The sequence below is a fragment of the Panthera onca genome, chromosome A3 (genome assembly GCF_046562875.1).
Source record: "Panthera onca isolate mPanOnc1 chromosome A3, mPanOnc1 haplotype 2, whole genome shotgun sequence".
Taxonomy (NCBI): Eukaryota; Metazoa; Chordata; class Mammalia; order Carnivora; family Felidae; genus Panthera; species Panthera onca.
The window spans coordinates 18,041,898-18,113,986 of NC_138341.1; the positions used below are offsets into that span (position 1 = coordinate 18,041,898).

The 72,089-nt window shown below is 41.5% G+C and overlaps 1 long non-coding RNA gene and 1 other non-coding gene across 3 annotated transcripts; one reads left to right on the plus strand and one right to left on the minus strand.

The window, feature by feature from the left end:
* The first annotated feature begins 22,473 nt into the window (after positions 1-22,473).
* LOC132689755 (uncharacterized) lies at positions 22,474-46,983 on the plus strand. Of its 2 annotated transcripts, none has more exons than XR_009615135.3 (3): positions 22,474-23,290; positions 25,882-26,061; positions 46,733-46,983. It is a non-coding gene; the product is annotated as an uncharacterized LOC132689755 (long non-coding RNA). The 2 variants fall into 2 exon arrangements; XR_009615136.3 differs by lacking the exon at positions 46,733-46,983 and adding an exon at positions 45,881-46,199.
* Positions 36,997-37,101, minus strand: LOC132672685 (U6 spliceosomal RNA). Its single transcript, XR_009607643.1, has one exon. It is a non-coding gene; the product is annotated as a U6 spliceosomal RNA (small nuclear RNA).
* Positions 46,984-72,089: the final 25,106 nt, after the last annotated feature.

A 72,089-nucleotide genomic window follows, 5' to 3' on the forward strand; every position in this document is an offset into this window, starting at 1 on the left:
GCCTCCACACTGGGTTTCCTTAGCCACAAACTGTTCCTATCAATTGTGTAGCCCTAGGCAATTACTTGCCCTTTTCTCTCTCAGTTTCCACATCTGTAAAATTAGGATAATAATAGTACAAACCTCAAAGATTGGTTTTCAGAATAAAAAAAAGTGTATGACACATAGTAGCTCCCAATAAACAATCACAATTTTTAATATTATTAATAGCAGTACTAACGGTTGTGGTATTTCAGTAAATATCGCCCCTTTCTCCTTTGAGTGACATTTGCTTTTCTTTATTGGGAGGGAGAGAACACCTTCCAGAGGCCTCCTTCTCCCAACAGTAGGAGCTACCTCGGCATGGTCAGAGGAGGAAGGAATTAAGGCTGGAGTCAGTGCATCAGGCCCAGAGAAAGGCTAGGGTCTGTAAAAAGCTGGCACCAGTAGCCCTGCTCCTGAGACCCTATACCACGTACTCCTGCCAAAGAGCAGGCCGTCTTAGAAAAGGAAGAAAATCCTGCCATCTGTAACAACATGGATGAATCTGGAAGGCATTATGCTAAGTGACATAAGCCAGAGACAGAAAGACAAACACTGTATTATCTCTATTATATGTGGAATCAGAAATAATCAAACTCATAGAAGCAGAGAGAGTAGAATGGAGGTTGCCAGAGGCTAGGAGAAGGTGGAAATGAGGGGGTGATGGTTACAAGGTGCAAAGTTTCAGTTATGCCATAGCTAATACTGTACCAGATACTTAAAATTTGCTAAGGAGATAGATCTTATATTAAATGTTCTTACCACAAAGTGATAATAACAATAACTGATAATAAGGGCAGACGAAAACTTTGGGAGGCAATGGATACAATTATGGCCCTGATGATGGTGATGGTTTCACATCTTCCTTTTAAATTTTTTTAAAATATTTTTTATTTTTGAGAGACAGAGTGCAAGAGGGGGAGGGGCAGAGAGAGAGGGAGACACGGAATCCAAAGCAGTCTCCAGGATCTGAGCTATCAGCACAGAGCCTGACTCGGGGCTTGAACCCACAAACTGTGAGATCATGACCTGAGCCGAAGTTGGGTGTTCAGCCGACTGAGCCACCCAGGTGCCCTTCACAGGTGTGCTTTCACATGTGTCCCCAAACAGTATAACTCATGGAGTCGTATATATAAAATATGCACAGCTTTGTACATGTCAATAAAATCTCCATAAACCAGTTTAAAAAATAAAAATGAAGTTGCCAGTAGATTTTAAAAAATCATAAGATTGGGCTGAGCTGTGTGCAGGCAGGGCTTCTCAAACTTGTGTCAACTATAGTAGAGTGTCCTTGCCAAAAATTCAGATTTCTAGACTCCAACCTAGACCCAATAAACCAGAATCGCCCAGAATGGGATCCAGGCATCTATCCTAACAAGCACCCCTGGAACACTTATTTCACACCAAAGGGTGAGAATCACTGACCAGGGCCAGCTGCTGGTGCACAGCCACCAACAAGCTCTCTGGGTTGCATCATCTACATTGAGCGTAGTGTCCCCGTCTATGCCATTGGACTGTTTAGCCCTGTGGTAATCTTGCACGGGCAAGGCACCCAGCAGGCACCAATTAAAGCATCTAGGTTGGTTGTCAGATGGTTCACTGCACACATCTCATATCTAACACACAAGAAAGGCTGACTGCTGGGCCAGCTGGTCAGGCCACTCCATCTGGGCCTTGTCCAGGAGGACTCTGGCTGGGGCCCTGGGAACAGCCCCAAGAGCCCACAGTCAGTGTCTTGCTCTCTTACAACCTCTACTAGGGGACATCCCTGCATTTCTGGTCTTCCCTCAAGCTTCACACCTTCCCGCTAAAGATTGTGAGCTCTATCAAAATGGACAAGGGACATTTTGAGACTCATTTTAAACAAGTTTCAAGTGGATGAAGATAGTCAAATGTGCAAAATTCCAGGTATAAGATAAATAAGTTCTGGGGATGTAATGTATAGCACGGTGACTATAGCTTATAGTGAAATATGGGTTTGTACATTTGAAAGTTGCTGAGAGAGTAGATCTTAAAAGTTCTCATCACAAGAACAATTATCTATAACTATGCATGATGATCACGCCAACTAGATTTACTATGGAGATCATTTTGTGATATATACAAATATCAAATCACTATGTTGTACACCTGAAACTAATACAATGCTATATGTCAATTATATCTTAATAAAGCCGGAAAAAAATTTCTCCCACCAGACAAAAAGGCTTATAAATTGCTTCAATATGGTAAGTAATTCTGCTGGTCCTTAATACCAATTACAGCAGGCAAATGGCAAACATTCCTCACTATTCAAGGTGCCTGCCCAACCCTTTCCATCCCTCCCTTAGGGAAAGGGGGAGAAATCCATTTGAAGCCAGGCTGTGGTCATCATGGGGATGGCTGTGTGTTGCTTTAGCAGCCTGCACTAAGTCCCCTCTCCTGGCAACCAAATAGGCCCTCTTTCAAAGCAGGTAGTTTGTAGTTTTCCTTTACATCTCTTTAGAAATTGTCAGAAATTAAAACTGACTTTGCAACTGGGGTGTGGGGGGGTGGAGCTGGAGTCTCTAATGGACCCAATCTCATCCCATGGGATGCTGTATTTACAAAGGAAAGTGTAGAGAAAGTAGGGAATGTCCTAGCACATTGCAGTCAAGGGACTTGACTGCAAGGGGGACTTGTTCTCCAGGGGACCCTCACGAAGCTCTGGATGCCTAGGTTCCTACCTTAGGACATCCTTCAGAGTTGACATCAATTCAGCAGGCCTCCCTAGAAGTAGATCTAAGCCTGTGCCCACTATCCACCCCCAACAGAGCCCTTCCCATAAGTCCATGCATTGCACTCATCAGCACCAAATCTTCCCCACAGGCCATGGAAGTGACCAACATAGACACTGACAAAAACGAGTACAGTGTGAGAGAAGAAAACCCATAGGCCCACCTCCCCAAAAGCTTTATTTTTCATTATTTTGTTTCATAGCACTTGCTTCTCACCAGGTGTTGTTTTTTGATGTTGTCGCTGTTGTTGTTTTTAATCTACGGTTTTTACTACCACTACCATGTAAGCTTTATGAGGGGAGGGACTATGATTGGCTTTGTTCATATTGTAAACACCACAAGACACAGAGGTGCTTAAAGTGTGGTCATTAAGTGAAAATACGAGTTCATTTAAACTAATCCAATCTTGATGGCCCCCCTACAAAGTGACATCAGGTGAAATTCAGTTGACACAAAGTACTTAATAAAGACTTGTGTGATAAGAAGTTTGTTGAAATTATTATTCTTTAAAAAGTCAAAATACCCATACATCCATTCATTTGTTTGTTCCAATAAATGAGATAAGTGACAGTCTAAAAAGTAAATGTAACAAGAAGCATGTGGTGGGCAAGTGGCCATGCTCAGAGGGAGGAAACACCAGGTTAGTGGAGATGTGTTGAATGTGGAGGGATCTTGAAGGAAGGTTATCTCCTAGGTCATTAATTGAGAAGAAGACATCTTCTCTTCTGAGAAGACCTCCCTGACTTTGTGGGTTGGGCTGAGCGCCCACACAGCCTTAAAGATGATGTCAGTCTTGGCACTTGCCATGAGTTATTTTAATACCTGTGTACTTGCCCATGAACCCATGAAAGACCACATTTTATTCATCTCTGAATCCTTGGGCTCTAACACTCAGGAGGTTCTCATTAAATGTTGGCTGAACAAATGAATTGGCAGGCTAGGCTAGGTGGGAGGAATGGAGGGGGCAAAAGCTCACGAGAAGGAGTGGTATAAGCAGACAAGGAGTGTGTGTCTCCCTGGGCAATTCCAGGTCAGAATGACAAGATGTATCTTAAGTCAGTGGTCTAGGCAAAGAGTTGTGTTAAGAAACCATCCCTCGAGCTTGAAGGTAACTTTGTTGCTGCACCTAGGACATTAAGTCATAAAGGCATTGCTGCTTTCTCACTAGTGTTATGAAAAATGGGTCCCAATTTCTTTTTTTTATTATTTATTTTTAAGTAATCTCTATATCCAACATGGGGCTTAAACTCATGACCCCAAAATCAAGAGTCACATGCTCCATGGAATGAACCAGCCAGGTGCCCCAAGGGTCCCAATTCCTACAAGCTTCTTACTGGGGTTTTCCCTATACACTGAGAAACAAATGGGTTCTAGTGACAGGGAGGGAAAGCAGGACTGTACTTCGGATAATGAGATTCTGGGGTGCACGCATAAACTCTGGCCAAGTAAGAAATGCTACCAAAATGTCAGGTCAGGGATGGGATGGTCATGGCACCAGCCCTTTCTCCTTTCTCTTCCTCACAGGATTTCCAGAAGAAATGGACTCTTGCACTTTCTAACAATAATCTAAACCAGAGGCATCTGCTTTTATCTTTCTCAGCTGAAAGGCCTTTTAAGCTCCCCACTGTTTGTTTTGGTTTATTACTGAAAGGCTAAAACCATAAAAAAAATCATTGTTGTGGGTATTTTCCAGTTGAGATGAAATATTTAACAAGGGTAAGGTGGGGAGGAGGAAGTTTGCAGAAAATACCATTTTTTAAAGGTCAAAAAATGCATAAACCCATTACTTTAATATTTTTTGTTCCCATGAGAGACAGTGTTCAGAACCCTACCCCCCACTTTCCCTCAGATTTCAGTGCACAAATTCACACTCACGTCAGGTCCATCCCCAAAGCATAGCTATGATCCTCTTACAGCTCTGTTTAGAATTTCCATGGCTCCACACAGCCCAGAAATGAGACCCAGTCTCTGAGCCAGCACTAAAATCCCACCACAATCCGGCATGACCTAATTGTGCACACGCACTGAGGACAGGGTCCTTGAACCCCTTCTATGCTTCACCTGTGAAAAAGATGTATCCTTGCACATATTTTCAATGTGATTTTACCTGCCTGCATCACAGAAGCATGCCAGTCTCTGTTTGAAATAATCTCCCTGCCTCTCCCTTCTCATCCATGGTGACACATCAAAATCCTACCCACGCCTTCCATACTTAGTGCAATTTCACCTTCTCCAAAATGTCTCCCCAGTGCCCCCAAGTCAGAGCCCTCCTAGTGACACACAGCCATGCTGGACATCTTTTCAGGTCCCTTTCGGGCTGTGAGTTTCATGAGAGCTGAGGATTCAGTCTATAACATGTGTCTCCCCACCAAACACAATGCTTCCCCATAGCGTGTACTCTGTATGTATTTTTTTAATGACTGAATTCATGAAGACTGAACAAACTCTTTCCTCTCTGCAGCATTTGCTCTGCTATCTAGGTAAAAATTAAATCTTTAGAACATGCCAAAGCACTCTACATAATGGATGCATCTTCTGATTGGATTATAATTAAAATAAGACTTTTTTTTTTTTTTGGTAATAACATAGTTACCTTGATTGGCAGAAGGGAGATGGCAGATGTAATGGATAATTGACGAACAGTTTGAATGTTGCCACACCGTACACCCTATTATGTTTCCTGTTTCAAAAGAGAGCTTTAGAGGAACATCCCAAGAACCTAATGTTGAATTATCATTCCCAGGTGTAGCCAAATTATGCAACATGAGAAAGTCAAAACTTTCAAAGAGCTTTCAAAGACAGAGGAAGAGGGCACAGAGCAAGAATGCTATGGGGAAGAAAGAACAGGGCAGTTCCCTAGGACACCACAGAATGTCATGCAGGTGGGCTCTAAGCAGCCCAGGAGGCAGGGGCTCTGCACACATTCTAGACCTGGCTGGTCCAGTACAGAGGCCACCGGCCACATGTGGTTATGGAGCACCTGAAACGTGTGTTGCATGAGTTAAGATGTGTTATCATTGCAATAGAAATCCACAGCAGATTTTGAAGATTTAGTGTGGAAAAAAGAATGTAAACTATCTCATTAATGATTTTTTACATTGATTGCAGGCTGCAGTGATAAACTATTAGACATGTTGTGTTAAATAAAATATATATTAATTTCAACTGCTTCTTCTTACTTTTTTAATATGGCTGCTAGAAAATTTAAGATTCCATATGGGGATAGCATTTGTGGCTTACATTATACTTCTACTGGACCGCACAGTTCTAGACTAAGTTTCCTAGAGAGAGTAGGATGTCAGTCTTCTCACTCCCCAGAAGGAAAAAGAGCATCATACATACTCAAAAGCAAAAAAAAAAAAAAAAAAACAGATGCCAGAGCCAGGCAGCTTTGTGATGGCATGAGAGTCACTTTCTGGCCAGATGTCCATATTCATTTTTCCAGAGCTCTGAGGCCTGGGACTGCTGTCCGAGTCTAAAGAGTAATAAATAAACAGTGTGACTATTACCACAGCCTCAGGATCGCTGACCATCTTAAGCCCCAAGCAGGAAAAGTGCCAAGAAGTATTTATCATATTTTGATGTGTGAACAGGAAAAAAAAAAAGGAAGTTCTTTAAGCAGGAGCTGTCATGATTTAACTTGTATTTTTCTATCATTGCAGGGCTCATTCATATTAATGGTTTATTTGACCTGGTGTCTCTAAATGGGCTAGTAAGTATGGCTTAACTGATTCATTATCAGCTTTGGGTACCATTTGCAGTGATGATTAGGCCTAATTTCTTACCCAAACAAACAAACAAAGTTTAAGATTAACATATAACCAAAGGAATCCCTGAAGACAAAAACTTTGACCATCACTTTGCTTCCTCATCCTAAGTAAACAGATTCTGCATACCAACCTAAGTGAGCCACGTGCACTCCTGGGTAGAAAAACGGTAGAGTTGGGAGGTGGAGGAGGATAGCCTGAAGGTGAATATGCCTTGTATCAACAGAAATTTGTAATTTTGCTGTAATTAACTTAGCCCTCACTTACGTTACACTTACCCAAAATCTCAGGTGGTGTATTTGTTATCTATGGCTGTGTAACAAATTACCCCATAACTCAGCAGCCTGAAACAACACACATCTATTATCTCACAGTATCTGTGGGTCAGGAGTCCACATGTGGCTTAGCCACATCTTCCGTCTCACAGCTCTGTAGTCAAGGTCAACAGAGCAGTCATATAAAGTTTCAACCAGGGCAGGATCTGTTCCCAAGCTCACTCACATGGTAAATACTTTGCTGTATGTACCTATGTACATATGATAATGAGACAATTCTAACAAATATTGCTAGTACCTTTTCTAGTAACTGGACAAATGACTCACCCTGAATTTACATCTGCTCACCACTCCCCTTCCCTCGCTCCCTGCTCCCTCCTTCTCCCCACACAGGCCTTCAATCAAGGATAAATTTATTTTTATTTTATAAAAGACTGAGTCAGAAGCTTATGTAGAACCGGCCTCCGTGTATCACATGTGAGTTCTACAAAAAAAGAAAAAAAAATGCTTGCAATGCAATTCTTTGTGAGTTTTCACTTGAAATTGTACTAACAGATTAAAGACTAAAGAGGGAGCAGTCCCTTGCACAGAAGAATGTCAATGGCCTCTGGACACTAAGTCATCAATCTCTCCACAAACAGGTGTCCACCCTTTTGCCAACCAATTCATTCCACCCAAGAGATCGCCGGAAGAACAACTGGACTAAATGTGAAGCTGCAGCTTTTGAAATAACAAGGAAAGGCAAAGCCTCTTAGGACAAGATGTGTTTTATTTCTCCCATACTTTTCTGTTTGTTGAAGCTCATCAAATCCCTCCACCAGTCAAAGGACCATAGAGGTGGAGCTGGGGATTTGCGGCAGCATCATTCAGGACAGACATCCTGCAGATGAGTAATGTGGCAAGTACAGCAGAAGGAAGTCTGGGCCCCAGGATGAGCCACGTATGGAAGTTTCTTCCCTAACCCACTGCCCCCACTCTGGCCCTTTTGCCCAATCATGAGGGAACTTCCACCAACATTTTCACTCCCCTGCCAATGGCTGTAACATCACATTTTAGTTTTACTGAAAAACTCATTTCTGTTTTATTTATAAAACCTACTAATTATTTCTTTGACTAATTAGGTAATAGATCTGATGGTCACATATAACCTTTTACTGATGACTCAGTCACCAGTGACCTCAGGACCACTGAGTGTGTGTATCTACTTGTTCCTGGTCAAAACGGCCTCAAATTTTTGTGCCTGTTTGCTCATGTACTACTTCCTATAGATTTGTGCCCTTCTCTCAGAACTGGATTTTGGCAGTCATTTCCACATATGGTTAATCCACCTGACTAGAATTCTCTCCTGTATGCAACACACAGATATATATACTCTCACACACTTCTCATGAATGTAGTGTTTCCCATCAGATGTGGGCTTAGGGTGAAATACACAACAACAACAACAAAAGATAACTATGCAAAATGAGTTTAAAGGTTCTGATTAAAGATCTCACAGTCTCTCTCCTATGATTCTCCCATATTTACCTTTATTATTAATTTGCATGGATTCTTACTTATAGTTAAATAGCTTTGCTCCTAATAGCAAAAATAGGTGAACTCCTATTAGGAGTTTTCCTAATAGGAAAAATGCTGAACTCTGGATACATGATTAAAGTTCAATTTATCCCTTAATTTTATGTGTATCTAATAGAGGTTGGTGTGTGTAGGTGTGCTGCTTTGTGTTTCCTCTGCACATCTCCCACTCCATCATCTGGGATAGGAACACTGAAGACATTACTGACTCATCACCCTCCCTTACTCCTCACATCTGATCAGTCACCAAGACCTTATGATTTCACTTAGACTATTTCTCAGCTCCATCTCTCCTGGCATATTCTCTTGGCTACTGCTACATGTATTAGTTTGCTGGGCTGCTGTGATGTTTAATTTTATGTGTCAACTTGACAGTGTCATGGGGTGCTCAGATATTTGGTCGAGGACTATTCTGGGTGCGTCCCTGAGCACGTTTTTGGAGGAGGCTAACATTTGAATCGGTAAACCAAGTAAAGTGGATTGTCTTCCCCGGTATGAGTGGCCCTAATCCAATCAGTTCAAGGCCTAAATAGAACAGAAAGGGCGACCTTTTCCCAAATACAATGGAAATCCTCCAGCCTAACTGATTGAGGTGAGACATCAGTTTTTCCCTGCCTTTGAACTTGAAATGAAACACCAGCTCTTCTTGGTTCTCAAGCCTACTGGCCTTGGACTAGAACTTCTACCATCTGCTCTCCTGGTTCTTAAGCCCTTGGATTTAAACTGGAATTACACTATTGGCTCTGCTGGGTTAAGAATGTCTTGGCCTCCATAATTATATGAATCAATTCCTTAAATAAGTTTAATGAGTAGATAGATATAAACAAACAGACTGACAGACATATCCTGTCGGTTCTGTTTCAATGGAGAACTCTGACTAATATAGCTGCCATGACAAAATACCACAGAATAGGTGGCTTAAACAACAGAAGTTTATTTTCTCACAATTTTGGAGGCTGGAAGTCCAAGATCAAGGTATCAGCAGGTTTGGTTTCTCTTGATGGCCACCTTCTCATTGTGTCCTCTGGGCATGCCCATGCTTGGTGCATCTCTTGGGTCCTAACCTCTTCTTCTTATAAAGACATCAGGCAGATTGAATTGGAACCTATCCTAACAGCCTCATTTAACTTAAGTACTTATTTAAAGACCATATCTCCAAATACACATTCTGAGGTACTTGGAGTAGGGCCTCAACATAAGAAATTTGAAGAGACACAACTAAGTCCATAACGATATGGTTGTTGTCTTAGCTTACGGAAATAGTCTTCTATCATTTTTCCTTCTTCCACTGTTGCCACCTTCCATTCCATCTATTATTAGTTATACTTCTAAAATCCAAATCTGATCAGGCATTGTCTGTTTCATTTGGTCTCATACATCCTTAATGCTTCATTGCTTTTAGGACACAGTTGAAAGTCTCTAGCCAGAAACTACCACCATAGTCTGGGTCTCGTCCCTAACTACTCTTTTGTAGCTTCATCTCTCAACATTCTTGCTCACTTGCCCAATATCCTATTTGTAGTCACTCAAAACAACTCTCTGAAGAGAACATTTTTTTTTCAACTATATCCTGTGAGATTTGCAGCCTCCCTGAATACATAGCTTCTGGCCATTGCTGCATAATCATCAGTGGATGTGAATCTTTTTTTCCAGACAGATTAAAACTCCAATATTGCTTTTTGTCCAAATAATGAACTGTACTAATTAGTTAACCCGTTAAATATTTGTTGGGGACCTACTTTCAGTCTAGCCCTTTCCTAGGGACTAAACTTCTCTGTCTTGAGAGGTGGGAAGTATACATGATCTAAAAGAAATAATAATACAATTCATACTCTCTTGGCCTTCTCCCAAAGATGGCCAACAGAGATAACTCATTCAAATCTACTGATAAGGATTTGGTACAATCAAAGGTTTAAAATAAATTGAAAAATACTGTCTCATGGAATAGCAACTTTTCTTCCAGCATAACACACACAACCAACCAGTAATAGCCAGCTCTTGTAGTCCAAGTCTTGCCACCTAGAAGTAACATCTAGAAATAACATGACTGTGACAGTGTAAAGACTCAGACTGTTTATCAGGACAGTGATTTCAAAAGCTTAGTGTAGGTGGATTTATTGGACCAATAAGCCACCACTGCCATATTCTATAATAAAGTAATATAGATCCCAAAGAAACCTGGGGAGCTACATTTTGTGCATATGGTTATGTGAGTAGGGGTGATGTACTTGGGGGATACCCACTACCTGAAATCTACACACTGAAATTTCTAGTACAACTTCAACACCTTAAGTTAAATTAAGGCAGCAAAATGCCATAGTTAATTTCTCCTCCCCCATCAAAACAAGCCACAATATCACTATTGTTAATTGTCTGAACAAGCTGCTTACATGGAGAAATAATACCATCAGAAAAGAGATCCACAGTGCTTCCTTGGATTTCCTATTTTAATTTTTTTTTTAAGATGTTAAGGTCAGTTGAGTAACATCTCACCAAAAGGAAGCAGCCTTTTTTTGAGTGTTAACTAATTGACCAACCTAAACAGAGCAATTGCAGGTTAGGGGTTCTATGGGGAGAAGATATATGCAAGGAGATGTGAAGAAGTGCTATTAATTGGTTAAATATTGCCATTATAAGGTGCAAGGGAGAACTGATGAAGTCATGGTAGAAAAAAAAATCTTACTAATAATTTCCAAGCTGTCAGCACAGAGACCGTAACTACCATATACAGAGAAAGTATGCACACATGATATATTAATTTCTGGGTGAACGACCAGACCACATAGCTCTGGGTGTTCTAAAATGTGAAGGCAATTGTCCTAGTATCGTTGAAGTGATAACTCATGTAATGTTGCCCTGTTAGGATGACATTAATAGGGGCTGAAGTGGGAATAACATCTCCAGAGAGTCCCGCATGGTCCAAATGATGGTGGCGCCTGTGAATTTTTCTGGTCCATGGCTCAGCTACAGGGCCATGGTATTGAACCTTCTGTTTTGAATGCATCCAACCTTGAATATGAAATGATGGATCTCCTTAGATTTTAAGCCCCCGACACTTTATTCCATTAATAAATATTCATTTTCCTTTTCTCCCTCCAGTAGCATTTTCTCATCAATCATGGCTGAAGCCACAGCTGTGAAAGCCCTTTATCCGTTACTGTTCATCTCTACATGATTCTGTGCATCTTTCCAAAATTATGAAATTATCGAAAATTGGGTGCGAACCTTTTGTTTGGCGTGGTTTTTTAATCGCCATTGAGTCTGTGTTTATTCCCAGAATGAAACCACTTTGTTATTTTTTTCTTCATTTTCTTCCAGTACATGTATAAATCACTCCATTGGATTCTACTGTCTTGTAAAAATAAAAACGATCCCCAAATGTTCAAGAATTACTCAGGGACTATTCAGTGTTCAATATGTCAAAGCAGCCAAGACAGACAGTCAGGAAGAAGATTAGAATCAATGAAGAAAAATCCATCCCAGGCACAAGTCGTCCTGCTGCCAGCACTGTAGGGGAAAGGCCTGCTCATTCGGCGCTCTCATTACTGGGAGAAAAAGTCTTCAAGCATGAAACCGGGGAGGAGGCCACCAGCCCTGCTGCCTGAGTTCTTCGGACACATCCATGGTTTATTTTGTCAAAATGGATATTCCTATGGAGTGGCTGTCTGCTGCGCAGTTTTAAAGATCTCCTTTACCTCTCTGCTGCCTCCAGATAGGGAACAGTCACGTGGGCCCCAGCAGGGGCTCTGCCATAACCCAAAAAGCTGGGATACTGAGATCTCCACTTATTCCCTGCTGGTCACAGACATCAGAGGCTCTCTGCCTGGGGCAGACTTTCTGCTCACTTCTGCTGCCCTTCTCATCCTTCCATCCAGTGTTGGATATCATCTGGTCTCCTCCCACCCCATTCAAGCTCATTCCACAACTGGGGGCCTTTAAAAGGTTAACATCTGCCTGGATTTTAAGGATGAAAGCTGGCCCAGGTGTTGATAGAGTTGATAATCATAGATTAAAGCTGCAAAAAATGGGATCGATGAGCACATCGCAACCCGGTATTTCATGAGCACCTTCTGTGGGCATGGCCCTGTGCCAGGCTGCACATTGGCAAAAGCAGCTTCTGGAAACCATAGGGTTACTAGAAGGGTGAAGGCAGGAAAGAAGAGAAACAAAGCAATTGGGGCAGATTTGCTAAAGAAAGGAAACACTTGGAGAAATCTAGGAATATGCTAGAAAAGATGTCTGCTCCTAATGCATGTTAGACTCCCACAACTGCAAAAGGAATCTCAGCCTTAAATACTGACATTTCCTCATCTGGAGGGGAAGTAAACTCATTTCTTCTGGATGAAAGACAGGAACTGCTTGAACCCCACTCCCAATCAAAAACCCTAAATTCTGAGGCACCTGGGTGGCTCAGTGGTTAAGCGTTCAACCTCTGCTCAGGTCATGATCTCATGGTCCTGAATTCAAGCCCCACATCGAGCTCCACACCAATAGTGCAGAAACTGCTTGGGATTCTCTCTTTCTCCCCCTTTCTCTCTGTTCCTACCCCCCCCCCCCCTTGGCATGAGCGCGCTCTGTCTCTCTCTCTCAAAATAATACATTAAAAAAAAAAAACTCTTTAGAGCTGAGTGACAAGGGAGATGTATCATGTCAGCTTCCTCATTAACAAATTGGAAATGCAAGATGTAAGAGCAAGGAAGATAAAAAAACAAGCCCAAAGTTATGCATCCAAGTGGTCATGTGACCAAGGCTAGAAGCCACATCTCTGGGTTTTCATTCCTAGACTCTTTCCCCACATATCTTAAGTGGGGATGATATGGACAATGGGTTTCTCCTTCCTACTGAAGCTAAATGTTGAATACAGCTTCCATAAGCCTGAGAAATAGAGCCAGGATGGCTGCAGGACTTAGCCCGGAGAGCCCGTGGCATGTTATGGAAATACAAAGCTTTTAACCGAGACTGCCACAATTTTGTCTCAGGTGACACCAGTACCTATTATGGCTTTGAGTACATGCCTTGCAGCTTTACCCTGGTTTCTGCATTTGTAAAATAAGACAGAGAACCTACTGCTCTTACAAAGATGTTGGATGACCAAATTAATGATTAATTATGAGTACACAGAATTTCATGGAGATTACTCTTCAGTTAACATTATTACTCTCAAAAAACCTGTTGTTATAATTATGTATCCAACAAGTAGGACTAAATATTGAAAGTTTTTTTTAACTTAAAAGATGACAAATATAATCTGAAGAAAACAAATGTAGTAAAAGCTCATAAAGCATTGTGCAGTTATGCTTTACATGCACAAATCTCCAATACCAGATGCCCAGTGAGACAGCTGCTGACAGGCTTTCAGTTCTCCACAGCATGGCCAACAAATACAGACTGCTGGCACCCTCCCCAACCAGCTATGAAGACACCAGAAGAGAAAAAAAGAAGCTTGTGTATTTAAGGGGGGGGGGGGTACTCAAAAATTAAAGTGTGTGAAAAGTTTCTGGGGAGACAGAAGATTGGTAGTGGAGTTTGGGCAGTGGCCTAACAAGGGGCAAGCCAGGACTCACTTAGGAAATATCTGATTTACCACTCTGAGTCCCAGTATGGCCCCAGCATATCATTTTTGGGCTTGTTTTAACACAAGGCTTAATACAAGAGTGCAGTTGTTTCTATCTCCCCAGTTAGCGTACCAGAGCCGGCGCGGGGTGGGGAATCCCCTACAGTAGGGAGCATGGGGAAATTTTCTGGGAAAGAGTACAAGGGATGATTAAACATAAATATCGACACCAGAGCCTCCACATCTTCCTAAACTCACGAAGAGGAAAAATCTAGGACCTAAGGTTTGCTCCTCCATACTAGTCAAGACAGCTGGTGGTCCCGAGGGTATTAAAGACAAGCTCATAGAGAAAAGTGAAGTATCTGAAGACAATATACACCATAAAAAAAAGACAACAACAAATGGACCAACCAATAGCAAAAGATAGAATACACACCAAAAGGAAAACAGTTCTTAAATCTACTTGGACTTTATTTTCTTATAACAATGAGCTGATTTTTTTTTTTTGAAGCTTTACTAAATGATCTATTCATTCTTCCACTGGTTTGTGATGATATGTCTGTCATATACCAAGTTCAGACATATACGTGGATTAAAAAAAAAACATTGTGAATGGCAATAGTATTAAGTTAACAGAGAAAATGTAGTAGAACATATATTTACGTAAGATTGGACAGGTATTTACCTTATAGTGAGAAAGGCTTTGTTAAACAAAACTCAAAATACATAAACCATGAGGGGAAAGCTAAACAGAAAAAGATTCCTGTACCTCAAATGTCACTCTGTGCAGAGCCAATAATAAGAAAAGCCTGGAAGAAGATATTAATAAGGAATTACTGTTTAGATGTATGAAGAATTTCTATAAATCATCTAGAAAAGATAATAAACCCAATACAATATAGACAAAGGATAAGAATAGGCAACTCAGAGGGGATCCAAAGACTAATAACAGATGCTCATACCCAGTAGTTATCACTGAGTATCACTTTGCAAAACAAAACCTGATAAGTAGGAAAAACCAAATGTTGCAAATAGAAATATCCATGCACTGCTGGTGGCTTTCTGGAGAGCATCCGGACAAAACTTAGTGAAATTAAACATACACATAAACCATGGCCCCCAATCATGCCATCCTTGAGTGGACATCCCAGAGTAACCCTCTCACAGACATTTATGAGGATGGCCACATTATTTGTGACAGCAGGAAGTTGGAGGCAACCTAGATGCCCATGACCAGAGCATAGATACATGAAACGTGGTATAAGCCCACGGTGAAATACTCTGTCTGCAACAGCCAGAAATCGTCAACTAGTTTTGCATAGAATAACATGGGAGTAATAAGTAAAAAGAGAGGGATTTAATCAATGTTATTTATATGAATTAAATATACATAATAAAAGATTTTTTTAAGCTACACAGCTTATATAAATTAATGTGGAAGTTGAATTGGGAGGACATACACTAAATACACTGGAGAGAGTGTATTTAGGGAGGAAGAAGGGGAACTGGAGTTAGAAAGGAAAGCAATTAAAATTAAATGCAACAGAAGAGGCAACTTTCCTGAATAACAGTACTACACTATTCACCTGTGCACATATTGCCTCATTGGTCCAGTAAAAACATGCAGAGTACCTTCCTGTGCCTTGTAAGAACGCTAGGATCCCATAGGTGGATGGCAGAAAGTTTCCTGCCCACAAGGTACTTCACATTTGTGAACTGAGGAACAGAAGCACCAGTTGTTTGTAAATGTACTCTGGGCTTCTATGATTCTAAGAGAAATGAAGATGATGGTGATTACAACCAGGACGACATATCAGAAGTGACATATCCTAAGATTAATCACTCCCAAACCTCACCAGCATATATACTTAAATGAATTTAGGCAAACTGGATTTTGAAACTTGGTAGATGTCCTCTGCAAACAGACTCATGGGAACATGGAAATTCCCTGCAGGAGGACCTCTAGTTATCTGGTGCCCAGCAGCATTTCTCAAGCCCTGCTCTGTCCCCCACATGCACACGGCACTCAGACAGCAGCAGATGTAGAAGACATAAAATACCACATGATCAGTTAATTCTTCCCAGTGTTATCTCTCATTAGATTTCTCCCCTGGAGCCAAAATACAGCCCAGGCCACTAGTGCTGTGCTGGGTTCTGTTTCCTAGGAGTAGATCTGTCTCTAACCCAGGTGGCCAAAGGCAAAAGATGAATTCCTTCTAAAAAGGAAAAGGGCTAGTCGGTGTAAAAGGAGTGCTCCACTCAACCCCTTGCCACTTGGGGTCCTACCTTCAAAGCTACTCAGGAGTAATGAGTTTTGATGACATCTTATCATGCAATCTGCATTTTCAGGACAAAGCGACAGCTTTGCAATGTCAGAAAGTGGCACGGCCTGGAGTGTGTCTGTGTGCTGGTACTAGAGGTGATGGGGGGTGGGGAATAGAGAGGAAGTTAGAATATCCTTGGGAGACAGCACCTAACCTCAAGTTTGGGGCTGAGATATCTCAGCCTTAAAGATCCTTCTCAGAACTTGAATTTGTCAGGAAGGGGGCTAATTTCCTTAAAGACTATGCCATTTGCTATTTTCACCTTTCATAGACATGAAATATCCTGGGTCCTTCATTTGTCCCACGCTCCTTCCTTCCTCCTTCTCACACATTTTCTGCTGCTTCTAGATAGGGGATACAATAAAAAACAAAAACAAAAACAGACCAATGGATACTGGTTGAGGCTGCAGGTGGGCAAGGATTTCCAGAAGAAAACATGGACATTTTCTCCGGGTCAGTACCCAGGCACTTAAAACCTTCAAAGATTCTGAAACATCACAATACCTTCCAGTGTTGGCAAGGGTATGAGGAAGAGAGCCCTGTCACAGCAAATGGCAATGCATTTCAAGCACTTTATATATGTCCACAACCTCTGGATCAGTAATTGCTCTTATGGGAAATTATAGACAGGGAATTATCAGAAATATGGGCAAAGACTGACATTTAGGAATACTTAATGCAACATTTTGTACATGACCCACATGCCATCTGAAGCCTCCCTGTCTTCTGAAAATTAAATAAAATCATCCCAAGACTCTATCTCGTAGCCTGTGGAAATTCCAGCGTCTTCCTCAAGATTTCTGATGATTCTCTGTGCATAATCTTCAAGTTCATGTAATGAGTGAACCCTAAATCTTCCCAGCATTAATCTAAATTCACAGCTTTATATGAACTGAGATCAGGGAATACATTCCCTTTCCTTGACATTCTCTCCAAAACAAACAGGTGGAATTTATATACGCTCAGTCTTCAGAGACGAATCAGGAAAATGGAGGGAACATATACCACAGGAATATAAAGATGTTAAGTTTTAAAACTAAAAAAAAAAAAAATGTTTTTTAATTCTCAAAAACTTTCTTCAGCATCCGTCCCAATTCCCCTGTAATGTCACTCAACTTGCTGTCCTTTTGTTTGTTTGTTTGTTTTAATCTCTTTTCTCTCTCTCTGTCTCTCTCACTTCTCTGTTTACTCCAACCCCATATTTTACCTAACACCATAAACAGAGCAATGTAGCGCTCTCCTCTTTGCTATCTACAGATAGATCATGCCCTCATGGCCACACCAAAAAGCCTAAAGAGATATTTTTCTAAAGATGGTTAAGAATGATTTCCTTCCTAACAAGGACATGCAGAGACTCTTTGTCAGCTGATGTTATCATGCTTCATGTGATGTCTGGAACTGTGGCAATCATTTTGTAACCATGGGGAAAAAATGCAAGAGCCAAGAATGGAAGAGTACAAAGGGCCTGGGAGCTAAAAAATGTAACCCTAGAAGGAATTACTACCACAATTCTTTTCATAAGAAATAATAAGCATTTCTGTGTTTTATCACTATTTAAAACATTTTTAGACAAATGCATCAACTCAACTCTGACACGATGATCCCATAGGTTAAGGACTCAGTCCCACAAGACTGACTCCCCCCTTCAGACACCTGTTCAAGCCCTGGTTATCCTCTTGCTTCTGGCCACCTGGCTGTGGTCAGAAGTTACAGTGACCCCTCTTTAGGTTTGACTGATTTGCTAGAGTGGCTCATGGAAATGACAAAAACATTTCAACCTGGAAGCTCTCCAAATTTCTATTGGGATTTTATGGAGGATTCCTCATGTAGGTATGATTAATTATTAACTCTATTTCCAGCCCCTCTCCCTTCTCTGGACAAAGGCAGGGAGGGCTGAAAAGTCCAAGCTTTTAATCATGGCTTGGTTTTTTCTGGTGAGCAGCCCCCATCCAGGAGCCCACTAAGAGTCACCTCATTAGAACAAAAGACACTGCTATCATGCCAGAAATCCCAAGGAATTTAGAAACTCTGTGTCAGGATCCAAGATCAAAGACCAAATATTAACACAAGAGATGCCCCTAGTGCTGTTATTACTTAAGAAGTTACCAGGGTTGGGGGAGCTCTGTCCCAGGAACTGGAGCAGAGACCAATACATGTATTTTTTATTATCTCACAAGCATACCTTTACTTGCAGCCAAAGGCTTCTTAATAGATGCATTATACATCACACTCTTAATATTGATAAGCCTCAGGGTTCCCATCTTTACTAAGGGACTAACAATAGTAATTTATTATATTCAGTTCTTATAGAGATATATTGATCTGATGCCTCCATATAGTAAATAACCTCTACATGTTATACTTGTTATTCTTCCATTAATTAATTCATTCCCTGAATATTCTGTCCTAGATAGCATAATGACTACTAGAGGTTCTGAAATGAAAAAGGAAGATGCTTAAGATTTTTATCATTTAGCACCTTTAATAATCTGGCTTTCCCAGCTTCTGTTTTTGACAAATCCCACCAAAAAAACCTTTGCTATGAATCCACTATATTTACATGTTATTCACCTACGATACTAGACTCTTTCTTCATTCTTGTATGTTTGCTGCTCTTTCTGCCCTGCTCCTTCCTCCCACTCTGCAGGACCGAAGGAACTTAACCTTCGTTTCTTTACACACCTGCAGAATATACTGTTTATTTTGGTTTCCTCTGTGATCCATAAAATGTGTATATGCTTCCATCAGCACATTTTATGAATACAGATGGGAATTTGATGGTATTAAGGCAAGGGTCCAAAAAAGAAAAAAAAAATGAATCCTACTAATCAGGGTTTCTGTCCAATGGTAACCCAGGCAGAGAGAGTCTGAAGGAACTGTAGCCGTATGGGTAACAAAGTACTATTCTGCTGTTAGCTCAGAGAGTGTCCCAGGGCTGAATTCAGAGTTCGCTGTCCAGCGCTGAGCTCTCCTCAAAAGTGGGTTAGAGACGTGGGTTTGGTTCAAGCCTCCTAGTTCCTCCCTCCCACTTTTGTGAAGTCTAAACTTGGGCCTCCTAGCATCATCTTAGCAGCCATGTAAAGACCAGACAAAGGAGAAAAAGGGATGGTTGGGCACCAAAGAAGTTGCCGCTTCAGTTTGCAACTTCTATCGAATATGGCAGAATATAGTGACAGCGATACAAGCTAGATCTTTCTTAAGGACAGGATCTATCCTGGTCTGGCAGCAGGATTAGGTGCCTGGAACAATGATCAGGCATTTTAGCAACTTTTCCTTTCTCGGGATATTTCTGATGAAGGGAAAGGAGACTAAAGCTTCCTTTCCCAGTAGTATGTGTATGACTGCCTTTATATATTTATGTGTTTGCTGCTTGTAGTAAACTATGTTCCTATTCAACAATATTTACTGCCTTCCCTATACCTTCCTGCTTTACTGCCTGTGGCTCTCTTTGGCCAGTGAAGTGTGTGCTTCTAACCAGATGACAATACTCGTGGTTGGAAGCTTCAAGAGTAGCACTTGCTTCACCAAACTCTATTTTCCCACTATCAAGGTAACCAGCAATGATCTAGAAAGTAGCTGCTCCATCATCCTGGGCCCTGGGGTGAGGAAGGGAAGGACACAGAGCAGAGCCTCAGCCACCCATCAGCAGGTAAGTGGTGTGAGTGAGCAGTACAACAGGTGTTCTCAAAGTGACTAAGAAGTTCCAGATGTCTATTACAGCAGCACAACCTGGCCAGTGCTGGTGGCCCCGGGAGTCCCTCCAGGATTGAAAATATCACCTTGTCATCAGCCTAAAACAAAGCCCAGAACATATGCATGCTCAATGGACTTGCTGAACAAACTGATGAATGTTTTTAATCAAAACTATCATTTTCTTCAGTGAGAGGCAATATAGCACAGCAAAGGAGATTAGACTTCAGAGTCTGAGAGACTCACTTTAAATCCCATTTTTGCCACATACCCGTTGTGAACCGTTAGGCAGCCCAACTTTCTAAGTCTTAATCTCCTCTTTTAAGAAGAAATTTGTTTGAAATGCCTTCCTTCAAGGGCTTCCTGTGAGTGTTAAATGAGATAACATCTATAAAGAACCTGGCATGTTGTCAGGACATCATAGATGCTTAATACCTTAAGTTTATTGTAAAAGTTATTGGCCAATTGGCCATTTTGGTTTTGTTGTTTTTATTCAAAAGTGGTACACTCAGTAGCAGTGGAGGTAACAATATATTACAGATACCTCTGCAAGATAATCAACAGTACTGAATAATTGACTGGTTGGGCAGGAATGAGAAAAAATAAGAGGAAAAATAGAGGTTAATTACCAGATTTGTGAAGGAGATGGGTGGGCACTGCTATCTGATCTAGATAGAGCAGACAGAACAGGTCCTATGTGACTGGGCTTGGTTGGCAGGACAGGTGTATGGGTTATAAATTCAATTTTAGGTTTCCTGGGTTCCAGAGGGCTATGAGTCATCCACATAGAGTTAAGTTGATAACTAAATCCACAGGTCTGAAATGTAGGAAACATATAGGACTACACGTATGTTTGTTAATTAAATGAATAGTTACATGCAGGTCAAGAGAGGTAAGTTACCACTAAATAACTTCTGCGGTAAGCATAATTCATATTTCATGTGTACATTTTTGCATAACCAATTGTCCATGGATAAAGGGATTAGCCTACTTTGCACCTGATTTGCATATGTCCTATTCTGAGGGGAAGAATTTTTTATTATTGTGAAATTTCGGGTTTACATTGAAGGAGACCCATGGCCATTTAACCAAATACAAAGATAGTTACTAAAGATAAACTATTTGGGGAAATATGAAAGAACTAGCCTCATGAAGCAAAATTTTCAGATGCTAATCCTTTGGTAGTGATGTTTGTGAGTTTTCAGAAGCATCTTAATCAGTACTAGTTATTAACCACAGATGGAGATGGTAGTTAGAAGATAAAGTGACTTTCCCCAAATCATTAATTCAACAACTATCTTGTTTTATTTTGTTTTGTCAACTCTAAGAAAGGCACTGCCCTGGTCATATTGTGAGATGATAAATTAAAACCAGAGGTAGTTCTTCACTTTCATGGCTTCAAATGGGCTGATGATAAAGAGGAGTACTACTACTGGGTGGTCCAGGTTAGGCTCCATGGTTGGGGGAGTGGGGAACAGTCACTTCCAACTGAGCAGGCCAGGTGGGTCCATGTGGAGCCTGTGATTTTTGAGCTGCTTCTTAAAACTTAAACATCTGTATATGCGGGGAAAATGGTTTGAAGAAGGCATTGTAAAGGGGAGAATGACAGGAGCAAAGGTATGGAGGTGGGGAAGAGTCAGGTACTTATGCAGAAGAGTAAAAAACTCAATTTGATTATGATTCAATATTAAGTAGTGAGCAAGGGGACAGAAAATGTAGATGAGGGCCAGATGGTAAGGAATTCTGACTACTAGGCTAAGGAATGTGATCTTTATTCGATATTAGATCCTAGGACTCCATTGTAAGAACTTGAGCAGAAGAGAGACTGACTCTTAGAGGGAACTTCCAAAGAATGATATCCGGGGACTTTCCTGGGGATAGTTTTTCTCATCATAAAGTCAGAGAAATAGTATTTACTGCACAAGGATGGTTTTAAATGAGATAACCTATATAATGTGTTGGTTGGTAATAGGTTCCCTTCCTATCCTCTTTCCTGAAAGTGACCTGATAATATCCACCTGCTCCTCATTAAGACCCCAAGGGCAGCAACTGCAACAACACAGAGATATTAACAAGGCCAGGTGCTATAAAGGCAGCTGGAGACCCACAAGCAGGGATTTAGCAGATAAAGTAAAGGCAAGCAATAAAAGGAGAAAAGGGGGAAGAAATGTTTGCCACAGGCTGTTGAAAAGAAATAAATTGGAAACCTGTTATGCATGTATCTGGGACACTGCTGTTACCTCGGGAAGGGAGGGGGGGCTTACAGAGGGAGCTCTGGTGGGTCCTAGAGCACCCAGGAAACCGGCCCCCCAGGCTGTGTGTGTGCATGCATCTGTGTGTGTGTAGATGCTGCAGCCCATCCCAGCTGTACTGGCTGGCAGAAGGGAGCTAGAGCTAATCACCAGGATTGTTTCATTTAGGAAAATTGCTCTCATCAAGTTGCAATTGTGACATCATAGCAGAGCAGTGTCTGCAGGCAAACTGACATATGCAAAGTTCCAACAGGAAAATCTGAGGAGACACAGCAGGAGCCCTCAGGGCACCACTAACAAGAAATGTATAGAATGGAAACAGCTGAAGATGGGCGTTGCTGCTACAGGGTTAAGTTCTTACCTGTACAGAAAGCCCCCCGAAGTAACCTCGGAGTGTGATCCAACTACCTACCTGCCCACTGAAGTATCATCAAGTCAGCAGTGCCCATGGAACAATGTGTCCACTATTCAAGAATAGAACAAGAGAGACAGCACTTAACGTTTGCTCTCCAAGGAGACCAGAGTGTAGACAGAGAGAGACAATATGTCCTCTATGAGCTATGAAGTCTCCATGAAATATGCAGACAGATACTAAGGGATGGCGATGCTCCGAGGGGCCATATATAATCAATCTGCTATAATCAGGGAGTTTCCTGGAAGAGGCATACGTGAGCTGAAGCTCAAAGAATAACAGGAAAACAACAGGGAAGCCAGCTAGGGTTGATAACATGAAGGGGACAACATAAGGGTAGGTAATTAACAATGGCAAAACTAACTCAAAGACAATGACTCTGCTCCTCCTGCTTAATGCCTTCACATGTGTGACCTGCAAAACATCTACAGAGAAGTTTTAAAGTCATGACTCACTGCACTTCTTCCTAGCACATCTCCTCCAGAGCAGACACCCACCCTTCTGGAGGACCCTGTGAGGCAAACCTTGTGCCTGACTCTTGAAAAGCATCCAGCTTAGGTGTCTCCTAAGCAGCCATGAATCATCCCAGCTCCATACCAGAGATCCTGGACAAAGAATTTTAGTTTTTCTAAAGAGCTGTATATGACGATGCAAGCTCCAGAGGGTAAGGATGTTATTAAACGAATAAATGAATGAACAGGATAGGTAAACCTTCCAAAAGAACTTAAGCTGGGGCCCCATACATATCCTAGTGAGAAGTGTTGGTAAACTGTTTACACATATAAATATCTGTTGAATTACTGAGTTAAATAAGGCAAGAATCAATTACTGAATGAGTAACTAAATGAAGGCAAGCATATGCTACTTTTAAAACTATCAGAGTTTTGATCCCTGAGGGAAGTCTTCCTGAAGGCAGGTGCTGGGCAAGCTTTACAAGAGCTTAAGTTTCTAGTTCCCCTCTCAGGGCACTTAACCCCATTCATACCCCCACCCCAACTGCCTGTGTACACACAACCCACTTTATACCAGGTTGCGTGAAACCTAGTAACTCACCTAGTGAGCTTTTACATACATCAAAGCCAGCCCATTTTATAGATGAGAAAAATGATACTGATCCAGATCAAATCTGAGTTGCAATAAATTTAGGATTCTAGGATTCTCCTACCATAGGTTTTATTCTGAGACCCTGGGAAGATGGCTACTATTTTCTTATCACCAAAACATACTGACTGTGCCCATTCTTCACAATGACCCCAGTCAAATCCCCAGGGAGTAGCTTTCAACTCAACCAACCAGCCCACCAGCATACTTGGACAAGCTCAAGGTTTTTGTGGCATTTCATTTATTTAAGCTATATAAAGTATACACTTTGATGTGGGCCCTAGTGGTAGATAGTTATTCTCCTCCATTCATAAACCAGGGCTTAAAATGCTGAAGAAACACTCTTCCTTTAGTGTCCTTAACTTTCCACTGAGAGTTTTGTTTAGCTCATAAATCTCAAGCCTCAGTCTTGGTCTTCTGGATATGAGCAGACTCTTTCCCTGGAAACTTATATCCTGTCTGAGAAATAAGCACAGCCCTATGCTAGGGAGCAACATAAAAATGAGCTCATCCCAGCAGAGAAAGATTGGCCTATTAGACATTCATCTCAGCCTTAGCCACAGGCAGAGCAGGAGGCAAGCAGAATGCCAACTGCTATTGAAGTCATTGATGAGACATGGTGGCCATGTCCAAGAGGTGACTCTGGTAAGGCAGAGGGTGGCAGGAGGGCTGGGAGGTGGGCTGGCTGCCTGGAGCGCTCAGGCATAATTTCCTTTACCTTCATGCTGTCACTCACAGTCCTTTATATAGCACCAATGTCATGCCACATCAGCTGCACCTGTGCCCCTGTGATGACTTTCAAACTCAGATAAATCCCATCAACAGACTTCAAGATGACGGGCACAATGGAACACCCTAGTGATTGATCTGTTTGTTTCCATCCTACGGCTGTGGACCTATTAAATAAACACTGGTGTTTTTGAAGGAAAAGCAGGAGAAATGACTATTGGGTGGCTTTTATATTTCTTGTTCTGTTTGGATGTTGCTGTTGTTGTTTGCTCTTTGGATTTTTTTTTTTTTTTCTTTTTTGGTGTGAATGATTCTTTTCAGACAAATAAATCTGGACATATGCAGCAGGACTTTATTTGCCAGCTCGAATTCCTTAGTGAATATACTCCACAGCTGGCACGATGTCAATGATTAGCTGATTTCCCTGCATTTTGATTGAGCAAAATTCTGCTCAGTGGCCAAGTTATACATGAGAAGTAGAGGGGCCACATGATCTTCCCCAGAGACCTTGCCCCTGAATGCTCCCAAGGCCAGTCCTCTCATGTCAGGCTAGTAGAGAGAATCTAGAATGACGCACACTTTTTTCCTCATTTTGCACAAAGTAAACTAGGGTTTGAGGGCAATATTATGCCTTGCTGTTGCATAATCCACTGCATTTTGGGTTGATTTCCAAAGGAAATAATTTTTTTATTAAGTGTTTTAAGTTTATTTATTTATTTTTGGGGGAGGAGCAGAGAGGGAGAGAGAGGGAGAATCCCAAGCAGGCTCCACACCATCAGCACAGAGACCCATGCAGGGCTCAGACTCACAAACTGCAAGATCATGACCTGAGCTGAAATCAAGAGTCAGACGCTTAGCCAAATGAGCTACCCAGGCACATGATCAAAAGGAAATTATTTATAAAAAAAAGTTTATAGTATTTCAAATATATAGTTAGAAGCATTAAGAAACTCTAGACCATAAAAATCCACCCTCCTCAAATCTTTTTAAGTGTTTTTTTTCTAGTTTTTAAAATCCTGACCAAAAAAAAAAAAAAATCTATTCAGAATCTGAGAGCCCCTTTCCTTATCTGTTCACCCAAGAGAGTTCCTTAATTAGTATGTTACTATTTCTTTACCTGTAAAATGCAAATGATGTCGCTAAGGATATCATAAAAGGAGTAACTCCAAAGCTATTTCAAGAATCACTTCAGGGGTGCCTGGGTGGCTCAGTCAGCTGAGCGTCCGACTTCAGCTCAGGTCATGATCTCGCGGTCTGTGAGTTTGAGCCCTGCGTCAGGCTCTGTGCTGACAGCTCAGAGCCTGGAGCCTGCTTCGGATTCTGTGCCTCCCTCTCTCTCTGACCCTCCCCCATTCATGCTCTGTCTCTCTCTGTCTCAAAAATAAATAAACATTAAAAAAAAAAAGAATCACTTCTTCATTACAGCCTCCCAAGAACACTGTGCCTTGGAGAACCATGATATCAACACTGGGTGTGTGAGAACCTGGAGTACCACAAGTCAACTCTGTCTTCTGCATCCTCCCCACCAGGCCCTGAACGGAATGACCTGGGAAACAATGGGGAAGGAACCTGCATGTCCTTGCAGCAATTAGTAGATTCTCAAAGGTAAGGTGGTGACTCCCAGATTCTGCTCATCAGTTCTCCTACGATCAGTCTAAAATGAAGGCATAAGAATTTGGAACATAAGTCAGTCTGTGCATTGTGAGAAAACTCCTTCCAGTTTTCTAAGTTTCGTTGAGAAATGTGTGAATAAGGGCAAGCGACAGCACGACACCCGCCTACACTGCTCCCTATCTATAGTTGTGCAACTCGAGGTGTGGTCTGTGCACCAGGGCCAGTGTGTAAGCTTCCTGTCAATGATCTGCAAGGAGATCAATACAGACATTAGAAGTAAACGTGTCACTACCTGTGTAGCAATTTGGCATTGTCAAAACTTCCAAGGAAGGAATCTACAGGCTCATCTATTTTGAACAGTGTGCAGATTGATCTGGAAGTTGTCCAACTTGGATGGCAAATCACATTGGTCACCTGTACTAGGATATACCTATTCATGACTGACTGGAAGTCAAAAATGCTATATACAGACAATAGGTACATAGGTAGGTAAGTAGGAAAAATGAACAGGCCCTTTGCCATAGACAGTCTGAGAAGCACAACACTATCATATTCACCAAACTTATAAATTTCTCATTCATTGTCTTTTCTGATAGGTTGATTGTAAGCTTCATGAGGGCAGAAACTGTGCCTGCTTTCTTCAGTGCTCCACCACCAAAACCTAGCACAATTCCTGGTTTGTTGAATGAATGAATGAATGAATGAATGTTTAGGATTCTGTCTCCCTCCAGTTTGGCAGCTATTAAATATCAAGAGAAAATGACCACAGTATATTTGTCAAGTCAAGTCACAAGCTCTCACTCTCCCCACTTAGCCAGTCTTCAATGTTAGGATAAGGAGACAGGAGCCTCCAGAATATATCTCCAAATGTATAAACCACATCTCTAGAGAAATATAATTCCCTCTATAGCTTCCATTTCATCACCACCTCTTCAGGAGCACAGCTGAAAAAGTAGAGTATAAGTGACATTTCTTGTTATAAAGTACTTATTGTTTGGAAGTTGTCCGTGTCCCATAAACATGCCATGGGGTCTTGGTAGGCTCCAGAGAGTAAATGAGGCTAAAGTTCAAGGGCTGCTGACATTACCAAAAAAAACCACAAAAGTCATGGTCTCATTTCCCCAGAGGATACAGGAGAGACATACCACATTCAGCATATTGTAATATTTTGATTTAAAATATATTTTGTTGACAAGTAGTAAAAAGAGAAGCATTAGGTTAGAATCCACAGTGGCTCCCACCTGAGGTCACACAGGCCCCTCAGGGGAACTGGGAAAGGGGGTGGATGTTCCAGTTATCTGTTGCTGCATAGCAAAGCCCTCCTAATTAAAATGACATAAAAAAAAAAAAAAACCAACCATGTTGTTGTTATGCTCATAGATTTTGAGGAATCAGGAATTCAGATAGGGTATGGTTGTCTCTGCTCCACAACACTTGAGATTCTAGCTAGAAAGATTAAAATAGCTAAGAAGTTCTCAAATAACTGAAGACCAGAATCGTGGAGATGTTTTCACTCATAGGTTTGGTACCTGATCCAGCATGACTCAAAAGCTGGACTTGGCTGGGGCTGTCGGCCAAAGAAACTCTATGGTATCCATAGATACCTGTCTGTCTAGTGACTGGGCTTCCTCACAGCATGGCAGTCCCAGTAGCCAATCTCTCATATGATGTCCCAGGCCTCCAAGATTAAGACTTCCTGAAAACAAAGGGGAAACTACCTTGCCTTTTAGGACCAAACTTCAGAGGTCACATGATGTCACTGTGGCTGAACTGTATTGGCACAAACAGGCGCACGCACACCCAGCTTCAAGGGGACGTATGTAGACCCCACCTCCTGATGGGAGAAATGTCAAAGAATGAACAGCCATATTTTAAAACTTCTCCAGTGTAGAAAACTTCTGAGACTTTAGTGATTAACAGGCAGGGATGCTGAAGGTACTACCGAGCATGTGAGTTTTGCACCTCAAAGAACTAACCTTCCCAGGATGTCAGGATGCCTGTCCCTACAAACTCCAGATCCTTAGATTTAGAAAGCTAGAGGGGCACCTGGGTGGCTCAGTCCCTTAAGTGTCCAACTTCGGCTCAGGTCATAACCTCACAGTTTGAGCCCCATGCCCAGCTCTGTGCTGACAGCTCAGAGCCTGGAGCCTGCTTTGGATTCTGTGTGTGTGTGTGTCTCTCTCTGCCCCTCCCCTGCTCATGCTCTCTCTCTTGCTCTCTCTCTCTCCCTTTTAAAAATAAACATTAAAAAAAATTTTTAAGAAAGCTAGAGAGAATCCATTTCACCCAAGACCACCATCCCTCAACCTGTTTTGCCCAAGAGGAAACTGAAGCCTGGGGTTGATCGGTTGAATTTAGACTCCAGACCTCCTTCTTCTTCCAAGTTAGGTAGTCCTAAACCCTCTCTGAGGTGACATACTTTCTCCAAGTAAATCCATGTTAAAATTCCTAGTGTATAAAATCATTAAAAGATATTAAAACTGGTAGTGAATATATGATGAGTAACAAGATATTTACATGGTTTCTTTTTTAAATTTTTTTTAACGTTTATTTATTTTTGAGACAGAGAGAGACAGAGCATGAACAGGGGAGGAGCAGAGAGAGAGGGAGACACAGAATCTGAAACAGGGTCCAGGCCCTGATCTGCCAGCACAGAGCCCAATGTGGGGCCCGAACTCATGGACTGTGAGATCATGACCTGAGCTGAAGTCAGACGCTTAACCGACCAAGCCACCCAGGCGCCCCAAGATATTTACATGGTTTCAAAGTAGCCAAACACACATCATTTACTAATAGACAAAAAGAGAAACTTTACAATGGAAAAATCTGGTGGACACCACCCTAACCCAGTGATCAAAGTGACAAATGAGCATCACTTGACTCCTGAGAGGAGGCGCTGAGAAGACATAACATCACTTCTATGACATTCCTGCACAAAATAAACAAACTACATCTAATGATGATTGAGGAACATTCTACAAATAATTGGGCTGTTTTTCAAAATGTGAAAGATCATGAAAGACAGTCTCCTTCCTTGCAAGTAATGTTTTAAAGAGACTATATTGATACACACACACACACACACACACACACACACAAAGGAGAATGATAAAGTAAATGGATATAGTATAAACAGTTGGAAAATTTGAAAATGTTCCTGTACCCTTCTTGCAACTTTTATGTAAGTTCTGTATACGCTTGAAATTATATCAAAATAAAAAGTTACACAATCAGCAACAATAAAACACATGTTTGTAAATCTCGAGGTGGCGTTCTTCCAGGCTACTGCAATGAATTCCATTCCTTAGCTCCCCAGGCAGTAATGGTTTAAACAAACCACAATGTTCTGAGCTCTGCCCTCACACACTTACACAGTAGCTCTCTTTGGTCACTGAGGCTTCAGGGAAGATATCAACCACAGTACTTCAGGACACAAATGGGCCCGACTTATTGATCTCTTAGGTCATGTCTTACTTAGGTTACAGGTAAAATTGCTTTAATGAAGAGACCCCAAATCCAGAGGCTTAAATAAAATAGAACTTCACTTCTCTCTCATCAAACAGTCCAGAAAGGTTGGGCAGCTCTGCCATCCCCAATTTGAAGCCTCCGTCTCTGTCCAAAGGAGCAGCTTCAATTGCCATTTCCCAGCCAGAGGGGAGAGGAAAAGAAAGAGTGAAAGACACACAGCTTCATTATACTCAGTCTGGAAGTTTGCATACATCACTTCCATTATCACTTTCTTGGCCAAAATTTAATTACATGCCACAGCTAGACTGTAGGGAGGCTGAGTAATCAGCCTCTAACTGGGTGGATGTGGGCTATGTTCCCAGCTAAAACTCAGGGTGGGGGCAATGTTGTATTATTAAGAGGAAGAGAGTAAGAAAAGATAATGGTCGGTAATTAGAGACTCTGCCCAGGGAACAGAGATTGGAGGGCTTCTACAGGACTAGCAGAGCATCTCACTGATATTTCCAACAGGGGTATGGGTTTCTGGGGGAGGTGGGAAATTCATTGAAGACATTGGTCTCCCAAAATAGGCACTGTCCTGGTTGGTGACCATTTGAATAAATTATTTAAGTACCTATAACATTTACAGAGACCCAAGGTGTTCTATTCTGGAGACAAAGACCAGTCAAGACTTTCTCTGCCATGGAGAGTTAAGATCGCCATGGTCAAATTATTTTCATTTTGTCGATAAAATAAAAGGTCTTTACAAAAACAAAGTTGCTCTCTTTCATGCCTGGATTCACATCCGCATGCACACATACGTGCACACTCAACACAAGGTTGTTCCAAGATACTCAGAGTCCTCTCTTTGGGATACTCTTCATTGATTAGGAGCACTAGGAATATTTATACTGCCTACTCTCACTTACTTTATATGATTACTAAATGGTTTCTGTAAAATAACAGGCGAATTGCTCAACATTGCTTTTTAAGGGACTATGTCTTGACTTGTCAAATTTACGAGTGGCTAAATTGCTTTATGCACATCTGAAAAAATTACTTATCCCAGAACAGGCAAGCTAACACATTTGTATTCAAGTTGATTAGAGCTTTGTTTCATTTCTGAGGATTTTTTTTCTCAACATAACATTCCAGAATGTGACTTTTTCTTCCCTCCTTTTTTCTCCTATCTCTGTAGGATGCAGGCATATCCACGGGCAGACTACAATGGGCTCTGCCTTTTCTATCCAGCTTCACTGTACCCTAAGGAGGCTGAGAGGAAGCTAACAAGAGTATAGGAGGGTACTGTCTGCTTTACTATAATCCCCAGTTGGGGGCCACCCAGTTGGTTCACTCGTTTGAGCTTCCAACTTCAGCTCAGGTCATGGTCTCATGGTTCCTGAGTTCAAGCCCCATATCAGCCTAGCTGCTGTCAGCACAGAGCCTGCTTCAGATCCTCTGTCCCCCTCTCTCTGTGCCCCTCCCCCACTTGTGATCCCTCTCTCTCTCTCTCTCTTAAAAAATTTTTAAAAAATTAATTAAAAAAATCTCCAGTTGGCCATTTGAACCTGAAGATGTGTGGATCACCAAGGCATATTAGTCATAGAGCCTGATGAAAAGACAGGGACATTTATGCACCGGGAAACCAAATATCTGAAAGCCTCCAAAGTGCCACAAAGAGGCTTTGAAAGTCACCGTGGTTCCCCACAGACCAACTTTGTGACTCTTCTTATGCCCCAGATCTGGAAATAGTGACCCCTTCTCCCTGCTGGTAACTTGTCCCAATGTCTAGCTAGGACCACCTACCTCCCTGTGACTGCCTCTTCAGCCATTCCTTCTGCATTGATCCAGTCACAGCCCCAGACCAAGGACTTTCAGAAAGGCTATCAACCCTGGCCTGTGCCACAGACTTCTCCATGTCAAGAGCAGGGGCATCCCTAGATCTAACTGCCAGCTGCATGGCCTTAGCATACCCGCCCACTCTGCTTTTCTTTCTTTTTTTTTTTTAAGTTTATTTATTTTGAGAGAGAATGCATGCATGTGCATGAGCTGGGGAGGGGCAAAGAGAGAGGGAGAGAATTCCAAGCAGGGCTCCACATTGTCAGTGCGGAGCCCAATGCAAGGGCTCAATCTCATGAAATAGGAGATCACGACCTGAGCTGAAATCAAGAGTCAGACGCTTAACCAACTGAGCCACCCAGGCGCCCTCCGCTGCTTTTCAATGCCCCATCTTCAACCAGGGATTGTCAGGGAAGCAACAGAGGGCAGTCAAATGAAGAGGTAGCATCATGTAGAGGTTACAAGTGTGGTGTTGGAGTAGGATTGCCTGGGTTTGCATCCTGGTTCTGCCTCTTTCTAATCCTGTGACCTATGCCAAGGATGCCTCTCTGCCACAGTTTTCTTCTTATTAAAATCTGATTGATAATATTACCTCCTTCACAAGATAGTGTACATTTAAATTACTTAATATATGCAAATCACTTAGAGTCATGCCTGACATAATTAAGCCTTGATAAGCATTAGCTATCACCGTCATTATTATTGTTACTATTATTATGGAATCTGACAATTAGAAGATCATTAATGACCTTGTCCAAAGCAATTTCAGTAAACCAGTGGGAACATATAGGTCAGTGTGATGTGGACAGATGAATGCATGGCAGGTGAGAAAGTAGAAACATGGTATTTGGTCATAAGGAGAACAGATAAAAGATAACTAAGGAAGGGCCAAAAAGGAATGAATTCATTCTTTCACCACAAAATACTCTGACAGAAAAATTGTTACAAGGCTTTGGTGATTCTGATGAAATCATATAAATTTAAATCAATCTATTAAGAGCAATGAAAATATTAATCATAACTTAACAATATGCATATCTCACTTTATTCTCTTTTTTTTCAAATCCAAGTTATTTAACATATAGTGTAATAATGGTTTTGGGAGTGGAATTTAGTGATTCATCATTTACATAGAATACCCAGGGCTCATTGCAACGAATGTGCTCCTTATTGCCCATCATCCATTTAGCCCATCAGCCTACCCAATACTCCTCCATCACTTTATTCTTAAGTCTGAGGATACAGGGGAGTCTCCTTGATGCCATTTACACAAGGGAATCAAGTCTTAGGTGATATGCCCTGTCCCAAGCCACGCACCCATCCTGGGTAACCCTCTCTTTCCTCTCTAGATTATTAATATTGCAGAAATGCTTATGTCTGTTACCCCACTGCTCACAAACCTCAGAGAATCTCTAGTAATGAGAGCAGGTGCATTTTCTGAGTTTGGAAGAAAAGAGCAGCAGCAATTTGCCAACAGTCTGCTTGCCCAAGCTTTTTTAACTCAGGGGGGTCCCGTAACAGAATCTCCCACATTATTCCTTCTTGCTGACCCAGGGTCACAAGAGCAGGAGTATTTCCTCACAGTCTGCCCCCCCCCCCATGTAGAACCCCACCATCCTCCTCCTCTGTTCACTTTGTTCTTTTTCCACTGGGCCCCCACACCTGAGCTGATGGCGAAAGACCCTCCTTTGCACTCCAGAAGGCTGAGCACCTGGGCACTCGCTCAGGATCTCACCACCACCACCCTATAAGGGGTTTGCACCTCTGTGTTGGACTCTGAACTGGGGAACGTTCTGCCTCCTTGCAGACCTCTAACTTCCTGTGGCAACAGGCCTCACACCTGTCTCCGGATATCTTGCTCCCTGCTCTGCTTCCTCTGGTGATCTGTACAAAGCCCTATTGACTTAACAGTGCGTGTTCCCTTTGGCATTTCTCCTCCTTGCAACTCCCTGGGGTCTCTCTGTCTAAATGTAAGAGGTTCTGTGCTGATAGACAATACTGGCCAAGACAAACTTGGCAGCAATTGGTGTTTACAAGGTCACTCTGGGGACCCATCCAGCCAAGCAGGGCTGGGGCAGGGGATGCCGGCTGCCCCAAGAGGCCCTCCCATCTCTAAGTGTGTGTCTGACGCTTGCTCACCCAGGACTTTGGCTTATCAAGCATGATACATTGCAGAGCACTTCAGTCTCCTTACTCTTTCTCCATCCATGACAGAGCTGCCCTTTAAAAGCTCTCCTTGGATATTTGAAGCATTTTAAATGTTTTGTTGTAAAGAGTTTTGGCTCTCTGCTTTACATTTCTCTGGACACAAGCAGCAGCTTTAAAACTACATTTAAATACATTGGGGAGTAGGAAGGGGTTGTAAAATTCAGAGCTTCCATTAAAGAAATCCTCTAAATGTAATTTCCTTTATTAGGAAAAGGGAGATGTCACAGAATTAAGAGGGTAGATGCATTAGATGACTATTGCTGCTATAACAAATTATGACAAACTTAAAAAAACACAATCCTATTATCTCAGAAGTCTGAGGCATGTCTCAGGAGGCTAGAACAAAGAAGTAGGCAGGGCCTCATTCCTTTAGGGAGGCTCTGGGAGAGAATCTTGCCTTTTCTAGCTTCTAGAGGTTGCTCATAGTCCTTGACTCGTGGCATGGTCCATCCTCATAGCCAGCAATGGCACACTGAGTTCTTCTGATATTGAATTTCTGTGAGCTTCTCCACAGGCACATTTCCTTCCAACTCACTCTCTTCCACCTTTAAAGACCCTTCTGATTATCTTGGGCCCACCAGGATAATTCTCTATTTTAAGATAAGGTGATTAGCAACATTAATTCCATCTGCAACCTTAATTTCTTTTTGCCATGTAATGTATGTTCACAGATTCTAAGGATTTGGATATGGACATCCTTGGGGAAAGGAGGGAAGGCTTCTGCCTAACACAATAGGTATAATTGGAGATATGCTGGGCTTACAGTTTTAGTGAGCTTGGCATTGAACCTGATATTGGGAAGACAATTGCACGGTAGTCTGAATGATCCCCACCTCCTCCCAGCCACCCACATCCGAAAAAGGTCTGCTGAGGTTCTAGCCACATATGCTAATCAAGACTCAGGTCCCAGGGATACAAGCCAGAGAGCACAGTGTCCTTTTGATGTGGAGAGAGTTCTGGTGACTAACCATTATAGAATTCATGGAAGTGCAATCTCTCTGAGCTGCTCTCCCTCAAACAACTACTCACTTAATGAATCCTCTCCATGTCTTAGGTAAATCACACTGGCTGAAGGCACCGCGCACTGAAGGCTCTCTGCTAGTTGGCTAATTTCTGATATATACGAACACTGTCAGTTCCACCAATGGAGCTGGATGCTCAGCCATGTCAACTGCGATGGCACCCCAACCTATTTATGCCAGCCTATGGTCTGGTAATAATGTAATGTAACTAAATGTCACATAAACCAGTGAAAGATACACACAAACAGCGTTGTTTTATGCATACCAACTGGAATGCTGTAGAAAGACTCGATAAAGATGAGTGACTTCCACAGCAACCACAAAAAAAGAGGCAGGCAAATTAGTTGGTAAAACAACTATAAAAGATAGGGAATAAAATCATAAAAGTTTCGGAGGATTTTGCCAAAAAAAACAGAGACAGAGCCAACAGTGGGAAACTAGAGACCGTGCAGAAACAAGCACAGCGGGAGCTCAGTGGGGGAAGCCCCTGGAGCTCTAAACAGGCAGTGAAAGGGGTCCTAGCCTTGCTCTTATTGGCTGCAGAATGGGTGAGTGAGGTCTGACTGATGTGCAAATCTCATGTAGGCACCGGAAGATTCGTTTAAGGAAGGCTTGCAAAGTGTGCACAGATAAGAGGATTATTTCTAAAAGGCAAAGCAAGGTGAGGGGCACCTCCCCTTCTCAGTCACAGCAATGGCTGGTCCTTCAAATCCTCTCTGCCTTCCTGCCTGGAAGTAGAAGGAATTATTGGAAACTCCACTCTGTCTGCAAAGCCTGTGTGTGATCCCAGGCTGACAGATGGGGCCATTGAAATAATGCTTCTCTGAGAAAGTACTTCCAGAAAATCCCAGCTCTTTGCTTGGTAACCTCACCCCTTTGAAGACAGTTATTAATTTGGGGAATATCAAAGAGCGTCTGGTGACACATCTTCTGACCTCGTCCTCCTTCTTGCTCATGAGCATGTCCCAAGAAGAAAATAAATACTTTCTTTAGTCATAGCCTTAAAGCCTTTAGTGGGCCTTGTGCCCATATACACGAAGAAGTCAGACCCAAATGAATTCAAGACAGTGGAGGAAGATGAACCCAGAGCCCTAGGGTCACATTTTCCCTGCCTTTCCTTTCTCTGTGGGTTTCTCTCAGTCAGAATGCACTCTGCCATCTGTGAGCCTGGGGTCCACGGCTGCTCTAGAAGGAAGAGTTGGGTCACTGGATAAGCTTGAATTCTGGTACATATGTTCAGATGCCAAGCAAAATGTATTGAATCCATACGGATTCTACAGAATCCAAAACATATAGAATCTAGCCCTTTCCAGCCCCAGTCCTAAGGGAACAAGACAAATGTAATTGCATGGAGATGGGTCCAGATACAGATATTTTCATATAATTTCAAAAACAGAAAATAAAGCAGTACACTTATAATTAAAGCATGATGATTGAAGATCAAATGGAGAAGGAGCTAGTGTAAATGATATAAACATTCCATATACTGAACAAATCAACAAATGATATTTGAAATTAGTAAATCATTTCTAGGTTACCACTGGGAGAATTAGAGATAGAAATACTGAAAAGAAGATGCACGACAGGGAAGGAGCATGTACTGACTGAATTTGCATGGAAATAGTAAACGGTCCAGCAAAATGTGCATTAAACTTTTACAAATGTGTCCACGTAGAGAAGGAGGTGGAAGGTGGTTGAGAAGAGAGTATGTTACTCCTGGCTTTGCCTGACCTCTGTACTGTACCCACTGAAACTAAAAACTGGAAAATTGGAAATAAGTGTTTATGCACTTAGAAAGTAAAATATTATGAAACTATTCAAAATGTCACTGTTGTGGAAGACTAATGGCATGGAAGATGTTCCTAATATGTGGCCAAACTTTTATAGCCATTGTGGCCATTGGCAAGAATCTGAAAACGATTTGAAGTTCACACATGGGCAAAATAAACCTGACCACATTCAAATAAATTGTTTGATTCATGGCCTGATAGATGTTTCAAATCACTTGTTTTATAAGTTATAAAATGTCTTAAAAATTTGTTGGAAACAATCAAGTTAAAATAAAAGTATAAAAATTGTAGCAAAGTACCCACATTGTTGATCCCCTAGTGATAACATTCTAGTGTACAGTCTTTCAGATATTTATCTACAGGTTTATAAATTTTCACTATATATATATATATATATATATATATATATATATATATATATACATATACACACACACACACATATATATATACACACATATATATACATATATACATATGTGTACATACACATATACATACACATATACATATACATACATATATATACATATATATATACACACACACACATACATATAGACACACACATATGATTCCATTAAACAAAATAGAATAATACAATTCCTACTATTCCACAAAAACAGTAAGAATGCTTCAAAAATATTTGTGTCGTTCTTGCACAAGGACCTTGGTAATTTTTTCTGTACCCTTCTAGGTTTATAACATGAACTGCCATATAGTGAAGATAGCGTTTAAAATATTATCAAAATTATAAAAACTTTTGAATTTAAAATGAGTTCAAAGACAATTAGCTTAAAAAGCCCAAAAGGCTTTACTGAGTTAACAATAAGTTTAAAAAATGAAATTAATTTTAAATCATTGATTTTTTTTTCCTAAAAGAGTAAGACATTTAAATTGTTTTTTAATTCAGTGTTTCAACTCAAGAAATAGAAATTAACTCAATTTAGCTTTTCTATAGTGTTTGCAAATAGGTCTTAATATTCATATGGCCTAAACAGCACAGCATGTCAATTCCTGGTTGGTAGCTTTTCCCCAAAAAGCTGAATTCAGCAGTCAGCAAGCTTGCCTTGGACAACAGTGCTTGGGAGATCGGTGGTAAGGGAGGAGTGCCATTTAGTGTTTGAAAGACCTAAAGCATCATTGAAAGCGATGGTTGTATGCATACATCCCTTTAAAAGGATGGCGTTGAAGTGTTAGGCTGACCTTTGGCCTAGGTTAACCCAGTTTTGGAAAAGCGTCAATCACCAGCTCTAATTATTGCCACCCCCTGGAAGGCTGCCCTCCTGGCTTCAGTATCTACTCTCTTGTGTGCTTCCTCTTGATGCACAAGGGGAACTGGGTCCAGTGGCCCCTCTGGGACTGACAGATTATGACCTTCTGTGAGAAGCGGAAGGGCCATGCTCCTAAATGAGACAACAGAGTGGGAACCCAGGCTTCTGATTGGGTAATGCGATTCGCAGAAGCATTTATTAAACCTCCCTGATGTGTAAGGCAATGCACTGTAAAGCATATCCATCAGTGAATCGGGTTTTTGTGTTCTAAGCCTAGGGCCCTCTAGGTAATAACGAGATGATCTTAGGTAATTGATCTAACCTCAAAGTGACTCAGTACCTTAAATGCAAAGTGGGGACAATAAATACTACCTGGGTAATATACTTTTTTTTTTTTTTTAAATGCTATCTTGACCCAGTTTTGAGGCCCAGGCTAGAGGCTAGTCAGTTCCCATTCTTTTATTTTTTTTTAATGTTTATTTATTTGAGAGAGAGGGACAGAGAAAGGAAGAGCAAGTGGAGAAGGGGTAGAGAAACAGAGAGAAAGAGAGAGTCCCTAGCAGGCTCTGCACCATCAGCCCAGAGCCTGAGGCAGAGCTCAATCTCTGGAACCATGAGTTCATGGTCTGAGCTGAAATCAAGAGTTGGAGGCTGAACTGACTTAGCCACCCAGGTGCCCCATCAGTTCCTTTTCTTGAGAAGTCACTTGAGTACACACCCCAACCACCTCCCTTATCAAGTACTCATACTCCTGGCCCTTATAACTCACCTGATTCCAGGGTGAGCAACAGGGCCAGGTAACAGACAACCCTTTAATAGCCCTTATGACCCAGATCCTGTTGAAAGATTTTAAATTAGGCAATTCTAAATCTGCTTGCCTCTCCTTGCTCTTTCCTTCCTGTAAAAATCACAAGGTGCTTGCCCACCATTCCCTTCCCTCCCTCTCCTTGGTGACAGACCCTCATGCTTCCCCTGACTGGTCTTGCATGGCATGCTGTATTCCGCCCAGGGAATCATCAGCACAACAAAACTGCAAAATTCTTTCTGGTTTCTCTCCTTTGATGTGTGTCTGGACTCACCATAATTCGCCCAAGGCAATATGGTTAAAAGAGCCTGCCCTGCGTAACTCACACAGTGATTTGGAGACACATTAAGATAATGGATATGAAAGCACTTGAACAGGTGGAGGGATTACAGGCATGTAATACGGCCTGAAGTGCTCTCTTCAGTGGTGGAGAGAAGCATAATGTCAGGTGACAGATGAACGCTTCGGTAGACATCATTAGGGCTCATCAGTATTGTATTCTCTCCTCACTGGGCACACTAGACACCATATCTCCTAGCTCTCTTGCACCTGAACAAATCCAAGTGACTATTTCTGGCCAAAGGTTATGAGTGGAAATGACATGTTTCGTTTCCAAACTGAGGCAAGGGAAAACCTTGCAAGATATTCTAACTCTATTTCCATTCAGCATTGAGTATGGGAACCATGCATAAAGATTGCAGAACCACAAGATCTAATAGCCTAGATCACTGACTCAGTACATGCTTGGGAGCCCCTGAAGGTTAAGACGACCTCTAGCAAATTTTACTTGAGTGAGAAATAGATTTAGACTATATTCTGCTGGAATTTGGGGTATTTTATAGATATTTAAAAACTAGGGGTGCCGGGGTGGCTCAGTCAGTTAAGCGTCCAACTTCAGCTCAGGTCATGATCTGGCAGTTTGTGAGTTTGAGCTCTGCATCGGGCTCTGTGCTGACAGCTCGGAGCCTGGAGCCTGCTTTGGATCCTGTGTCTCCCTCTCTCTCTGCCCCTCTCCTGCTCATGCTCTTTCTCTGTCTTGAAAATAAAAATAAAACATTTAAAAACTAATACACACACACACACACACACACACACTAAGAATAGCCATATGGCTATAAATTTAACAACTTAAATAAGAAACTTTTTTAAAAACACAATTTACCAAAAGAGCAGAAAAAAGAAATGGGAAATCTGAATAGCAATAGGTCTATTAAAACAATTGAACTTTAAATTTTTTTTTAATTTTTTTAATGTTTATTTTTGAGAGAGACAGAGCATGAATGGGGGAGGGGCAGAGAGAGAGAGAGAGGGAGACACAGAATCTGAAGCAGGCTCCAGGCTCAGAGCTGTCAGCATAAAGCCCAATGTGGGGCTCAAACTCATGAACCATGAGATCATGACCTGAGCTGAAGTCCAGTGCTTCACCAACTTAGCCACCCAGGTGCCCCTGAACAACCGAACTTTTAATTAAAAACCTCTTAATAACAAAACTCGAAGCACGGTGTCTTCACTGGTGAAGCCTATCAAACATTTAAGAAAAAAATAATACCATTCCTACACCAAGACCCTTTCTCTAAAGAGAAAAATGTAAGAATATTTTCCAATTCTTTTTCATGTTATTTGGCTCTTCCTCACTGCTAGCTCATTTGTTTTCAATTTTTCTTGTTTTCTTGTTTTTTTTTTTTTAATTTTTAATTCCAGTGTAGTTTGCATACGGTGTTATCCTATTTCAGGTGTACAATATAGTGATTCAGCAGGTTCCATACATTAATTAGTCAGCACTTATCAAGATACGTGTACTTTTAATCCCCTTTCCTCTTTCACCAATCCCCCTACCCACCTTCCCTCTGGTAACCATCAGTTTGTTCTCTATAGTTCATAGTCTATTGTGGGTTTTTTTTTTTTGGGGGGGGGGGAGGAGCTTGTTTTTTTTTTCCTTTGTTTTTTTTTCCCAAATTCTACATATGAATGAAATCATATGGCATTTGTCTTTTTCTGGTTGGCTTATTTCCCTTATTAGCATCATACTCTCTAGATCCATCCATGTTGTTGCAAATGGAAAGACCACATTCTTTTTTATAGCTGAGTAATAGTTCTTTTATATAAGTATATATATCCCACTTCTTCAGCCATTTACCTATTGATGGAAATCTGGACTTTTACCACAGTTTGGCTATTATAAATAATGCTGCAATAAGCTTAGGGGTGCATATATCCTTTTGAATTAGTGTTTCATATTCTTTGGGTAAATACCCAGTAGTGAAATTATTGGATCATATAGTACTTCCATTTTCAACTTTTTGAGGAATCTCCATACTGTCTTCCACAGGGGCCGCACCAGTTTGCATTCCCACCAACAGTTCATAAGGGTTCCTTTTTCTCCACATCCTCACCAACATTTGTTGTTTCTTGAGTTTTTCATTTTAGTCATTTTGACAGGTGTGAGATAATATCTTATTGTAGTTGTGATTTGCATGTCCCTGATGATGAGTGATGTTGAACACTTTTTGTGTGTCTGTTGGCCATCTGTACATCTTCTTTGGAGAAATGTCTGTTCATGTCCTCTGCCCATTTTTTAATTAGATTATTTGTTTTTGTGGTATTGAGTCTATAAGTTCTTTATAGATTTTGGATACTAACCATTTATCAGATATGTCATTGCAAATATCTTCTCCCATTCAGTATTCTGTCTTTTAGTTTTGTTGGTTGTTTCCTTTCCTGTGCTGAAGAATTTTTTAACTTTAATTTATTTATTTTTGAGAGAGACAGCCAGGGAGGGGCAGAGAGAGAGAGAGAGAAACAGAAAGAGAAATCCAAGCAGGCCCCATATTCAGCAAAGAGCCCAGTGTGGGGCTTAATCTCACAACCACAAGATCACAACCTGAGATGATATCAATAGTTGGACACTTAACTGACTGAGCCACCCAGGTACTCCAGGATATTTTATTTTGATGAAGTCCAAATAGTTTATTTTTTGTTTTTGTTTCCCTTGCCTCAGGAGAAATGTCTAGAAAGATGTTGCAATGACTGATGCCAAAATTACTGCCTGTGATCTCTTCTAGGATTATTATGGTTTCAGGTCTCACATTTACATCCTTAATCCATTTTGAGTTTATTTTTATATATGGTGTAAGAAAGTAGTTCAATTTCATTCTTTTGCATATAGCTGTCCAGTTTTCCCAACACTATTTGTTGAAGACACTGTCTTTTTCCCATTAGATATTCTTTCCTCCTTTGTTAAGGATTAATTGACCATATAATTGTGAGTTTATTTCTGGGCTTCCTATTTTGTCCTATTGATGTATGTATCTATTGTTGTGCCAGTACCATACTGTTTTGATCACTAAAACTTTGTAATGTAACTTAAAGTCTGGAATTGTGGTGACTCTAGTTTTGTTTTTCTTTTTCAAGATTTCTTTAGCTATTCAGAGACTTTTGTGGTTCCATACAAATTTTAGGATTTTTTTTTTGTCTAGTTCTGTGAAAAATACCGTTGCTATTTTGATAGAGATTCCATTAAATCTGTAGATTGCTTTGGGTAGTAAGACATTAAACAATATTTGTTCTTACCATATGAGCATGAAATATCTTTCCATTTCTTTGTGTCATCTTCAGTTTCTTTCATCAGTTCATCATAGTTTTCATAGTACAGGTCTTTTACCTCTTTGGTTAAGTTTATCCCTAGGTATTTTCCTCTCTTTTGTAAAATTATCAATGGGATTGTTTTATCAGTTTCTCTTTCTGCTGCTTCATTATTAGTGAATAGAAGTGCAACAGATTTCCTACATATTGACTTTATATGCTGCAACCTTACTGAATTCATTTATCCATTCTAGCAGGTTTTTGGTGGAGTCTCTAAGGTTTTCTATATACAGTATCATATCATCTGCAAATAGTGAAAGTTTTACTTCCTCCTTGACATATTTTGCAATTTATTTTATGAGGCTGGTATTATCCTGATACCAAAACAACTAGACAAAGATAGTATAAGAACACTGGGGTGCCTGGGTGGCTTAGTGTGTTGAGCATCTGACTTTCGCTCAGGTCATGATCTCCCAGTTCGTGGGCTTGAGCCCCACATTAGGCTCTGTGCTGACAGCTCAGACCCTGGATCCTGCTTCAGATTCTGTGTCTCCCTCTCTGTCTGCTCCTCCCCCTCTCATGCTCTGTCTCTCTCTCCTTCAAAAATAAATAAACAAAACATTTTTAAATGAAAAATTAAAAAAGAAAAAAAAACTGAAGACTTTCATGAATATAGAGGCAAAATTCCTTAACAAAATATTGGCATATCAAATATAGAAATGTATAGGAAGAATAATATACCAAGACAAAGTGGGACCTATTCAAGCATTAGAAAATTAGCATAAAATTTCAAAACCAATCAATATGGTTTACCATATTAAAAAAAATAGTGGAGAAAAAAAACATATGATCCTATCAATAGATATAACAAAATCATTTGACAAAATTTAACACCTATTCTCTTCCTTTAACTTAGTAAAGAGTATCTATGAAAAATCTACAGTTAACATAATGTTTAATGGTAACAACAAATATATTTAACTATTTCCCCTTAGGGACAAAAAGAAGGCAAGGATGTTTTCTCTCACTACTACGATTTAGCACTGTACTCAAAGGTCTAAGCCAGCTGAATAAGGATAGAAAAAAAGGCATACAGATTGAGAGAAAGAATAAAAATGCTTTTATTCAAAGATAAAGAAATTTTATATGAAGAAATTCTAATACATCTAGAGAAAAATCTTTTTATTTATTTATTTTAAGAGAGAGAGAGAGAAAGAAGGAACATGAATGGGGGAGAGGGGCAGAAGGAGAGAGAGAATCTTAAGCAGGCTCCACGTTCAGTGCTGGGCAATGTGAGGCTCAATCTCACCATCATGGGATCATGATCTGAGCCAAAATCAAGAGTTGGAGACTCACCCAACAGAGCCACCCAGGCACCCATTAGAGAAAACCTTAGAGCTAATAATGAGTTGAACTGAGTTTCAGGAAACAAGATACAAAAATCAATTATATACTAAGAAAAAAAATTAAATATTGAATTGAAAATAATACTATTTAGAATAGCATCCAAAATTGAATACTTAGGAATAAATCTAACAAAACATATGCAAATTTTATTTATTTAATACTGTAAAACTTTGCTGAGAACAAAATGGGGGCACCTGGGTGGCTCAGTCTGTTAAGCATCCAGCTCTTAATTTTGGTTCAGGTCATGATCTCACAATCCTTGAGAGCCCCACCTGAGGCTCTCTCTCAGAATAAATAAATAAACCTTAAAAAAATATTTAAAAAAGAAGAGAAATGGAAGAATTATAGAACTTGGTTTCAAGATCTATAAAGTCCTAGTAAGACACAAGTATAAGCAAATAGATCAATGGGAACATATTCAGAGTCTCAAAATAGACCTGTACACATATGATCAATGGGTTTTCAGAGGCCAAGATATTTCAATGGGGAAAAGATAGTCTTTTCAACAAAAAGTGCTGGAAAACAGGGTATCTATATAAAATAAAGCCTGACCATTACTTCATACCATACATAAAAATTAACTTAAAATAATTATAGGCTTAAATGTGACAAGTAAAAACTCTAAAAGTTTAGAAGAATGCACAGGAAAAATCTTTGTGACCTTCGGATAGGCAAATATTTCTTAGATTGAAGAGAAAAACACAAGTCATAAAAGAAAACACTGCTATACTGGACCTCATCAAAATTTAAAAATTGATTCCCTGAAAGGCAGTAAATAAAAGGATGACCGTCTGTGATATTACATTTGAATACATGTATCTGAAAAATGATTTGTATCTTACAACCCAACCCTATGAAGACACATCCAATTTTTAAAATGGACAAAATAGTTAAACAGAAAGATTAGGAAAAACGTTATATAAGCACCTTACAATATGCCCCAAACCATTAGTCTTTAGGAAATGCAAATAAAAACTATTACATGAAATGGGATGGCCAGAATTTTAAAAATACTGGCAATTCCTAGTGTCCGTCAGAATGTGGAGTAACTGGAACTCTCATATAGGAGTATACCACTTTGGTAAATAATGGATTAGTTTCCTAAAAGTTCAGCATAGCTTTACCATGTTGACCAGCAATTCTACTCCTAGATATTTACCCAAGAGAAATGAAAACATATATTCACAAAAAAAATGTATTCAAAAATGTTCTTACAGCTTTATTCATAATAGCCCCAAACTGGCATCCACCCCAATATCCATCAACAGGTGAATGGATAAACAAATTGTGTTATATCTATACAATAAATACTACCTTCTTATAAAAAGCACTAACTACTGATACATGCATCAAAGAGGATATATCTGGGGGCATCTGGGGGCATCTGGGTGGCTCAGTTGGTTAAGCATCCTACTTCAGCTCAGGTCATGATATCATGGCTCATGAGTTCGAGCCCCACATTGGGCTCTATGCTGACAGCTCAGAGCCTGGAGCCTGCTTCAGATTCTATGTCTCCCTGTCTCTCCCTGCCCCTCCCCCGCTCATGCTCTGTCTCTCTCTCTCCTTCAAAATAAATAAACATTAAAAACAAATTTTTTAAAAAGCATATATCTCAAAAACATTATTCTAAGAAGGAAAAAAAATGCAGAGCATGTACTATATGATTCTACCTATGCAACTTCTACAACATGCAAATCAAATCTACAATCACATAAAAATCAATGATTACCTGGGCCAAATATCAAATATGTGGTCATAGGGATGAGCTACAAAAGATAGAAAGGAACTTTCTGGAATGATAGAAATATCTATCCTTATAGTGCTTGTGGTTACATGAGTGTCCATATTTACCCAAGCTCAATGAACTGGACACTTATAATAGTTAAATCTTCATTATGTAAATCGCATCTCAACAAAGTTTACTTAATTTTAATTTTTTTTAATGTTTATTTATTTTTGAGAGAGAGAGACAGAGAGAGACAGAGCTGGGGAGGAACAGAGAGAGAGGGAGACACAGAATCCGAAACAGGCTCCAGGCTCTGAACTGTCAGCACAGGGCCCGACGCGGGGCTCGAACTCACAAACCGTGAGATCATGACCTGAGCCGAAGCTGGGTGCTCAACCGACTGAGCCACCCAGGCACCCCTTACTTAATTTTTAAAAAAGGTAATCAGTGGAAGGTACAGGAGGTTTGTCAATATGAAAACAAACAGGACCTGAAATGTACTTTGAACCCACATTTCATGATAGCAATACAGAAAAAAAGGACTCTAATCATGTTCAGATGCCTGTATCCATCTCTGAGTAATGTGATTACAGAAGGAAGTTAGCATGCATGCCCTAGCTGTCCCTTTAAAAGAATGATCTGAAATAGGAATATCAAAGGATGTCTGTGAAACAAAAACTTAAACATCTTCTTTTCCTTAATCAACACAGACTTTCCAGAGGCAACAAAGAACTTGAGGAAAGATGCATCTTCCTTCACTGGCACCACCCAATCCCTTCAATAAAAAAAATCAAAAGAAATCAAAAGGAGAGGATAAAGACCTGCATTAGAATCACATCTCCTCTACCTACCAACCTTGTGATTTTGTCAAGTTACTTAGCCTTTTCCAGACTTGCTTTTCTCATCTGTTAAACGAGGACCAGAAAGTATAAATGACAGCTTCTTTGCAAATATTAATGGAGTACCATATGGAAAATGCTTAGCAATGCTTGAAATATAATATACCTGCAGTAAATAGTAGTTAGGAGAAAAAAGAAAGGTAGCTCTTATTGTGTGACTTATGTTTTATATCAACATGTGTTCCCTAGAATTCCTGGTGTTTCCACAATGCCTCTAAAAGAAACATAACTTCTGCTGTTAGAATATATTCAAATTCTTTAAGAATGAAATAATATACAAATGTTTCATATACTGTGTTATAGCTTTTCCCTTTGTTTGTTATTTGTTTCTTCTGTAGGAAAACTGATGGAAATGCAAAAGGAATGTATAGATGATTAATTTCAAAAACCTAGGGAAGCCTGAGGTTTAAATTCAATTTAAATTCAGTCTAGATTTACTTTCTTCTGCAAACTTTGGAAGGAAATGATGTCACCACTTGGAGTATGAGAAAGTAGGATGCTCTTATCTGAACTGTGGATGATGAGACAGGAGCAAATCCACATCTGTAGGTCTTATACAATGGCTGTCCATCCTCAGAGCTGAAATCCTACCCATCATTCAGGCTTATTCAACAATTTATTTACAGTTTCTAAATTTATTGAAATCTGTTCAACTGTTTTCAGGCAACAAACAGATGGAGTTTAGGATTGGTGAATTCAAATCATCAAGCTCACAAACTGGGAGAAGATGGACTGGGTCTAAGAACAGACTGCATTGTTGAAGACAAAATGAAAGGGTAACCTTTATACACCAGCATTTCACTGCTAGGAAGTTCCAAACTGATGAAAACAGTTGGCTGTCCATCTGGAAAAGGTATTTAAAAATTAACTGAAATTCAGAGTGCTATTTTAAGGTAGCAATTGCTTTCTATAGATGCCCATTCTGTTCCAATGAAAATATGACATTGGAATCTGTTAAAAGATAAACTGAGGCATATTAAAAATTTTAAGGGTTTATCCAAGCAAAAACCAATTTGAATTGAGTAGCATCAAATCGAAAGTGGTGGAAAGCACCCCCGCCCCCAGACAAGAACTCTGGGTGAGACTTTTATAAAGAATAAAGAAAAGGCAGAAGCAAAGTAAGGAAATTATTGATTGACTACTGATTAAAGCCTACTTGGCTGTGTGTGATTCATTGTCCATAGGTTCCAGTTTTATAACCTTGATGTATTTACAGGTTTAGAATTTGATGTGTTTACATAGGCTGCCATGGCATTACAGCCACATCAGTCTAATGGCCTCCTTGTTTAATTAATTTAAATCTCAATAACCTCAATGCTGAGATATCTTCTGCAACTTTAAAAGATACCATTGAGTCATTTTAAAATTTAGAAAGTTTGAAGGTGGTAACTAATGTCAGCAATCTATGAGGACTTCAGACTATGAAAATGCCAGATGTTAGGCCATAAGATGTATATGACTGAATTTAACAAATTTTTCTTTTTGCACAATTCAAAGCTTTTAATAAAGTGTTTTAATCAATAGTAAAATGCCTGACCAAAGCTATTAGCCTCAGCATTAGAAGGCTGAAAGGTAATACTATCCCAATTATATCATAACTGCTAAGACGGCATGGCAACAATTAGCCTGGAAATATGGCTAAATTACTTAAGTCTTATCCTGAATAAACCAGGGTTCAGATGTACCAGTGTCCAGAATTAAAATCACAATACCATATTAGAAGTCTACAGCTGGTTGATAAATCCTTTTGGGAATCTTGTTCAGCCCCAAAAATATGCAAGTTCATAATCTTGGCCAGAGACTTACATGTCACTGGAGCAAACATCAGAGTAGTGTAATCTCTCCCTTGACTACAAGCTATCCCTTTATTCATTAGCCAGATGCTAACTTTGAGAAAGGTGAGGCAGACACAGAGCTCACCAAGACATCCAGGTTCCTCTACACATCACAGCCTCCCTTGCAGTTGGGTTGGGGCCACATAACTGGGTTATGAATAACAGAATAGGAGTGGATGTGATAAATCACTTCCTGGCTTGACTATTTAAATTCTCTCATCATGGGATCCAGCCTTTTCTTTCCTTTCTGAGGCAGTGAAAGAAGTCACCATGTAGCTACTAGATAGGAGCAACCTAGGGCTCAGAACTCACTGTTTGCAAGAGAGACACAGGAGAAATGCCTCAGACATACTGGGTGTCATGTCAGAGAGCTACAAACATTCTCCTTTCTGGTACTATGGTTAAGCCAGTGGGATTTGGGATTTACTTCTTACTGCCACAAAGACTACCATACATATCCTGACGACCATAAAGCCAATAAAAAGGACCTTTCTGTTTTGACTATAACACAACAGAAAATACCCTTGGTTTCATTCATGCCTGATAGGTCCCTGAGAGATTTCTATTACAAAAGATAACTTTGCTTGATATTCAACCAAGAAGAGGGCTCAGATGCGTAAAAGAGTCATCTCAGCCACTTTCCAAAATTAAGAATCACATAAGCCTCCATTTGTGCAGCAACATCAGCTTTTCATAATGCTTTCACTCACGTACAACCTTCACAACAGCCCGACAACTCTCCTTTGTTTTAAGTGTATAAAATCCCAACCTCATGACTGAACAAAGTGAGTAACAGCAGGATTTTAAGTGCAGAGTCCAGCCACCCAGCTAGGCAGAGCACAGATGAGACAGGCCGCTGCCTTTAGTCCTCTGTAATCAAGAAATGCTCCCAGCTTTCAGCCTTGTTGCAGATTTTTACAAGCTCCTCTCTTAATAACCTTTCTCCATTGCATTCCTGACTTATTACCTCCCTGGCTCCCAGCACTCTTATTTATATGCAGACTCATTCCAGCTTTGCATCCCAATGTTTATGCTGTGTTTATGGTGTTGTCTCCTAACTAGAGTCCATTATCTGCTGAAACAAGAAGGGATGTTCGGGAATAAAACACAGCTTGCCCGTGGCTACCAGACCAGCAGAGCCCATCGTAGGGGGCAAAGATGTATCTCTGCTGATAGGGAGTAACCTGCTGCTTTCCCATGAGCTTCCCCTTGGGTGGCTCCAAGAGGAGGAGGAGGAGGAGGAGGAGGAGAGGGCTGAGAGCATGTGACCTACTTCAGGGAACAAGCCAGCTGTCTTTCAAAGCCTCACTCCCAGGAAGCTCTGCCCCCGAGGTAGATGAGCCCCTGCTCAGCTACTGATAGACTCCACGTCAGCAAGGTTGCATTTGTAGTCAAATTGACTTAAACAGGAAAAAGGAAGACTACATATGATGGTGGCTGGAAGATACTTGGCCCTAACCAACGACTGAGAGGATTTAATGAAGCTCAAAGCCAGGTTCAGAAGCTGTCTCTCTGCTTCCTGCCTGGCCCACCGCCTGGCCCCTTTGGAATAACAAGGAGAGGTTCCTGGCTTAGGCGGCGTGTAGGAGGGCCTGGGAGGACAGGCGGAGCACAGGTGAGCCACTCTCACCAAAAGTCACAGGCCAGGTTCAGCCCTCATCCCTTCTGCCCACTAGTAACGGCCATAGTGGAAGGTGGTGAAATGTATGTTAATGTAGGTGAGATGCACAGCATGCTGGCTCTGAATTCAGACAATTATGATTTCAAACTCTGGCTCAGTACCTGAGAGCTGGGTGACCTTGGCTAAGTGACTTAACCTCTCTATGACTTGATTTTCTCATGAAGAAAATGGGAAATAAGAATACCTCTGCTGAGTTGTTTTAAGGATTAAGAATCGTGTATGCAAGCATTCATGTACGTATAGAGGGCCTGGTGTGGCATAAACACTGGCATATGATTGGCCCTCTGGTAAATGGTAGCTTTTCCTAATTGTTTTTATAATTATGATTATTAAATGGAAAACTACTTGTGCTCTTGCTCTCATCCACCTCTCACCATCTCTATGAATCCATATGTGTAATGCCAATCCCTCTTCATATGGAACAGAAACAGGCACAGTGCCCTGGGCCTACTTAGTAGATACATATATTTGTTGAACGGAATTGAATTGAACTGAACTGTGCCCAAAATTTTACCTCCATAGGCGACTTCCTTGGTTTGCTTCTTTGGCTTTGATATTCCTCTAAAAATTAAGCTTGGCTTACTCCTGCCTAGAGCTCCTGAGTGTTTTGGCTGCAGTTATAAAGTGTTTGTGATTTTTAGTGTATGAAACATTTCATATTTGGTCATGTGCTTTCACATAATTATATTAATACTATGGTGCAATTAAAAAAAAAACAAGAACAAAACTGTTGGATCACATTTCTGTCTATAGGCTGCACGTTTTGGATTTGTCTTCTGCAAAAAAGTGGGAGAGACCCACAAAAAGTCTTTAGAATTCTAGGTGACAGTTTAATTTTGCAGACTATCAGGGTCATGTCTTCTGAGTTCATCACAGAGTCTTGAGATGGGAAGGGAACTTAGAGGTCATCTGTCCCTGCCCGCACCCCAGGCCACGTCTGCCGACTCACATTGAAACTGTGAACAGCACCGGCTCCGCAGGCACTGGCACTGACCCCAGTGCACACTGCCAGGCCCTGGGGCAGCAGGTGCCCACAACTAAGGAGGGGCATATAGGCCAATAAAGATTGTGTTGACCACTGCACACCACGGAGCCTTGCCTGGTCTTTTCCATCTTACAAAATTCAACAGGAAGATGCGAGGCTTATTGAAGGACACATTCTTAAGTCCCACAGCTCTAGAGTGTGAGCCCATTTGTATGGGTCCATATGCACATCTCTAGACCTGGATCAAGCTAACTCATTATCACAGGGATGACACACAGGGGCACAATGCATTTCACATACAACCTTCTATTCCTTTATTCCTAGAGGTCACTTATTAAGTTTTTTAAGAACGCCTGCCTTGGCTATGAACCTAGACTTCACTTAGTGCATACTTCCTTCATGAAAATGTATATCCAGACCTTCATTTGTCATGTTTCTTTTACATCCTTGGCAGTGAGGAGGTGCAGGTGGAGAAAAACCTGAAAATTCAGGTAGTCTATGATCCGGTCCAGGCAGTGATGGGTGAGTGCCTGGGCCTCGGTCGTGTCCCTGCAGGTGAAGGTGCCACAGAGCTGGGCTTTGGTGGGGATAGCGCCTTCCTTCTCTGCATGCCTAAAGCTCTATTTTACATTTTAAATCACTGTTGTGTCATAGGGTTACATTCTGATAGCAGCCAAGTAGTTAAGTTCAGATTCTTTTCCTCTGAACAGTAAATAGTTTACTTTTCAAATAGCATAATTTTTGAAGTTTTTATTCCTCACCATCACTGTGTTAAGAAAGCTGTCAAGTTTTGTAATTTCATGGAGAAGTGTGAAGTGGCCTTTGTAAGCTCCAGAGGAACCCTCTGAGGCCTGACATTCTAAACGTGATGGCTCTATTTACATATATATTGTCCTTCCAAGGGAAGGCTGGAGGTCCGGATTTGGGATTACTGTCTTAGACAGCTTCTGCTTTGTCATAGGGGCCTTGTCTCTCTTATATTCATGTATACATTCATTCATTCACTCGCTCATTTATTTATTCACTGAAAAGAGTTTATCATTTTATCTTTGATATCTGGGAAGGCTGGGGCTTCTGTTCTGCTATTAAGGAGGGCAATAGGAGTCAGGAGTCAGAGCCGCCTAGAAGAGAGCCCAAGCACCCACAGAGATAAGCAACGTGTATTCTGAGAGATTTTGATCCCACCCAAAGAGCTTTCAGTCAAATCAAGAAATTGTATCTGCTGTTCGCTTGTGTTTGTTTATCTTAAACTATGAATATCTGAGCCCCTTCCAGAGGCCTTCTCAAGAAAACCAACTTGCAGGGCGCCTGGATGGCTCAGTCGGTTTAGCGTCCAACTTCAGCTCAGGTCATGATCTCATGGTTCATGGGTTCGAGCCCTGCATCAGGCCCTGTGCTGACAGCTAGGAGCCAGGAGCCTGCTTCCGATTCTGTGTCTCCCTCTCTCCCTCTCTCCCTCCTGGCTCATGCTCACTCTCTCTCTCCAAAATAAATAAACTTAAAAAAACCCCAAAAAACAGAAAACCACTTTGCATTTATCCTTGAGCTGGGTTTTGGTTTTGCCTTCTACCTCTGCTCTCCTTGGCTTGACTTCTCTGCACCTGGTTCATTAGGTCTTGCCTAAAAGGTCAAGGAAGCTCCAGGCGGTCCTCACTCCAGAAATGGAGCTGAGAAGGCAACCGGATTTCAGGGAGTACCAGCCCTGGGAAGAAAAAGTAACACCTGTGTCCAGTACGTACCTCAGCTGGCAATAACTCCAGCAGCATCTGCTTCAGTGACATTTAACACAGTGGTCCAAGCTGTAACAATGTTATGCACTCTGGGCTAGGAGCACGCTTACATCAACCCACAAGATGCTCATAAGCACCCTGAGAGGCAGCTTCAGCGTCCCCTTTTCACAGATGGAAAAACCGAGAGTGCCAAGGTTACATAGACTGCCCAAGTCCCTCCTAATTAGCAAGTGGCTGAGTTAGCAATTCGAAATAACCATTGGCTAACACTGCCTGCTACAAGCAGTGCCCATGTTAGAAAGGCCAAAAAATGAGGTCAAGGACATGACTGGAATTTTTAAGCTTTTGTAATTTTCCCATGTTTGTTACTTATTTCCTCCTTATACTTCCCTGTAGCGATAGAAAGAGTAAAACAATCTGGAAGAGATGGTGCCTCCACATTGAAGAATCCTAAGGGATATACTGGGGATAAGGACAGTAAAAAAAAAAAAAAAAAAAAAAAGAAAGGAAACAAAGGTAGACTAAGTTGATGGGCCCTACTTCAAGGAAGAAAGTAGCATGAGGCATGGAATGATAAGAATTTCTACGATGGAACAAAGTCTCTAGGTTTCCCTACTAATGCCTGAAAGTTTTACTAATGCCGAGCCTTACTATGTAAAGAGTAAGAAGCCTAAACCAAACTATAAATTATGGATTTATTCATTGCTTTCTGTCACTTGACCTACTTAGTTCTCCTTAATCAGGAATATATACATAGTCATGCACCTAAGAATGGGCACACAAATTAAGATAAGGAAAGATGATTAGGAAAGTGTCTGGCTGGTATTTATTCAACCCCTTTATTCAGTGAATGAATAGATACTGAGTCCCACTGCTGTCCTAGATGCCAGAATCAGCAATGAGAGAACAGAGAGGTATAAATCACAATGTTCTTGCCCTTGAGGAAGGTGTCTGGTATCTAGGCAGAAAAAGTATACCAATGCAATTCTCACAGATGGGAGCAGAGAAAGCCAGAATGCCAGCGCATTCCATGGAGGAAAAACTAGGGACAGGTGATCAAAGCCTGCCATCTCTCCATGATAATGAGAAAGCAGCATGGAGGGTCAGTTCAAGACAGACCACAGGTCCGCAGATGGGGTAAGATTTATATTCCCAAAACAATCAGGTCATATATGTACTGGGCAATTGTGTTAACTTTTATGTCTTTTTATTTTAAATAACATAAAATGACAATGGAGAGCTGAGGCCTGGCCAAGACTTTACTAGCATGATAATATTTTATGTTTAATATCAAAGCCTGGGAAAGAATATATCAAGGATTGGGGGGAGGGAAGGGAATTCCAAGTGGAGGAAAGAGTACAGCAAAGAAGGTGAGGGAGAGCAAGGCAATTTATCCTCCTGAAACTCAGGGGTGGGCCTTCCTTCCACTCAGGGTCCCTTCAAATAAAGAAAGATTCTATCAGGAAGTGGCATCTCCAGGTGTGTCCCCTCCAATAATACTGACTATAAAATACATGTTATTTTTCCTTTGCATAAGACTGTACACCAACCACCGAGTTCCCAAAGGTGGAATTTAAATAATTTATTTTTAGAGTATTTGTGGAGCTCTTATAATCCTGGCCCTATGTGGGTAAGCACTGTTGGGGAAAAAAATCTGGGTAGGGGTGTCAGAGCTGATGTTCTACTTCATACGGCATCGAGCTAATGGTCCAGTAATGTAGGCAGAAGACACTTAGATTTCTGAAAACAAGGCAGTGGGTAATGGATGTGAAGTAGTTAAGACAAGCCAGGTCTTTAAGAGAGCCAAAGTTGGAGGTATTGAAAGCACTCTTTCTTTGCCAAATAAATTAGATGACTTGGAAGATGAGGCACAGAAGAGTGTCAGGCATTTAAGGGAGACAACGTGTTGTGTGGCAATGAAACATCTGCAGTGTGGAATAAATTTGGGGATGAGAATTATGAAGTATATATTAGGGACTCCTGGAAAAAAAAAAGCGATTATAGCCCGATTCTAAAGGACCTTAAAAGCTAGGCGAAGCTCAACTTTTAGTAGACAATGGGGAGCCACTGAATTTTCTTGAGCCAGGCAGCAGCTTAAGATTAATCCTTCAGGGAGCATAGAATAAACTGGTATGCCCAGATCAGAGAGGAGAATGTCCGGTTGAACCACCATCATCTAAGCATGAGTTGATGAGAACTGGACCAGAGTCCTGGTTGTTGACACAGGGACAAACAGAGAGGTGATTAGTGGCTATGATTTACAGGGTGCATGAAATACTGAATGAAATAAAAAGGATGAAGAAACGTATAATGTTATGGAAAAGGTACTGAGGTGAAATGAATGTCCTTAACAATTGTTTATAATACTAAGCATGACTTAAAAGAGTTCTGGGGAGTGCTATTTAGAAGAACTGGAGAAACCACTCACAAGTTACATACATAACTCCACAGGATAACTGTTGTCTTGCTACCAAAACCACTTGGGGATGGGGGTGGAGGGTAACACTGACTACGTCCCGTTCCTCGAACCACCCAGTTATCTCTGTCCCTCCACACCTGCCAGGCCAGAAGGCCAAAGAAAAGCTGAGCAATCTGTGGGATGCCATTCAATGTATGGTTCATTCAGGGCAGCCAGGAAAGTGTGAGACAACATACCTGCTCATCCCAAAGTTGTCCCTAAACAGGAAGGGAAAAGATCTCAGTGCTCTCCAGGGCTCTATATGAAAGCAGGTAGGAAATACTTTGAAAAGGGGGGAGTACAGGGTTAGGGCAAAGGAACATTGCGGTTCACACTGCTTCCTGTTGTTTCATTTTCCTCATCTTGGCTATTTGGAGCTCTGCTGAAGCCCTCAGGGATAGCAGAGGATGCCAATGCTCCAGGAGGAATGCCCTGGGAAACCAGAGCACATGTCTGAGAAAAGTAGGTCCTACTCTCCATAACTCTTCAGCTGCCACCTTCCCAAAGGCCAGCGTCCCAAAACAACCACGGAAGAATGTTATTGCTCCCAGGAAGACTGCAGGAGGCCCTGCCCTTTGAAGTTGAGCACAGCGATTTGTGCTGAGCCAGCCACCCGCCCTCGTGGAGTTAAACTCTTGTCCCTATTTTCAGCAGGAGCAGCATGCCTCTGTCTTGCATGGAGCCAGTCAACTGCAGACCCAGAGCCCTTCAGTAGCTTCCTGACTCCTTCCAAGTCATGGAGACTTATTGACTTCAGAGTGATTCCGTAAAACTATTCTGAAGTCAATGAACCTAAGGGTCTAAATAGTCAAATAATAGAGAAGGTTCTGTAAGTGGTTCTTTGCCATGTGCTTCAAGAGATAATAAGACATCAGTCTTCAGATGGTTTCCCAATGACCTAGCACGGTATGTCTGCAGTATCTCCATCATACATGAGCGGCAGCCTCTCTGAAGACTAGACTGGAAAGCAAAGGTTAAGAAGATCACATCAGGAGCCAAACATTCTTGGAAGCTGATGCTTCTCTACAGACTATTGATATTCAAATCCCACCAAGTGTGTGCCCTATTTTAACTGGACCACCTCAGTTAATGAATGCATCTGTTAACTTATTTAGGAGTGGGTTTTCTTTGAACTATGACAGATTCAATTTCCCCCGAGGTGTACCATTCCAAGATCAATGAAGACCTGTGACTTATATTTATATGCAATTCAGTGGGAGAGAAAGGGATTTGTGAATTCTTGCACCTAGGGATATAATATTAGCTACCTTCAACTCATTAATTAATTATTGCCATTAAATGAATGCTTACTTCTTGCAGGATACTAATCTAAGTACCAGGGAATTAAATAGACAGATAGATGGGTAGACAGATAGATAGATACACACACACACACACAACCAATCTTGGTCTTCAACAGGTGCAAATAATCCTGCAATCTTACAAGAGATAAGGATCAGACAAGGAAAGTGTAAGTGTGACACAAGAGCAATAGGAAAAGCAATGTGCAATAATGACAATAATGATAGCAATAATAATTTCAAAAATGCATATATAGCAGTCTGAGTAAGTGAGCACTCTTTGAAGTATCGTAGGTATGACAATCCAATTAATCCCCTCAACAGCCCTGTTGGGTTGTATTGTTGGGCAACACATATTTCCATTTTCCAGATAAGAAAACTTAGCTCACAGAAGTTAATTAATTTATGTAAGGTCATAGAGATAGGGCTCGGTTCGATCTAAGCCTATACAGTTTAGTGCCAAGTGCCATGCCCTGAAACACTGTGCTACCAGATTTCAGAGTCAGTCAACTGTAGCATGGTGCAGAATGTTCAGGAAGGCTTCTTGTGGGAACTAGGTTGTAAGCTGGCCTTGAAAGATGAGCTAGAATTCAGAAGTGTGAAAAGGAAAGGAACAGAGCATTCTAAGTAAGATGAACAAACTGAGCCAAGCTTGAGAGGCAGGAATAGCTGTGGAGGAGAGAAACGGCACAGTGATTAAGTGTGTGGTCCTTGGAGCCAGAGTCTGCTGCTTCAAACCCTGGCAGCCCCCCTTACTAGCTCTGTGACTTTGGACAAGTTCCCTAGCCTCTCTGTTGTGTCCTAGGATTCTTATGGTAAAGTGAACATAAAAATAGTGCGGAAGAGTAGATTGGTAAATATTTGTACACCCACTTAGAACAGCCCCTGACACATAATAAGTGTTACACGAGGCATTTCTGAGTCACGGGCACTGAGAGCCAGGCTTAGCTAAAAGGATAAGTGATATTTAACTGCTTGTCAGCCTGTGTCTTCCCCTTATCACTCTCCCCTTTTCAGACCACCTCCTCGACACCCCAGCATAATTTTTGCCTGGGTATAGAATTAAAGGAAAGCTCCTGGCCAAACCCTGTTATAAAGGACACCAGTGCAATTGCCGTCAAAATAACCACAAACATTTACCCAGAGCCTGTAAGTGAAAAGCACTTTTAGGTGTACTCAATAATTTAGGGAGAAAAAAAAGGAAGAAAAAATTGCAGTTTGAATGCCTCCAGGTGGAACCAGTTGCACTGAAAGCCCACGGCTATGCCGGGCCCATGGCTGGCTGCAGTGCAGTGCGCATGGGGCTGACTCCAATGCCCAGAGCAGCCACGGGAGTGAGGGAAGGAGTCAAGGAGGTCAGGAGCCCTTACTAGCTCATTAGTGCTATCTGGATTTAAAAAAGAGATTCCCAAATCCCAGGAGGTGGCTCACTGCTTGGAACAAAACCCAGTGCATTAACATCCTGGTATTCCAAAACGATCCCCGAAGCCCCGCAGTTACGCTGATGGAATGTGATTTATACAGAGGCAAGTGCTGCCAAGGCCCAGACTGGGGAGGCAGCCGAGCAAGGGAACCGCTGAGAATGCTATGAATTTCTCTATTTGCGAACCTCCCAATTAAATAGAAGTGCACCTCAGGGGTCGTGGGTGCCCAAGACCAGGCCTCTGCCATTGTGTGCCTGTGGACTGCAGGCCTAGTCACTACATCGGACCTCTGCATCTCGGCTGGGCTCCCGAAAGTGCCACAGTGGCCATCTGCAAAAGCCTACTCTCTGAGCTTGCCAAGCCTTCAGCCTGATGTTTACCCCAAGAGATGGTTCTAGACCCAGCTCAAAAGCTGCTTTGGTTTCTTTTGGGAGGATAGAGGTGAAGGGATGGGATAGGAACACGCAGGTGAAATAGAGACACGATTCACACAACAAAACATGCCCATATTCACAACTTCTAGAATTCTCTCCAGCTCAGGAATATTATGAGTTAGGCTCTCCCTTACAGTCTTCCACGGCACTGATGGCTACCACTGTAGCCTGGAGGGTGACAAAGCAGAAATGGGTCAGGAGCACACTCTCTGGAGTCAGACAGGCCATGGTTTGCATTCATAGCCCTACCAAATTAGAAAACTGTTCACGCATATTCCCAAGTGGCATATTCCCGAGTGCCCTACCTGAGGGTGTGTTCTATTAGCAAATGACCACTATTTTCAACTTGAGAGCCAGTCAGTGTATCAGCCTGGACAGGCCAATTGCTGCGCAAACCACTTCTACCTCTCAGAGGCTTAGCTCAGTGCAGGTTTATTTCTCACTCTTGTCACAGTCAGATGGGGGGGGCCCTGCTCCACATGGTCACTAAGGGATCCAGGCTTCTCAGATAAGGCAGCTCCCGCCAATTCCTAGGACCTCAGCATTTTACACTGGCAGACAAGGTAAAAATGGAGCAGCTAGGAGCCAAATTTGGAAGTGACACACATCACTCCCACCCACATTCCATTGTCACATGGAGTGCATTTCTATGAAGGGACGGTAGGAAAGTAGCGTCTATTTCTGTGTACAGGAGGAAAGGGAATTAATGGAGCTTGCTAAACACTTCTGCTGTCTGCAGAATCAGGGAGGCTTCCTGGAGGAGTGATACCTGAGCTCCCTGAGGATGTACATTCTTGCAGCCTCCCCTGTCTCTGGCTGGAAGTAACCTCAGAGGTCATTTCAGCCACTATCTCCCAGTCCAGCAAAGCACAGAGCTGGGTGCATGGTAATTGCTTGGACAACATTTGGTGTCTGATCTGAAATGGGATCTAGAGGAACGCAGCAGACAGAGGGGCTGAGGGTGGATGCTGGGCCCAGGGTCCAGAGCCAGAGCGTCGATACCACCTGAGTGCGAGTCAGAGGGACCCCGGGAGGGTCCCCACAAATTAACTCCACTAGTGGGTGGGCAGAGGGTCAACCAGAGAATCTGTCTGGCTGTTTGCAGCTGTTGTATACGTTTGCAAAACCTCCCAGACCGTGTAAATACCTAGACAGCTTCTGCTGAACACCATGTGTTTTTGACAGCCATTTGATCTGCTTTCACTGAAAAACATCCGGAATATATAATCCAAAATAAATATATATAAATACTCATTTATAATTAGCCCGCTGTTACTCCCTCATATATGGAGTGAAAAGATTTCCAATCTTGCAGTTAAAAAACCCCAATAAATCATTTTCAATGATAAACTGCGTGTGTCATTCTTGTAGTTAGAGTCTTAGGGTTACAATGGCTATCAGAGGTCACTTGATCCTTTTCCCATTTTCCCAGAAAGATCCCAGCTTGTTTTTAGGACCTCATAAAAGGAGAAAGCACAGAACATCAGTGCCTGAAAAGCCCTGGGCTGTTCCACTCTGCTAAGGCTCACCAAGAGAGACTGCTTGCCCACACAGAGCTGTCGACAAGAATGGGAGTCCCCTGTTTCTCACCTGGCCCTAACTCCCTCTGCACTTCCCCTGCTTGAGACTACCAGCCCCAGAGTTAGTACACTCAGGCTGCCAGAACAAAATGTCACAGACTGGGGGGCTTCAATGATGGAAATGTATTTTCTCACAGTTCTGGAGGCTAAAAGCCCAACCTCGAGGGCCAGCGGGACTGGTCTCATGTGTTTGTCTCCTCAACTTGCTTACGACACCGTCTCACTGTGTCACAGCCTCTTCTCTGCGCACATGCGGAGGGAGAGAGCTCTGGGTTCTCTTTTCTTATATGGACACAAGTCCAATCAGATTAGGGCCCCACCCCAGTGACCTCAGGAAACCTTAATTCCCTCCTTACAGGACCTATCTCCAAAGCAGTCACATTGGGTGATAAGGCTTTGCCAGGTGAGCTTTGGAGGGACACAGTTCAGTCCATAACAGCCCCCCACTCCAAGGGACCAGCCTAAACCCTGATTCGGTTGTGCAGAGCAGTGTGGAGTTGGTCCCACTAGTCTCGCGCTCCTCTGCCCCATGGCTCAGTCAGTGGCTGAGATCTGCGTGTTGCCTCCCAGGGATCGCCCCTTCAGATGGTCCTCGGTCCCTTCCTCCCTCCTCAGAGATCTAATCTTACACCCCTGGCTGTCCAGAGACAGTCCTTCCTGAGGATCTGCAAAGTAACTTTGGTGAGAGCCTGCTTCCTTTGTCTTCCACCCACTGTCAGGCTGTTTCAGAATGTCAGCCTTCCCTGGACCACACGCTGTCTGTAGTCAGGTAGGATGATACAAATTAGATTCCTGAGTCATAATCTTACTCATTTATGGGGGTCGTTCATTCATCCAGCAGATTTGGGCTGGTTTGGGGGGACTCTCCTGCCTGCGTGAGTTGCATGGCTATTGTTTTAGCTGTATTCAGAGACGGGGGGACCGGACATGACCCCTGACCTTCCTGAGGAGCATGAGGCCATCTCACAGGACATGTAGAAATCACAGTAGAATCTCCTTAGTTTGAGATCAATCCTGGGGCTGTGGGGTGGAAGGCAAGGAAGGAAGGAGCCCGGAACAGGACACCAGGACTCTGGTTCCTGCTCTACCATCTATTCTGTGTGCCTTGGGGTGAATGACAGCCCCTGTGTGAGCCTCTGTCTCCTGACCTATTGTCTGGGAATGTGAACTAAATGTTATCTCCAGGCTCCCTCCTATCTGCATGCCCTGCTGTGCCAATCCTTTCTTTTTTTCTTCCTGGCCTGGGCCATGCAGGAATATCTATTACAGAGGGCTTCCTGGACTCCACTAAGATTCCTTGGGAGTGTCCTAATCACCCTCACTCCCCTAGATTTCCCTGGATACAACTGTGGCCCACGCACCTTCATGTCAGGGACCCGTCTTCATTTTCCAGGTCCAAGAAGATGAATGCTCAGCAGGTGCACCAAGGGAATGGAGCATTTCTTTGAGGAAGTTAATAAGATCGTATATTTTAGCCTTGGGGCACTGGAGAAGGGAAAGAAAAATTCCCTGAAACAACATGTCTCTTGTTTAATAAAGTTTTATTATTATTATATATGAGTGTGTGAGAATGAGAAATCCATATCAGTTCTTTGCCGTCACAGCTTTATTGGTGCTGAGCTTAAAAAATCAGTTTGGTGACTAACAGAATAAAGAACTGACTGACCAGTGATTTTCAATATGTGGCTCTTTCAGGAAGCAATCTAATAGAGTAAGAGCTTATTGAAAAGTGTAGATGATGTGGAAATGAGTTACACAGAGGGGTGGCCTGTCCTGGTGTGCACCTTGGGAAGGACAGGCATATATGACAGGTGACAGGGGCCTCTTTGATTGCTGGCTACACTAGCTCAGTCAACACTCCTGCTTTAGGAAGTAAAATTAATTTTACTCTGACTCCTATCTCCCAGTCCTTGTTTTGAACCTCCTTAAACTGAGAGCATCTTACTACCACAGGAAACTCTTTTGTTCAGGCAGGCAGGCCTCGGGCTTCTGTGTGTGTGTGTGTGTGTGTGTGTGTGTGTGTGTGTGTGTACATGCCTATGTGCATCTGTGTGTACCTGTGTGTACATTGAGCCCAGGTGTCTGTCCCCAGGGCTTATGGTCTCAGCCTGGGCTCTCCCTGGAGGATAGCAGACCCTGCTTCTCGTTGGAGCTCATTGAGGGATAGAACAACCATGACCTACCCTAGGGACTCTACAACTCCCTACATCCAGGTCTATACCAAGGGTTTTCCCTGGCCTAAGGACAGTGGTTAACACCTCTTTAGTAAAAACCAAAATCTGTTTTTGGAGCCCTCACCCTGGGGTGGGCCTCTTTCCCCTTAATCTCCTGAGCTTCCTTGGTACTATCCACAGCCACTAACTTTTGAATCCCTGAACCAAAGTATTTTAAATTTGGCTTTTCTGAGCAGAGCAGAAGATAGGATTTTCTTTCCGTGTTCAAGTAGTACTTTGTGGCCAGGTGGCAGAGCTGAGCCAAACTCAGCAGCCATGTTCCAGGAGTCCACGATGGCAGCAGGGCTGGGCTGGTGAGGTGGAGGTGATATGATGCAGTGTGTCTGTCTGCTGGGGCCGCCATAACAAACTACCCCAGGATGGGCAGCGTAAACAGCAAGAGTTTATTTTGGGTGGCTTCTTCCAAGGCCTCTGTCCTTGACTTGTAGATGGCTACCTTTCTCCCTGTGCCTTCACATCACCTTCCCTCTGCCCTTATCTGTATCCTAATTTCCTCTTCTTCCAAGGATTCTAGTCAGATTGGAGTAAGGTACATCCTAATGAATTAATTTTAACTTAATTACCTCTCTAAAGACTGCATCCAAGAACAGTCACACTCTGGGGTACTGGGGTTAGGACATCAATACATGAATTTGGGAGAGACACAATTCAGCTCATAAAACATGTGACAAAGGAACAGAAGCTGTGTGAGATAAGCACCAGGGATTGAGAAGCAGAATGTGTCTTTGCTGTTGTCAGCATTCTCCCTGAGCTGGAGCGCAGCCCCCCCCCCCGCCCAGTTCTCAGGTGCCCAGGGTCCCCAGCATCCCCGGGGTCCCTCCCTCTACACCTTTTATTGCAGCACGAGAGGTACAATGATTGATGAGACATATAAGGTGGGCCCACACAAGCCACAGGGGAATAAGCCTCTAATAATGGAATTATAAATATTAACCACAGAAAATAGATACTGTTTTTAATAAAGGAGATATCCATGTACAAGAAGAGATCATGCATGGGAAGCAGCCACTCTTCCTGCCTCAACCCAAGTCTGGGACATAACTTGTTTAGTCCCTGCATATCTGAATCAGCTTCCTGTGGCCCTGCTGTCCTTCTTTCTCCAGCAGGAAAGAATGAGAAACTGGTACCCCCAAAGCATCAAAAGAGCAAGTAGAGTCAACAGAGAGCTGTTTGGATCTGAACAGCTATTTTTCCTCGTTGGACATTAAAAACCTAGGTTCTATCTCCCAGAGAAAGAGTGGGTATTGGATTAGTGACATTCTGGGAGGGGCACTGAGCCTCTGGCAGGGAGATGTAGACCAGAATTACTTTGGGGAACGACATGCAGGGATGCATCATGGTTCTGCAGAGTTAAGTGTCTGTCCCAGACCTCAGAGCTACTCTGTTGAGCTGAGGCTTTAGGTAGAGGGGAGGATTGACCCTCTAATGGGGCAGATGGTGCTCCTTTCATCTAGAGCTTTTATCCAGCCAGGGAGCCATCTGAAGTCTAGGCTGAGTTTCCTGTGGGGCACCAATGAGGAGAGCAACACAGCAGTGGAGGTGGCCTTATCCATCTCTCTTTCCTGCTCCCTCCATCCTCTGTCTTCAGGCTATGTGTCCTGGGGATAACTATTAACAGCTCCAAGTCTTCTAATTTTTTTGCATTGAGTTTTCATTACACTTTAAACATCACCACGGATGGAATTAATGAACAGAGGCCTGCTGGATATTCAGCCAGAATTCTCAGAACCCCAATGGTCTTGACTCTGAGAGCTCAGGACCACTTGTCACTTAAGTGATCCATAATTTTGTTTCTGATTAGTTCTGAGTAGTACCCTCAGTTGCTCTGGGAACCCCTTAGCCTTCTGTCTGACCATGAGCATGTTTGACTCTCTGCTCTTTGTCTTATGGACTTGATTCAAGTCCAGAGGGTCCCTCAGAGGTGGGAGTTTATGACTCCAAAGGACATGAGCAGCTAAGAAGGCCACCCTTTTTACAGGACTATGTTCACAGGAAGAAAAGCCAAACTCTCTGCATAGATAAGCAGAAAAATCCTTTGGCTCTGAAAACTTTCCTCCTGTGTTCTCAGTGCCTGGAATTATATTACTGGAACTTGACTCCTTTGTAAAATGCAAAGACATCTAGGAAGAGTGAAAAACTTACATTATCAATAAGAATTTGAGGTCTGAGGGCATGACTTAAATGCCTTTATTTATATATTACTTTTTTTTTTTCCTGCCCAGGACTCTCAGAAGGTTAAGTCATTCCATATAATCAAGGAGTTCAGATTGCTGAAGATTTACATCTTATAAGTCTAATTTCACCAATATGAACTAGTTTGGATAGAGATCCCATCTAAAATGTTTCAGGCTGTGCTACCTTCTTAAATACAACCTACCAAATGCATAAAACACTTTCTTGATAGTTCAAGGTCATCATTATGAACTCCCATCACTGCCCCCTGTGCTGATTCTCTCCGGCTTCATCGCAGGGTCCTGGGCTGTTGCAATGGCGGTCCTTTCCTTTCCTTTTAAGTTTTCTGTCTTCTCTCTCTCATATAAGCCATTTTTTCTCTCTTTCTGCTCAAGCTGAAGTGTTGCCTTAGGCATTTGTTCTCTTTTCTAACCTATCCTTTTAATCACCTGGGGGGAGGAAATAAGATACCCAAGCTTTGGAGAGATCTGTGAGTAAAAGAAGAGTAGACAGGCTTTGAATAAGAATTTTTCCCATAGACTAGGGCAAGAACTTTATTACAGGATTTACTAATTCTTACTACACAGATACTTTGGCTTTTTCTCTGATTTTCAGCTATTATCTGGATAAGTGAAGTGACCAGATACCCTGCTGCATGATAGGGGAAGTACGTTTCTTTAGAAAGTTAGGGATAGAGATGCCTGCCTTGAGCATAAGGGAATGAGCACCTTTTATAGATGCCACTGCTCACACTTGCTTCTGTCTCATCAGCAAGCCTGTCCCTCTGCAACAAGTTTCCTCAAAGTAAATTATTGTCCAAACTGGCATACTTTTGAGAACAAAAGAATGCACTATCAATATTTATTTCAAGACAACAGGACTACCCTAGGCAAATCAAGACCTAGGGTCTCCTAATTTCTAGGACAAACTCTAGCAATATCAGCTGGCATAGAGAAATAAAAATGTAGTGGATTTACTGCAGGGCTGTATGTTCATCATGGCCACAGTCACAGACTTTTCTTGAGCAACTTCCCCATTGCGATTTAAATTTACAGGTCATAGACTCTGGCCAATGGCATAGAATGTCTGACATCTTAACAAAGCTAAGACAAAGATTTAATTATTCCTTTTGGACTTAATATGCTAATCCTTCTGCTTCCAAATACTACTAAGTTTCTTGGGTTGGCAAATTAAATGTGTTTCTGGATTATTTTTCTTGAAATATCTTTTATAATGAGTTTATGGAACAGTGGTTTGTTTGGGCTGAAATATTACAATCATTAGATCAGATGGTGTGTGTAAAGTTCTTAGTCTAGTATCTGGAACATAGGAAGTACTCAGTTAATATTAACTAAAGCAAACACGTGTACTTGTGAGTACACACACACATACACACATACACACACACACACACACACACACACACACATATAATTCTGCTTTTAAACTAAAGCACAATGTGCAAATGTGTGTCAGTACTTAAAATATCCTTTGGCCTAGATATCCAGCTTCTAACAATTTGTCCTAAGGAGAAACATGTTTATCACAATGTTGTTTACAATACTGAAAAATTGGAATAACCCAAATCTATCAATAGAGCATTAGTTAAAAGAATAACAAGGCATTTATACAATAGAATATGATATACAGCTCTTAAAAATAATGAAGAAGAATTTTATTTATTGATGTGAAAATGTCAATGATATATTATCAAATAAAAATGCAACTTACAAAGCAGTATTTATGGTGTGATTTTTTTTGGTCAAAAAATAAAAAGAAGGCAGAAAAGACATCAAAAAAATCTAAAAATATATACTGAAGTTATATGCCTTTTTAAATCTCTTTTTAGTTATTACCTCTGAACTATGGGATAACTGGTCATCTCAGTTTTCTTCTCTTGAATGTTTAGAATTTTGTTTCTTATATATACATATACAAATACATATACATATACACATTTATGAAGGAAAATTCAGAACTTTCAAGGAAGAAGAAAATTAAGATGACCAGGTATCACATAATCATACATATTACATACAGCTATATATGCATATATATGTGTGTATATAACTTTCATAATCAGAATAAAGTAATATGACTATTTGAAAATAACCCTCAGCTCAGATCCCAGTCCCTCTGAGCGGTGCCCCCAATCTCTCCAGTGTTCAGTGGTACTGCTCCTCTGTGCCCTCATAATTCCCTGTATATATAATTTTCCTTGCATTTATCTGCCTTATAGTTTACTTATTATATACATCAGCCTCATCAACAAGACCATGTAAATTTGAGGGCAAGCCATTTACCTGACTCATCTTTGACTTTCCCTTATATTCCACCTAGCTTATAATTTACGCTCAGTCTATGTTTGTTTAATGAACCAATGCATATGTGAATGGGCCCCGTGGCTTCTAGAACTAACCCAGTCTTCAAAGTCTCATAGGAACAAAAGTAGAAGTAATATTCCACCAGCCTTCATAATCTGGCTGCATCACGTGAGACCTTCAGTCTGGGATCCCCTGAAGGGGTTCCCCCTGCCAGGGATGCAGCAAGGGTTCAGTATGTGTTTGTTGAAAGAGAGAATAAAATATTGAATGGGTGACAATGAACAGAAGTGATTATAACAGCACCAGCTCCATCCTCTACAGAGGATCTAGGAACGGTGGGCACCAGGACCTGAACATCGCCCCAAAATTGGAAGACAGAGGTGTGGTGGAAGCTTAGAGATCATTTAATCCATCTTCCTCGTTTCACAGGTGAGGAGACATGGCCCAAAGAGGAGAATGATCTCCCTGAAGACACAGGACAGGTTAGCAGATGGAATCTGAGCTAGAACTCAGAGCACTCACCACCTGGCTTGGGGCCGCTTCCCTGCAAAGCTGCCTCTTCCCTCAGCCACAGCCTCAGGTTTCTGTTATTTCTGCTACTTTTCTAGCTGGACAAATAGAAGGCAAAATCAGGATGTGCGCTATTCATCTCTGTGGTTTGTTTGTTTTTTTCCTTCTTGCATGCACTCTATATGCTGTTTGAACCAGACCCCTTCCCAGAGCAATGCCCCTCTGCCAGCAACCCGCATGCATCTGGAGACCTGGCCGCCCTGGGTGCTGAATCTCACCTACCAGGGTTTTGTTCTGTTGAACAAAAGCAAATCCTGTATCAGGCAACAAATAACTTTCCAATTCTTGAATAATTGAAAGGCTGGGCCCCAAACCGCAGCAGGCTAGGCACTGATTAGAAATGCAGAACTGAGGAGTCGGCAGCCAGCATCGCCCCTGGGAGCCTGGGACACTCCCCGGGGAAACCGCCTCCCTTGGGTCTGTTATCAGGGCCGAGGCGTGTGTGGGACAGACAGAAGAATTCTGCAAGCCTCAGCTTCTTCATATCCCCTCTGTCCCTGCCACCAAACTAACCTATGTGGTAAAAGCAATGGAAAACCTGGATCACTTAATGGCGTGTATCCCCAAGCTGTGATAACTGATCAAAGGAATTGAAAGTAGGAATCCAACAACTATCTTCACGCTCTTTCCAGATGGGCTACTGGGGAGGATGAGGCCATTTCTCAGCTCACACTTGATTCCTGAGAAAATGTGGGCCTCCTTTTCATTTCTAGGATCTTCTCTTCCAGGTCAGATGAGGAAAACAAAATGCAGGTCACACTGACCTCACTTTGCAGCCTTTATGTCTTATAACCACCCCATAGGAGAATACAGAGAGTTCCTTTATATGTGGGAGAATCTGGGAGAACAAGGAGGGGACCCAGGACTTCTGGCCACCAGCCTGCGCTTGTGTTACCCTCGGGGCCAGCCGCCTCTAGTCTTAAACGCCTCCTGCCCATGTTCAATGCTACAGCCACAACCGTCTCTGCAAACTTCAAATATGATCATATCATTCCCCTGTTCAAATCTAAACTTTGTCAAGTGTTTCCTGTCACTTTGGGGACAGAGACCAAAGTCCTGAAGAGGGCTTTCCAGGGCTTCCCGTTCCAGTCTGTCTGCCTCCATGCCCTCATCAAGCACTGTGTTTCCTGCCACGGTCACACCCTCAGCCACAGCCACCTTGGCCTTCCTTGTGTCCTTGGAGGTGCCGTGCTCTGTGGCTCTGAGCCTTCACATGTGTGTCCACCAGGCCTGGAACATTCTCTGCTAATGAGCTTTTTTCCTCACCACTCAAGGCTTTGATCTCTAAGGATCACTAATCCCCGAGGCGGTGAGTTCTCTGAGGTATTCATCCCCATTGTGCCCTCTACTTCCCCTCATGATCTCCTTCATGATCACACTCCCATGGCCATTTTTCCCATCATGCAGTGAACTTCAGACTCCCGCAGGATCACAACTCTCCAGTTCATATCTATGAACCAACATCTCTTAGGACGTCTAGCTCAGAGGAGGGCTTGGTAAATATTCGTTGCATGAACAACTAAACAAATGACTGAGTAAAAAGCAAAAACCAGAAACAGAATCAAAATCAGACCATGAAAAAATCCTTACTATCTTTTCCTTCCCTCTTTCTTATTTTTTTAATGAATATTTATTTAGTATCTGCTATGTGCCAGGACCTGCTCTAGGCACAGAGAAAAAAATATAAAACAGTGAAGACAGGCAAAAATCCCTCCACTCATGGGGTGGCTTTTGCTTTAATTAAAGGAGACAGTTTAGAAGAAAATAAAATGTATAGTTTGTTATATGGTGCTTGGCACCATTATCAGGGCAGTATAGGGAGGAAGCAAGAGATATTCACCCATCAATGCTGACTACAGCTAGCTAAAACCAAATCTCATGCTACCTCAGAGGTCCCCGCAGCCTGTAGTCCTCTAAACTTCTTTTCTTTTTTCTCGAATTCCCCTAATGGTGTACATTTAATTAGCTTTCTATTTTAATGCTATTTTAGCTCATTCTGAAATGATATATGGGTCAGGCATCATTTTGTTCCCATGAAATGATCTCTCAATAAATTCCTAAATGGAGAATTATTTAATCAAAATGTACATTTTTTAAGATCTCATGAAGTGTTTCCATTTTAAATAATTTTAGAAACTTCTAAGGCCATTTTAGCAAAAGTAAGTGTACCACTTTCATCATAATCATTTACAGGCCTGAGAACTATTGTTTTATGTTTGTTTACTGTTGTTATTTTAGTAGACATGAAAATGGCATTTCAAGGTTACATTCATTTGTACTTCTTTGATTCTCCCATTTTTATTTTTAAAATCTGATTACCTGAATACAAAGCAGTGCTTCCTCTCTTTGTGGAAATGTATGACTGTTTTTACAAAACCTGAGGTCTCTGTATTTTTGATAAAAGATCAGTGAATGCATTAAAGACCAAGTCCAGGAAATAGATTCCACAAAATGATCAGACTGTTCCATTAGCATGACTGGATCATGAAAACTACCAGACCTGAAATATGGAAAAGACTGATAGGTCCACCATGCTGGCATCTTGTCAAATACTAAATACTTAAAGTATCAAATACTTAGGACAAATAAGCAATAATCACATACAGTACTAAAGACTAAAGTTACCAGACTAAAGACCAACCATACCTTTTGACCAGTTGAAGAGTGGCCTTCAATGGTAATGTTTTTTTGTCTTTCATCTGCCTTTGCTGAGTAAAGATTTGGGGGTTTACATCCTGGAGGCTTGATTATTCAGATCATTTCTGTGTGGCTGAATCAATTAGTAAGTCAAGGCGTTTTTTTAGTTACCATTTCATTTTAAAAATTATACTTAAGGGCTACTTAGATCACTTAGGACCTTATCTCATTCTTATGATTATCATCGATGCATAGTTTTTAAACTTGAACATAGACTCGATCCCAGTCAAATGGCTTCTAATTTTCACTTTCAAAGATAGTAATTGGAAATTTCAACTGCTAATTTACATTTACTGTCAAATCTGAGACATTCTATACAATTTATGTTTTTCTTATTGTCTGCCATATTTTCTTCTTTTTCTATCAGCTAGATATCATGTCTTTTGGTTTCAACTGGATTTCATGTATTTATATTCCTTTCTTTAGAAAAGTGTGGCATATGGGATGCCTGGGTGGTTCATTCGGTTAAGTGTTCAACTTTGGCTCAGGTCATGATCTCACAGTTCATGAGTTCTAGCCCCACATTGCTAGAACTGACAGTGCAGAGCCTGCTTGGGATATTCTCTCTTTCCCTCTCTCTCTCTCTCTCTCTCTCTCTCTCTCTCTCTCTCTCTCTCTCTCCTCCTCCTCCTCCTCCTCCTCCTCCTCCTCCTCCTCCTCCTCCCCCCACTTGTGCTTTCTCTCTCAAAATAAATAAACTTTAACAAATAAATTAAAAAATTAAAGAGTGTGGCATAATTTACATTTAATGACATTGACAATTTTCAATGTGCAGTTCTATGAGCTTGACACATCTAGTTACAAATAATGTGACAGCTACCAGAATCAAGATGTAGAAACACTTCATGACCTTCAAAAATGTCCTTATACCCCTTTGCAATTAACCTCTTCCTCTGTTTTCTACCCCTGGCAACTACTGATCTGTTTTGCCTTTTCCAGAATATCAAGTAAATGGAAGCATATAGTACACAGTCTTTTGAGTCTGGCTTCTTTCATTTAGCAGAATGCATTAGAGATTCATCCAGGGTGTTGCAGGTATCAGTACTTTATTCCTTTTTATTGCCAAACAGTATTCCTTTACATGGATGTGCCACAGTTTGTGTATCCATTTGTTACTTAAAGCACATAGGAGTTGTTTCACTACAGGCAACTTGTGAATAAAGCTGCTATAAACATTCAGGTACAGGTCTTTATATGATCATAAGTTTTCATTTCCTTTGGGTACACAAATATCGAGGAGTGGCAATTCTGGGTATACGATAACTTATATGAAACTGCCAAATTACTCTACATTTTACATTCCTGCCGGCAATTATATGAGAGTTCCAGTCACTTTATAGGCTTATTAGTTCTTGCATTGTCTGATATTCTTATTTTAGCCTTTGTGTTAGGTGTGTACCAGTATCACACTGTGATTTCAATTCCCATTTTTCTGATGGCTAACGAAGATGGGCAACGTTCCACAGGCTTACTAGCTATCCATACTTTGCGGTAGAGTGTCCCTTCACATATTTCCATGTTTAATTGGGTTGGATGTTCCCTCATTATTGAATTTGCAGAGCAATTTATATATTCTGGATACGAGACCTTTGTATTTGGCCAATATTTGCTCTCAGTCCATGGTGTGTCTTTTCATTTTCTTAACAGTATCATTTGCAAAGCAGAAGTTTTTAATTGTGAAGAAGTCCAATTTATATTCCTTTTAACTGTGTGTGTGTGTGTGTGTGTGTGTGTGTGTGTGTGTGTGTGTGTGTTTCCTATCTCTTTGTATACCTCGTACCCCCATCAGTGACCACTGTTCAGCAGGTACGTTTTGGCCTATTTTTACTAAGCACATCCAGCTGCCACCATATCTCCTTAGCATGAAAGGAACAAGCATGAAGACATGGAATGAATATTGAACGAAGAGTCAAGATGTCTAGACTCCTGGTTATGTCATTCGTTTGCTATTGACCTTGAGTTTACTATTTAAATTCTTTAGGCTCCATTTCTTCATCTGCACATTAAAATAAAACCCACCTCACTCATTTCAGAAATGGTGAGGATAAAGTGAGATGAAAGATACGAAAGTGCTTGCAGTGTTGCCAAAAGGACTGCACATGCACAAGACGGCCCTAAGGTAACATTATTTTTCCCCTAATAATTTCCCATCAACTTTGGAAGACACACTCGGACCCCACATTACAAAGGCACTTCTATAACTACAAATATAAATCTCTAGTGTCCTTCATGTCCCCAGTGCTTCTCTTTCACTCTGGCACATCCTTCGGCAACTTTGAAATTTCTTTTCATGCTTTATATCAAATCTCTTTTTTTTTATTACATATATTAAACACTCGATAATCTTCAGATTTCATTTCTGAAATTTATAATGTTTAAGTTTTCAGAAATAAATCAAATAGAAACCAGCAATAGAATTGATTAAGATTCTTTCCTTTGGACATCTGGCAGAAACATCTTCTTTCATGAAACAGTGGTGTTATTCAACAATGGAGCGTGATTTTTTTTTCTTCTCTTTCTCAAGGAGAGGAACTGAAGTACAGCAGAATATTAGACATTCTCTAGGAAATGTGTGGTCCTTCTAGTAAAACTAGA